The 60913-nt window shown below is 25.5% G+C and overlaps 7 protein-coding genes across 9 annotated transcripts; 4 read left to right on the top strand and 3 right to left on the bottom strand.

Annotated features, from left to right (window-relative positions):
* Positions 1 to 2050: 2050 nt before the first annotated feature.
* On the top strand, positions 2051 to 5479 carry LOC126549416 (uncharacterized). Of its 2 annotated transcripts, none has more exons than XM_050198541.1 (3): positions 2051 to 2259; positions 4106 to 4305; positions 4964 to 5479. In XM_050198541.1, the coding sequence occupies exons 2-3, from the start codon at positions 4138 to 4140 to the stop codon at positions 5333 to 5335; spliced, it is 540 nt and encodes a 179-aa protein (XP_050054498.1). In that variant the 5' UTR covers positions 2051 to 2259; positions 4106 to 4137; the 3' UTR covers positions 5336 to 5479. The 2 variants fall into 2 exon arrangements, with proteins under 2 accessions (XP_050054498.1, XP_050054497.1); XM_050198540.1 differs by lacking the exon at positions 2051 to 2259 and adding an exon at positions 3636 to 3964.
* A 6349-nt stretch (positions 5480 to 11828) lies between these two features.
* Positions 11829 to 14939, top strand: LOC126549418 (uncharacterized). The gene is made up of 3 exons (XM_050198545.1): positions 11829 to 11843; positions 13650 to 13849; positions 14508 to 14939. The coding sequence occupies exons 2-3, from the start codon at positions 13682 to 13684 to the stop codon at positions 14877 to 14879; spliced, it is 540 nt and encodes a 179-aa protein (XP_050054502.1). The 5' UTR covers positions 11829 to 11843; positions 13650 to 13681; the 3' UTR covers positions 14880 to 14939.
* Positions 14940 to 19215: 4276 nt separating this feature from the next.
* LOC114125663 (WD repeat and HMG-box DNA-binding protein 1) lies at positions 19216 to 31954 on the bottom strand. Of its 2 annotated transcripts, none has more exons than XM_050198534.1 (16): positions 31720 to 31954; positions 31198 to 31309; positions 30937 to 31088; positions 30771 to 30879; positions 30431 to 30676; positions 30065 to 30313; positions 29568 to 29831; positions 29293 to 29477; positions 28967 to 29214; positions 28683 to 28897; positions 28490 to 28624; positions 28286 to 28429; positions 27983 to 28203; positions 27514 to 27599; positions 26974 to 27125; positions 19216 to 19304 (listed from the first exon to the last, which is right to left on the bottom strand). In XM_050198534.1, the coding sequence occupies exons 1-16, from the start codon at positions 31800 to 31802 to the stop codon at positions 19251 to 19253; spliced, it is 2655 nt and encodes an 884-aa protein (XP_050054491.1). In that variant the 5' UTR covers positions 31803 to 31954; the 3' UTR covers positions 19216 to 19250. The 2 variants fall into 2 exon arrangements, with proteins under 2 accessions (XP_050054491.1, XP_050054490.1); XM_050198533.1 differs by lacking the exon at positions 19216 to 19304 and adding an exon at positions 26652 to 26891.
* On the top strand, positions 19932 to 24114 carry LOC114125647 (sorting nexin-29). Its single transcript, XM_050198535.1, is given in 15 exon segments — positions 19932 to 20155; positions 20238 to 20357; positions 20469 to 20675; positions 20741 to 21066; positions 21153 to 21248; positions 21629 to 21813; positions 21885 to 21946; positions 22205 to 22293; positions 22365 to 22509; positions 22603 to 22717; positions 22784 to 22996; positions 23077 to 23217; positions 23644 to 23746; positions 23749 to 23782; positions 23845 to 24114. Coding segments are annotated over 13 exon segments (1833 nt in total). The 5' UTR covers positions 19932 to 20155; positions 20238 to 20357; positions 20469 to 20475; the 3' UTR covers positions 23969 to 24114.
* Positions 24411 to 26583, bottom strand: LOC126549414 (uncharacterized). Its single transcript, XM_050198538.1, has 6 exons — positions 26298 to 26583; positions 26050 to 26212; positions 25799 to 25982; positions 25118 to 25274; positions 24755 to 24909; positions 24411 to 24558 (listed from the first exon to the last, which is right to left on the bottom strand). The coding sequence occupies exons 1-6, from the start codon at positions 26391 to 26393 to the stop codon at positions 24525 to 24527; spliced, it is 789 nt and encodes a 262-aa protein (XP_050054495.1). The 5' UTR covers positions 26394 to 26583; the 3' UTR covers positions 24411 to 24524.
* A 112-nt stretch (positions 31955 to 32066) lies between the features above and the next one.
* On the top strand, positions 32067 to 60537 carry LOC114125657 (probable ATP-dependent DNA helicase HFM1). Its single transcript, XM_050198547.1, is given in 29 exon segments — positions 32067 to 32514; positions 33756 to 33824; positions 34095 to 34178; positions 35744 to 35872; positions 36030 to 36265; positions 36331 to 36408; positions 36491 to 36606; positions 36771 to 36915; positions 36990 to 37125; positions 38169 to 38288; positions 38368 to 38543; positions 51895 to 52123; positions 52421 to 52566; positions 53041 to 53231; positions 53325 to 53422; positions 53483 to 53697; positions 54607 to 54827; positions 54934 to 55052; positions 55164 to 55291; positions 55408 to 55639; positions 55738 to 55801; positions 55895 to 55956; positions 55959 to 56000; positions 56103 to 56160; positions 56774 to 56937; positions 57140 to 57194; positions 57290 to 57439; positions 57765 to 58300; positions 59998 to 60537. Coding segments are annotated over 29 exon segments (4167 nt in total). The 5' UTR covers positions 32067 to 32435; the 3' UTR covers positions 60087 to 60537.
* LOC114125650 (pro-resilin-like) lies at positions 41615 to 44633 on the bottom strand. Its single transcript, XM_027989396.2, has 2 exons — positions 44365 to 44633; positions 41615 to 42424 (listed from the first exon to the last, which is right to left on the bottom strand). Exons 1-2 carry the CDS (start codon positions 44476 to 44478, stop codon positions 42188 to 42190), a joined length of 351 nt encoding a protein of 116 aa, XP_027845197.2. The 5' UTR covers positions 44479 to 44633; the 3' UTR covers positions 41615 to 42187.
* Positions 60538 to 60913: the final 376 nt, after the last annotated feature.

Below are 60913 nucleotides of genomic sequence, written 5' to 3'. Positions count from 1 at the left end.
ATACTTAACTAGAATTTGTTTGTTTTAAATATTTTATTTACCTAAGTATAATAGTTTTCAAAACAGTTTAAAATAATTTATCATTTATTATAAAATAAATTGATGTCATTTATTATATCGATTACACACATAAGTTTACAATAAATTAATTTTTATTATGATGAAAAAACTAGAATTTAATTTATTTATTAAACACTATTATTATTTAATTTTATACAGAAATAGCAATGTTTTGTACATTTTGGTTAATCTTAAAGGAATATTTTTGTCCTAGATTTGAACATAATGTTTGTGCTATATCATAGTATATTACAACAAAAGTATAACGGAATTATATAATGGCTGATACCTTTTATTAAATTATTAGTAATGAAAATTCAGCTGTGAATAATATATTTAATGCATATTGAATATAAAATTTAAAATATAAATCCAGTAATGGTTAAATATTAATATTAAATATTATGAAAATGTTGATGAAGCAATGTTATTTTAATAATTTCTGAATGTTAAAGATTATACAAGCAATATTCATTCAAGATTATTTTCAATATCCATTTCATACTGATACAAAATATCTATGTATGATTGTAAATTCAATATTAAATACATAATTTTAGGTGGCCAAATAAAATTTCGGATATACCTATTGCATGGATATTAAAAAAAAGTACATTCAACTCGCATATGATATCCACTCAATTTCATCATTTAAAATCAATTGTCCATAAAATATCGAAACAACATTTTTTTGCTATCCGTACCACTATTGTAGGTTTAGACCTAAACGTTCAGTGTTTTTCCCAAGATCAATTTTACCTCTGAACGATTGTACGTAGCTCTGTCACGTGTCAAAATGCAAACAAAATCTATTTGTGCTAGCCCCAGGAGACGCTTAAGGTGGCTTATCCAGAAATATTCCTATATCATTTAATGAACATATACGATACAACGAACCAATAATAATAAATTTAATATTGTCACCGTGTTTGATTTTAAATATTACCTGGACTGAGTGACTCCATGTTTCATGGGATGTTGAATGGGTTGAAATCAGATTGTTAGAAAATTAATTATTATATTTTAACCATGGTTCAGTTACAGTACCTATAATCATCGATAAAACCATTGATTAAACGCATAGTATAGATTTCCCGAGGTTTATAGATAATATAGATTATAATTTATAATATATATGTTACGGGCAAAGTACAAAATTTGGGCATTTTACACAATGCCCGGGCATTTTATACATTGTCCGGACATTTTATACAATGCCCTGCGTATATTGGGCAATATAGAAAACGGATGAAATGATTTAACGAATAATGATAAATCGTAAAACATGGCTAAAATAAAGTCAAATTATCATTTAAAAATTATTATCTGTCACTAAGTAGTTTGTTAGTAAGTTCTTATCGTATTTTTACAATGGGGATGTCTGCTTGTCCACATATTATACGTGTGTACTTGACATAATATATAACCTATAACTTATTTACTAATTTATAAGTTAAATTATATGTAGTTGTAGTGCTTATCATGGAGTGCCACAATCGGCCTTTTAACTATTCTCAAAAATCAACTATTTAGTAACCGCGAATCGTTTGTACGTTATAGTGCAGGTTAATTGATTCAGTGCGTAATAATGGTTTCGAATATGGAAAAGTTTAATGAAGATTTAAACAATTTGTTAAAAAAAAAAGGTTAGCCAGCTAGGTTACACGAATAAAAAAAAAGTCTTCTCGTGTTCACGAAATGAGCCGATTTATTTTGATTATTAACAATACTGATTAAATGTCTAATGCAAAAAAAAATAAATAAATAAATAGAATTGTTTGACATAATGCACGATTACAATATAGGAGTAATGCCATAGATATATTGTATTATAAAACCAATTTAACTATTTACATATAAATATATTCTGGCCACAAAAACAATAGAAATGTTGTCGTCAATGAAATGATTTTTCGGTGTTAAAATATATCTATTCATTCCTGTTAGACATAAAATTTCGTCAGTACTATTTTGAACGTTCAACCGTAGACATCTGCAGTATAAAATAAATTTAACTCGTCTATAATATAAAGAATTCATAATTTATATTTGCATTTCACATTTGACGTGTAACTCATAAAATATAATTTTGATTAGTAATATTTAATTCGAGTATCTACTTTTTATTGATTATTAAAAGTTTGTGGCATTTATCAATCCTATTCTTATAGTAAGCAATATTGGACAGTTGTTTAAATTGTAAGTACCTATATATGTATTTATTTCAAGAGTGTGTTTTTAAATTCGTTTAAACTTTACGTAATTTGACATTCCGTAAAAATACGGTTTATATAATATCTCCGTAATGTAACGCTCCGTTCTATTATTTTCCGTGACTTTACATGTGTCCTGGAAAATTGAAAACAAAAACAAAATTAAAATAAATTTATTTTACAAAAAAAAAACCACTCAAAGAAGTCTTCTTTTTTTAAATATTTATGTTATGCTTAGTTCAATTAATTCAATAACCTTAAGTTAAATACGTATAAAGCTTAACTTGTAACTAATTAATTATTATCGTGTATGTTTCAAATAAAATGTATATATTACTAGCTGACCCGATAGTGCTAATATTACGTCGAATTCACAATTTAATTTTGTGTGTGTGGGTATGTTAAAGATTCATTGAAAGCACATAAGCACAATTTTTTTTTATTAGTATTTGAAGTTCAAATTTTGACAAAAATTCGTCAAAATTATGAATATTTGCAAATTATTTTGTAGGTAAAATTCATAAAAAAGTTTGTATAGGTAGCTAAGAATTGAAAAATTAATACAATATTTTTCATAAGTTTAGCTTACAATAATTATAAAAGAACTTAAATTATGGTGTATTCAGGCCATTAAAACACAAACCACCTTTTTCACTAACCACTGGAAATTATATCCTATATAGGCTGAAAAATCATCTTCGTTCAGAATCGTTTTTCGTATACAATGATACCTATCATTGCATTCAAATTTAACTTACCCTAGTCCAAGGTCCACCCCACCCTCTATTGGACAGCTGAACGATACCCACTTGCCCGCTTTTTTTTTATTGATTATTAAAAGTTTGTGGTATTTATCAATTTTATTCTAATAGTAAGCAACATAGGACAATTGTTTAAATTTTAAGTAAATACATAATTATTTCAAAATGTATTTTTTAATTCGTTTAAACTTTACGTAATTTGACATTCCGTACAAATACGGTTTATATAAAATCTCCATAATGTAACGGCCCGTTCTATTATTTTCCGTGACTTTACATGTGTCTTGGAAAATTGAAAACAAAAACAAAATTAAAATAAATTTAGTTTACAAAAAAAAAAAAAAACCACTCAAAAAAGTATTCTTATTTTAATAAAAATATATGTTATGCTTAATTTAATTAATTCAATCGCCTAAAGTTAAATACGTATAAAGCTTAACTTGTAACTAATTATTTATCATCGTGTATCTATGTTTTAAATTAAATTTATATATTATAAACAATGCATAGATGCACACAATATGTTACTATGTTATTTTTTTGTTACGCTATATTTTAATATGCTGGCTTAAATGTAAGTTGTCGATTTCCACAAAATAAAACATTTTGTTTACTTGTAACTAAGAGACTAAATTATATAAAGATTTCACAATTTATATTTGCATTTATATCCTGTTAGACAAAAAATTTCGTCAGTACTATTTTGAACGTTCAACCGTAGACATCTGCAGTATAAAACAAATTTAACTCGTCTTTATATAAAAAATAAAGAATTCATAACTTATACTTGCATTTCACATTTGACGTGTTACTCATAATTAATTTTGATATTTAAATTTAAATCGAATATTTAATTCGAGTATCTACTCTTCTTTTGGCATTTATCACTTCTCATCTAACAGTAAGCGATATTAAACAATTGTTTAAATTGTAAGTATACGTTTAATTATTTCAAGAGTGTGTTTTTCAATAATCAAACTCGCCTACGTAACTTTACACAGAGATAATATTACTAAAATGTACTATTAACCTACTTTTATCAGTTAAATCAAAAATTGTATTTGTTTGAAGGTGCTATTTCAATTGTGATTAATCTATTCAAGATGCATTTTTTTCAAAAAGTTAAGACATGGTCTTCAGCTTTAAATTCGTTTATTCAACGATTACTAGGAATCCTGTGTTTATTCATTTTGGACAACAAACACATGACGATGATATATATCTCGACCAACGTCTGGCTGCTATACGTGGCACGTCTGATCGCTGGATCTGTGAGTATATCTAACGGGCAACTGTCCTTACCTTAAACGGCAGGAAGACGAAATTTACACTTATTGATTTTTTATTCCAACTGATATAACATATTATTCATAAATACGTCATTCAAAGACTTATCTTCGATATTTAATCGTAGAATAGTCTACAGTAGTGGAAAATGTATTTGTATTTTTGATAATAGTTCAATTAGTTCCATTACTATAAATTATAGAGTGTAATGTTGAATATAACTCATGACAATACTATAGATTTAAAATATATACTTGTACACACTCAATGGTAATTACTGTATTTTTTTCGCCATTTGATGCATTTTACTTGAATGCGCTATCTCACTATCTGTATAAAAATTAATAACTGTTTGTGTAGGTAATGTGATGTAATAATATGTAAAATAGTATTTTTATAATAAATACGCGCAAGCATCAATATTGTATACCCGAAGCGCCGTATTATATATTTTATTTTTTATTATGTATTTTCGTTTGTCATTTTATAATAAATATTATAATATGATCACAAATAACAGTAGCTATCAAATTACTATTTTATATTTTATAAAATCACATATATTGTTAAAGGCAAAATTAATAGTATAAATATAAAGTTTGGATATCTAACTTAAGGTATATTAACTAATTTACGTCACAGGTCATATATTTTTTCAAGTCGTCTTTACTGGCACTAAGGGCCGGTCGACGAGAACGTGAGCCTCGCGAAGTCGCGGTCGACGCCACGGCTAGGACAATTGAAGCTCGTCTCGACGCTCTCGAGGAAGCCATACGCCAACTGTCAAGTCAGTTAGCGTATTTCAAGCAAAAACAAGAGCCAAAAAACCCCACAGAAACAATTCAATCACAACAAACACCTAAAATCAACCCGTCCTCATCATCATATTGCTACTACCACCTTCAGTTCGGTAAAGAATCTAGAAAGTGTGGTAGTAACCTTTGTATGTTTACTCCTAAGCGGATAAGTCAAAATTATAGGCTTCAAAAGAAAATTCACCTACCCGTGCTCTGATTGGAGAGATTATTTGTATATTCAGACAATAGTTAAAAATTAAAATCAAAAATACTTTTCCATGCTTTCCTTCTTTAATATTAAATTGATATCTATATTGTAAATTGTTATATAAATAAAACAACATTTATCAAGAAAATATAATTTTTATTTTTGTTAACTGTGAAAGGTCAAATTTTAAGTTCAAAATTTAAAATAATACCTATACTGTTTCTAAGGTGAAGGAAAAAGAATTTAGCTTTCAATTGTGCTTGATTCATTCAAGATGAATTTTTTGAATTCCTTGCAAAAAGTAAAGACATGGTCGGTAGATTCATATTCGTTTGTTCAACGGTTATTAGGAATCGTGTCTTCATTCATTCTGGACTCACTCGTGCAACGCGAAGTCGATGTCGCCGATGCGCCTCGGACGATTGACGAGCGCCTAGGTGCACTGGAGGACGCCGTCCGGTCACTCTCGGCCGAGTTCGCGCAATTCAAGTTTAACCACGTGCTTACAAACCAGGCGCCAACAGTTCAAGGGTCAACAAATCGAGCGCCAACAGTTCAATCAGCAACAAATCGCGCGACGCCAATTCAAGCGCCAACCAATCGCGCGCCAACAAATTGCGCGCCAACAAATCGCGCTCCGCCAATTCAAACCTCTGGACAAACCCATACAGTCCCAAAGTCGTGGTGTTACTACCACGTCCGGTTCGGAAAAAAAGCGCAGAAGTGCTCTAGCGAGCTGTGCACGTTTACCCCAAAGATATCGACTAAACATAAAACATTTAAGAAGACGTTATATACGTCTAACAAACCAGAAAAGTGCACCTACCCGTGCTCTGATTGGAGAGATTTTTAGTATATTCAGACCTTAGTCTTAGTCTTAGTTTAAAATTGAAATTAAAAATATTTTTCCATGTTTTCTTTCTTTAAAAAATGTTTCTTTTTTTTTCTTATCTTTATTGTAAATTGTTATATAAATAAAACAAAACTTATCAAGAAAATATAATTTTTATTTTTGTTAACTGTGAAAGGTCAAATTTTAAGTTCAAAATTTAAAATAATATACTGTTTCTAAGGTGAAGGAAAATAATATTTATGGAAATGAAATGAATGAGTAAATATTAAACATTTCCAAAATATTAAAACAAAAGTTATGAGTTTATGACGCATCTTAACAATGTGAATTTTTTAAATTAAAAGGGAATTTTTAAAATTGTATTTGTACAAAAACATATTAGTTCTCCAGTTGGTTTAAACTATTCTACTTAGTTAGTTCAAAATTTACTAGAAATGTAGGAACTGTTATTGATTAAAATTCATCAAAATACAATATTCATTATAACAATACTTAAAAAAATATTACCAAAACAAATAGTTACATTAATTTGTAAATTATACTGAATTCAAGCTATATGGCATTACTATTTTCTATTACTTTTTCTCTTGTTATAATGTACCTAATACCTATTTATTGAATGTTTATTTTAAGTAATCATAAATTATTATTCTTAAATACATTTGTTATGATTGAAAAAAAATGAAGCTCTTAAATAATATTTTTTATAATTAAATTTATAATTGTTGATACTTTGTTAACATTATAATCATATAATCTATATACATATAGGAGACCGCCCCGATTCACTCATCAACGCCCAGTACAAACCGCTGGGAATAGGGACTTCAAATTTTGTACAGAGGTTCCTTAAGCAACGTATAGGCGCACTAAGAAAGGATTTTTCAAAATTCGCATTTTAATGGGTTGCTAAAACGGGGATTTTGAGATTTACGATGGAAATTTTGTTTTTAATTTTTGTTTATAAATGGTTGCTATAACAACTTGATTTATGTGTTAACACATTTATCACTTTATTATTACAGCTAATTGAAATTTTGTACAGAGGTTCCTTAAGCAATGTAAGGGCGCACTAAGAAAGGATTTTTCAAAATTCGCATTTTATAGGGTTGCTCAAACTGGGATTTTGAGATTTACGATGAAAATTTTGTTTTTAATTTTGGCTTATAAATGGTTACTTAACAACCTGATTTATGTGTTGATACCTTTACATTTAGTCATTTTTGCCACAAGTGGAAAAACAACCAATGTAGTATATAAGGAGGTGCTAATAATAATAATAAAAAAAATATAATAATATTCACGGCCTATAAATGTATGTTTTCAATGAATCTTTAACACACCCACACACACAAAATTAAATTGAGAATTTGACGTGATATTGGCACTATCAATACAATTAAATTAAAAACTAATACACGACATACGAAAATGCAAAAAAAGAAAGTAATACACTGGCAACGCCGTGTCGGGTCAGCTAGTTATATATAATATACACTTATGACTTATCTATCTTGAAAATTGTTAATTATACTTATACACTTGTTTGTAAATATAATATATATAATACTCTTAATTTTTTTAGAGCATAAATTAGAATCTATTGAAAAACAAGTTGCTGGATTACGTTATTATCACAGAATCTACTATTAATACAGAAGAGGAATTACAAACATTGGAAGCAAAATGAATTAACCGTGATCAAAACCATGAATTTAGGTCTCAATATAAGTACCTAAGTGATATTTTTTTATATGAACATTTTTATACATTGTGTTGAAACTTAATAACCTAAAGCATTTTTATAGTTTCATGTAACGGTTCAAAAATATTCATTTTATAATTTTATTTTAATTTTTTATTTTCAGATTGTTGAAATTACAATATAGTCAATGGGTAAAGATATAAAACATTCAATTAAACGTATTAACACATGGCATACCAAATTGGATATTCTGGCTAAATACTCTAGTTTAACTACTTTTTGGATATTACACATATTTATTTATCTACTACAATAAATTCAAATATAAAAAATATTATTTTGTCAGCCTCATAGGTTTTTTTTTAATTATTTTTTACCTAGTATATTGAGAATAAGAGAGTTAATATGGATTATTCTGAATATACAATTCATGCTATGTTATGCATTTGTAAGACATAACAAAGCATACAAGTATAGCATTTTTTATAATGTTAATAATATTATTATTATTATCAAACAATTTCAAAAAAGTAATTTTATTTTATTTTATTTTTTGATACTTAACTAGAATTTGTTTGTTTTAAATATTTTATTTACCTAAGTATAATACTTTTCAAAACAGTATAAAATAATTTATCATTGTTCTTTAATTGCTTTATATGTAGTATTAATTGATCATATTTCAATTTGGTAAAAAATAAAGTATTTGAACCTTTTTTTTTAACAAATTGTTTAAATCTTCATTAAACTTTTCCATATTCGAAACAATAGTTACGCACTGAATCAATTAACCTGCACTATAACGTACAAACGATTCGCGGTTACTAAATAGTTGATTTTTGAGAATAGTTAAAAGGCCGATTGTGGCACTCCATGATAAGCACTACAACTACATATAATTTAACTTATAAATTAGTAAATATAGTTATAGGTAATATATTATGTCAAGTACACACGTATAATATGTGGACAAGCAGACATCCCCATTGTAAAAATACGATAAGAACTTACTAACAAACTACTTAGTGACAGATAATAATTTTTAAATGATAATTTGACTTTATTTTAGCCATGTTTTACGATTTATCATTATTCGTTAAATCATTTCATCCGTTTTCTATATTGCCCAATATACGCAGGGCGTTGTATAAAATGTCCGGACAATGTATAAAATGCCCGGGCATTGTGTAAAATTCCCAAATTTTATACTTTGCCCGTAACATATACACCTTGTAAAACGTAGATTGCTCACTGATCGCGATTATGCATTGTGCTAAATTTAAATTCATTTATTGACAATAGAAAGCGTTTGTGGTTAAAATTAAAATAATAATTCGACCGGCGGTAGCGGTTTCGTTAGTGTATCGCACATTAACACATCCAAAGAGACTTTTTAATGTTATGAATGGTTCAGCCCAGTGGCGGTTCTAGCGTATGGGCAGGATTGACAGCTACCATTCCATTATTTCTGGTGTTCTTTATTTTAAAAATTACAATAATTATTTTGTCATATCATTAAAATATTTTAAATTTTGAATTTAAGCTTCACTATTGAATTGGAAAATAAATAAATCACCTAGTATTTTTTTCATCGCTCGAAAGTATTAGTATCAATATTCTATATTCCGTAATTTGACGGTCCGGGATTTAACGTTTGTTTTCTATTTATTTTTACGGTGGTGCGAAGTATGATGGTCCGTGCGTATAGACTTTACGTAATTCGACATTCCGTAAAAATACGGTTAATCTATCTCCGTAATCTGACGGTCCGTGATATTTCGTTCCGTATATTTACAGTTAATAATTTTCTTCGTTCCGTTCTATTATATTTTCCGTGATTTTACATGCGTCCCAGAAAAAACAAAAGAAAAACAAAATCAAAATAAATTTGTTTTACAAAAAACCTAACAACTCAAAGAATTTTTCCTTTAATAAAGATTTATGTTATGCTTAGTTCATTTATTTCAATCACACAAACTTAAAAACTTATAAAGCTTAACTTGTAACGAATTATTTAACATCGTGAATCTATGTTTTAAATAAAATTTATATATTATAAACTATTCATAGATGCACACAATATGTTACTATACTATTTTTTTGTTACGCAATATTTTAATATGCTGGCTTTAATGTAAGTTGTCGAATTTCCCAAAATAAAACATTTTGTTTGTTTATAACTAATACACTAAATAATATAAAGATTTCATAATTTATACTTGCATTTCACATTTGGCGTGTAACTCATAAAATATAATTTTGATTAATAATATTTAATTCGAGTATCTACTTTTTATTGATTATTAAAAGTTTGTGGCATTTATCAATCCTATTCTTATAGTAAGCAATATTGGACAGTTGTTTAAATTGTAAGTACCTATATATGTATTTATTTCAAGAGTGTGTTTTTAAATTCGTTTAAACTTTACGTAATTTGACATTCCGTAAAAATACGGTTTATATAATATCTCCGTAATGTAACGCTCCGTTCTATTATTTTCCGTGACTTTACATGTGTCCTGGAAAATTGAAAACAAAAACAAAATTAAAATAAATTTATTTTACAAAAAAAAAACCACTCAAAGAAGTCTTCTTTTTTTAAATATTTATGTTATGCTTAGTTCAATTAATTCAATAACCTTAAGTTAAATACGTATAAAGCTTAACTTGTAAGTTGTAACTAATTAATTATTATCGTGTATGTTTCAAATAAAATGTATATATTACTAGCTGACCCGATAGTGCTAATATTACGTCGAATTCACAATTTTATTTTGTGTGTGTGGGTATGTTAAAGATTCATTGAAAACACATAAGCACAATTTTTTTTATTAGTATTTGAAGTTCAAATTTTGACAAAAATTCGTCAAAATTATGAATATTTGCAAATTATTTTGTAGGTAAAATTCATAAAAATGTTTTTATAGGTAGCTAAGAATTGAAAAATTAATACAATATTTTTCATAAGTTTAGCTTACAATAATTATAAAAGAACTTAAATTATGGTGTATTCAGGCCATTAAAACACAAACTACCTTTTTCACTAACCAATGGAAATTATATCCTATATAGGCAGAAAAATCATCTTCGTTCAGAATCGTTTTTTGTATACAATGATACCTATCATTGCATTCAAATTTAACTTACCCTAGTCCACGGTCCACCCCACCCTCTATTGTACAGCAGAACGATACCCACTTGCCCGCTTTTTTTTTATTGATTATTAAAAGTTTGTGGTATTTATCAATTTTATTTTAATAGTAAGCAACATAGGACAATTGTTTAAATTTTAAGTAAATACATAATTATTTCAAAATGTATTTTTTAATTCGTTTAAACTTTACGTAATTTGACATTCCGTACAAATACGGTTTATATAATATCTCCGTAATGTAACGGCCCGTTCTATTATTTTCCGTGACTTTACATGTGTCTTGGAAAATTGAAAACAAAAACAAAATTAAAATAAATTTATTTTACAAAAAAAAAAAAAACAACTCAAAGAAGTCTTCTTTTAATAAAGATTTATGTTATGCTTAATTCAATTAATTCAATCGCCTAAAGTTAAATACGTATAAAGCTTAACTTGTAACTAATTATTTATTATCGTGTATCTATGTTTTAAATTAAATTTATACATTATAAACAATTCATAGATGCACACAATATGTTACTTTGTTATTTTTTTGTTACGCAATATTTTAATACGCTGGCTTAAATGTAAGTTGTCGATTTTCCCAAAATAAAACATTCTGTTTGTTTATAACTAATACACTAAATAATATAAAGATTTCATAATTTATATTTGCATTTCACATTTGACGTGTTACTCATAAAATATAATTTTGATTAATAATATTAAATTCGAGTTTCTACTTTACATTGATTACCTATTAAAAGTTTGTAGAATTTATCAATTCTGTTATAATAGTAAGCAATATTGGACAATTGTTCAAATTGTAAGTATACATTCCGTAAAAATACAATTTATCTATCTCTGCAAAATAACGGTCCGTGATGTTTCGTTCCGTTTATTTACAGTTATTAATTCTACGGTCCGTTCTATTATTTTCCGTAATTTTACATGCGTCCCGCGGAAAATAGAAAACAATAACAAAATCAAAATAAATTTGTTTTACAAAAAACACAACAACTTAAAGAAGTCTTCTTTTAATAAAGATTTATGTTATGCTTAATTCAATTAATTCAATCGCCTAAAGTTAAATACGTAAAAAGATTAACTTGTAATTAATTAATTATTATCGTGTATAATGTTTTAAATTAAATTTATATATTACTAGCTGACCCGACACGGTGTTGCCCGTGTATTAAGTTCTTTTTTTGCATTTTCGTATGTCGTGTATTAGTTTTTAATTTAATTGTATTGATAGTGCTAATATTACTTCAAATTCTCAATTTAATTGTGTGTGTGTGGGAGTGTTAAAGATTCATTGAAAACATACATTTATAGGCCGAGAATATTATTATATTTTTTTTATTATTATTAGCACTTTCTTATATACTACATTGGTTGTTTTTCCACTTGGGGCAAAAATGACTAAATGTAAATGTATCAACACATAAAACAGATTTTTAAGTAACAATTTTATAAACAAAAATTATAAACGTAAAATTCCATCGTAAATCATAAAATCCCCAATTGAGCAACCCTTTAAAATGCGAATTTTGAAAAATCCTTTCTTAGTGCGCCATTACATTGCTTAAGGAAACTCTGTACAAAATTTAAGGTCACTACACCCAGCGGTTTGGTCTTTACTGATTATTAAAAGTTTTTGGCATTTATTAATTCTATTCTAATAGTATGCAACATAGGAAAATTGTTTAAATTGTAAGTAAATATTTAATTATTTCAAGAGTGTATTTTTAAATTCGTTTAAACTTTACGTAATTTTACATTCCGTACAAATACGGTTTATATAAAATCTCCATAATGTAACGGCCCGTTCTATTATTTTCCGTGATTTTACATGCGTCCCAGAAAAAAAGAAAAGAAAAGAAAAATAAATTTATTTTACAAAAAACTTAACAACTCAAAGAAGTCTTCTTTTAATAAAGATTTATGTTATGCTTAATTCAATTAATTCAATCGCCTAAAGTTAAATACGTATAAAGCTTAACTTGTAACTAATTATTTATTATCGTGTATCTATGTTTTAAATTAAATTTATATATTATAAACAATGCATAGATGCACACAATATGTTACTATGTTATTTTTTTGTTACGCTATATTTTAATATGCTGGCTTAAATGTAAGTTGTCGATTTCCACAAAATAAAACATTTTGTTTACTTGTAACTAAGAGACTAAATTATATAAAGATTTCACAATTTATATTTGCATTTATATCCTGTTAGACAAAAAATTTCGTCAGTACTATTTTGAACGTTCAACCGTAGACATCTGCAGTATAAAACAAATTTAACTCGTCTTTATATAAAAAATAAAGAATTCATAATTTATATTTGCATTTCACATTTGACTGTCTTTTTATTCATAAAATATAATTTTGATTAATCATATTTAATTCGAGTCTCTACTTTTCTTTTGGCATTCTAGCATCCTATTCTAATAGTAAGCAATATTGAACAATTGTTTAAATTGTAAGTATACATTTAATTATTTCAAGAGTGTGTTTTTCAATAATCAAACTCGCCTACGTAACTTTACACAGAGATAATATTACTAAAATGTACTATTAACCTACTTTTATTAGTTAAATCAAAAATTGTATTTGTTTGAAGGTGCTATTTCAATTGTGATTAATCTATTCAAGATGCATTTATTTCAAAAAGTAAAGACATGGTCTTCATCTTTAAATTCGTTTATTCAACGGCTACTAGGAGTCCTGTGTTTATTCATTTTGGACAACAAACACATGACGATGATATATATCTCGACCAACGTCTGGCTGCTATACGTGGCACGTCTGATCGCTGGATCTGTGAGTATATCTAACGGGCAACTGTCCTTACCTTAAACGGCAGGAAGACGAAATTTACACTTATTGATTTTTATTCCAACTGATATAACATATTATTCATAAATACGTCATTCAAAGACTTATCTTCGATATTTAATCGTAGAATAGTCTACAGTAGTGGAAAATGTATTTGTATTTTTGATAATAGTTCAATTAGTTCCATTACAATAAATTATAGAGTGTAATGTTGAATATAACTCATGACAATACTATAGATTTAAAATATATACACTTGTACACACTCAATGGTAATTACTGTATTTTTTTCGCCATTTGATGCATTTTACTTGAATGCGCTATCTCACTATCTGTATAAAAATTAATAACTGTTTGTGTAGGTAATGTGATGTAATAATATGTAAAATAGTATTTTTATAATAAATACGCGCAAGCATCAATATTGTATACCCGAAGCGCCGTATTATATATTTTATTTTTTATTATGTATTTTCGTTTGTCATTTTATAATAAATATTATAATATGATCACAAATAACAGTAGCTATCAATTACTATTTTATATTTTATAAAATCACATATATTGTTAAAGGCAAAATTAATAGTATAAATATAAAGTTTGGATATCTAACTTAAGGTATATTAACTAATTTACGTCACAGGTCATATATTTTTTCAAGTCGTCTTTACTGGCACTAAGGGCCGGTCGACGAGAACGTGAGCCTCGCGAAGTCGCGGTCGACGCCACGGCTAGGACAATTGAAGCTCGTCTCGACGCTCTCGAGGAAGCCATACGCCAACTGTCAAGTCAGTTAGCGTATTTCAAGCAAAAACAAGAGCCAAAAAACCCCACAGAAACAATTCAATCACAACAAACACCTAAAATCAACCCGTCCTCATCATCATATTGCTACTACCACCTTCAGTTCGGTAAAGAATCTAGAAAGTGTGGTAGTAACCTTTGTATGTTTACTCCTAAGCGGATAAGTCAAAATTATAGGCTTCAAAAGAAAATTCACCTACCCGTGCTCTGATTGGAGAGATTATTTGTATATTCAGACAATAGTTAAAAATTAAAATCAAAAATACTTTTCCATGCTTTCCTTCTTTAATATTAAATTGATATCTATATTGTAAATTGTTATATAAATAAAACAACATTTATCAAGAAAATATAATTTTTATTTTTGTTAACTGTGAAAGGTCAAATTTTAAGTTCAAAATTTAAAATAATACCTATACTGTTTCTAAGGTGAAGGAAAAAGAATTTAGCTTTAAAAAAAATTGTTTTTTCAATATTCATCTATTCATGATTTTCAAGGAAAAACGGGAGCACATTGATACATATCGGTTCAAAATCAAACATTTAAGAAGTTAAATGTCTGATTTACTTCTATAAACACAAAGTTTTTCTTCTTGAAGGTTTTGATTGTCTATAAAAAAAAATAATAAAATAATATTTATGAAAATGAAATTAATGAGTAAATATTAAACATTAAGATTAAGAATATAACCTCCAAAAATTTAAAAATTTAAATTATTTTCGAGACATAATATTTTACCATTTTATTAAATCAACTATGGCTTATGTATTTTTTACGACGTATACATTACATTTGGTTAAAATAAATTGTTATGCTTAAGTAATATTAAGTCTTTTTACCCCATACTAAAAACTTAGTATGTCAAATTTTTTCACATTTTTTTATGTCAACGTATCATTCGGTTCATCGGTAGCTCACTGTTTTATACGTCTATTACGTCTTCTTACATAGACCGTCGAGACCATCGGTGACTGTATATCAATGTTTTATGATAATCCATGTGTTTATCGTTTGTCATGATCGTGTTTATTCATTTCGTTTTTTTTTTCGTTTACGTTTTCGTAGGCGTAACTACCAAAGAAAAGCCTGAAGCGAAATTATCTAAAAGGTATGTACTAATATAATATTAATTTAATGAAATATTTATCATTTATACTATTTACAATAATGTAATATTATAATAGTTTAATATGGTATATTCTTATAAGTTATACGTACTATTGACAATACCTAGCTACTATAGCTTAACTATTTTAGTATAACATTTTGTGGTAATACAATTGTTGTATAACCCATTGTATTTTTCAATTTCCTTCAACTGCATATATCTAACAGTACCTAATTATTCATTGATTTTTAATATTAATTAATAAATGTACCTACTAAAAATAATAATAATATCTAACTAAAATTAAGCTAATTATTGTAGCATTCGGGTGCGATATTCTAAAATGTTCCATTTCCAAAATATTAAAACAAAAGTTATGAGTTTATGACGCATCTTAACAATGTGTAGAAATTAAAAGGGAATTTTTAAAATTGTATTTGTACAAAAACATATTAGTTCTCCAGTTGGTTTAAACTATTCTACTTAGTTAGTTCAAAATTTACTAGAAATGCAGGAACTGTTATTGATTAAAATTCATCAAAATACAATATTCATTATAACAATACTTAAAAAAATATTACCAAAACAAATAGTTACATTAATTTGTAAATTATACTGAATTCAAGCTATATGGCATTACTATTTTCTATTACTTTTTCTCTTGTTATAATGTACCTAATAACTATTTACACAATGTTTATTTTAAGTAATCATAAATTATTATTCTAAAATACATTTGTTATGATTGAAAAAAAATGAAGCTCTTAAAAAATATTTTTTATAATTTATAATTGTTGATATTTTGTTAACATTATAATCATATAATTATATATCATATACACCTATCTATCTTGAGAATTTTTAATTATACTCAGTTCTTGTTCTGATTAAAAATTTCAATACCTTAATAATTTAGTTGGTCAATTTAGCAGGCATTTAATGTACAAATAAATATAATATTTTAATTAAAAAATATTAGAAATTTCATTTTATAATAAAATAAATTAAGTATTTTATGAGTTTCACAAAGTATTTTTATATTTTATTTCAATTACTTTTAATACATATTTAATTTTATTCCATTTACTGTTTATGTTCATTAATTTTATGCTGCACCTACCATAATATATGTATATATTTAATATAAATATTCTAATACCTATTGTTTAATATTATTATAATACTAAGTTTGCCTAATATATAATTGAATTGGACATATTGTGTGACAAGCAAAAATTATTATTTTAACTTACGGCCTAATTTAATATCGAAAACTGTTTTATCCTTTCCTGAAAACTATGATTTTTGGAGTAACTGCTAAGAGGCTTATGACGTCAGTACTGCAGACTATACTAAAATTAAATATCGATGGCGCCAACACCAATGCTACTTTAATAACATTAAGTCTTTGAATGAAGTATTTATGGAAAATAAGTTCGATCATTTGGAATATAAAATCAATAAGTGTAAATTTCGTCTTCCTACCGTTTAAGGTATGGACCACGATGTAGATAATTTATATAATATATATAATTTATAATTTTATCTACATCGTGGTATGGACAATTGGCCGTTAGATATACTCATAGATCCGGTGATCAGACGTGCCACGAAGAGCGTCCAGAAGGCAGAGGCGAAATATATTATCGTCCAGCTATTCATGAACGGAATAATGAGACAGATTATGACGTGTTTGTTGTCTTGAAAAAATATAGACACGATTTCTAAGACCCGTTGAACAATCATATTTGATGATGCCGAAAATGTCCCTACTTTTGGAAAAGATTTCTCAAAATCCATCTTGTATAAATTAAGCCCAATTGAAATAGCACCTTCAAACAAATACAATTTTCGATGATTTAATTAATAAAAGTTTAACATTAAATAATACATATAAGTAATTATCTCTGGATAAATGATTAACGTAATATACCATTCACCTAGGCGAGTTTAATTGTTGTAAAACACACTTTTGAAATAATTAAATATTTACTTACAATTTAAATAATTGTCCAATGTTGCTTACTATTAAAATAGAATTGATAAATGCCACAAACTTTTGAATACACCAGAACTTAAGTTCTTTTATAATTATTGAAAGCTAAACTTATGAAAAATCTTGTATTAAATTTTCAATTCTTAGCTACATATTTAAACATTTTTATAAATTATACCTACAAAATAATTTGCAAATATTTATAATTTTGACGAATTTTTGTCAAAATTTGAACTTTAAATACTAACAAAAAAAAAATTGTGCTTGTGTGTTTTCAATGAATCTTTAACAAACCCACAAACACGAAATTAAATTGTGAATTCGACGTAATATTAGCATTATCGGGTCAGCTATAGTAATGTATAAATTTTATTTGAAACATACACGATTATAAAATTAATTAGTTACAAGTTAAGCTTTACACGTATTTAACTTTAGGTTATTGAATTAATTGAATTAAGCATAACATAAATATTTATTAAAAGAAGACTTCTTTGAGTTTTTTTTTTTTTCTAAAATAAATTTATTTTAATTTTGTTTTTGTTTTCAATTTTCCAGGACACATGTAAAGTCATGGAAAATAATAGAACGGACCGTTACATTACGGAGATATTATATAAACCGTATTTTTACGGAATGTCAAATTACGTAAAGTTTAAACGAATTTAAAAACACACTCTTGAAATAAATAAATATATACTTACAATTTAAACAACTGTCCAATATTGCTATAAAACATATATACACGATAATAAACAATTTGCTTCAAGGTAACTTTATACATATTTAACTTTATATGATTGAAATAATTAAAAAAAGCATAACATAAATCTTTATTAAAAGAAGACTTCTTTGAGTTGTCGTTGTGTGTTTTGTAACATAAATTTCTTTTGATTTTTTTTTTTAAATTGTTTTTCTAATGTCAATAAATGAACTACATATTCGGGACCAGTAAGCAATTTACGTTTTCAAGGTTTATAGATTATTATCTATATTATCTATAAGCCTTGAGCAATCTATATTATGGGTATAATCAACGGTATTATCGATAATTATAGTACTGTAACTGGACTATGGCTTAAATAAAATAATTAATTTTCCAACAATCTAATTTCAACCTCTACAAATTCTCAAGAAATATTGAGTCACTCAGTCCAAGTAATATTTAAAATCAAACACGGTGGCAATATTAAATTTAATATTATTGGATCCTGGAATCGTCTATGTTTAAAAAATACATATATTATGCAAATTGTATGCATGTATATTATAATATGATTATAGTTAGTGATTTACTCATTAGTATTATGTTACACTGTATATGTTTTTAAATAAACACATTTTACTTTTATAATTTTAGTTATGAAATTGTGCTGTTTTATAACGAAATAGATATATAAAATTATTAGGATTACTATCAAGTTATTTCTTTTTATTTAGGCGGTATTATAATTGAAAAATTTAGCAACAACAACCCTCAACCCAACAGGCCTAAATATGCAGTAATAGCAACTTGTAACGCCTCAATTGTCTTAAGTCTCCCGATACATGGAAACCTATGTAACATGGATTTCCTAAAGAGGTAAGTTTACAGAAGAAGTGTGTTAAATTGTGTGAACGACTTGACAGAGTAAATGTATACACAGATAAGTAGATAATATTTTAAATGTAACGCATATGGGTAGAAATATTTTGCGCCCCTCGTAATTAAAGATACAACAAATTTAAAAACTTTTTTTTAAAACTTAATATATTTTTAGACCAAAATCCCCTCCCAAAATTTTTCCTACCTACGCCAATGCCATATACACTTCGAACTTGGCGTATTATTGAAAGTTGTACTGTATCATTTGTATTTTGTATCAATACATACATGGCGTTGACGTGTTTCCGAAGCCATGTTATTTTATTGTTCATGTAGTAATATTACTGAGTCATTGTCATTTGTCACTATTTTTATGATATAATGTATTAATGTTATAAATTTAAAATTATAATATAATATTAAAATATTATTCTTTTTGATCGTGGTTATTGTCTTGTAATCGTAGCTCGTAATGTGATAGCTTATCAAGACAACCTGTATTGCTTTTATCTATCGACGTCAAACCAAAAAATAACATTGTATGGTTAAACCTTGACTTCAGTCTTCAAAACAGTAGACGAACAAAACTAGTAGGACATTATTTAGAATTTTTTGTACACGTCTAATTTTATAGGAATAAGTATCAAATTGAAATACACAACGTTCAATCTGTACAATCATGTTGGTTGGTAGGTCCGTTGATATAAAAAACACCTACCTATTTAAATTTTAATTTTTTTATCAGTTGTTAATATAGATAGTGTAGTTAGTAATTGAGTTATCTTCAGGAAAAGAACGTAATAAAATATATTAAATAACAATAAATCTAGATACTGTGCATATTTGTATTTTAAATTTTAATATTTTATCGTATTATAGTATTTGGTTCAGTATTTCGCGAGTAGGTGAAAGTATCTTAATGAGACGGATCACTTAACACCAGATAAACTCTTCAAACAACCAGTTTTTGAATGCTCAACTATAATTTGTTATTTTAAAGTAAGACTTTTGCGTTCCCAGTTTACCTGTTTATCGCTATTAGGTTTTAGTTGTTTTTTTACTAATTCTGTATAATTAGCAAGTACTAAATGATATTTTATTTGATTACAGTGTCTTAATGGCTCATGTGAATACAAGTGTGGCTGGCAAGTGTGAAAGATTACAAAAAGATCTTCTGAACTCTGTGAAACAATGTCAAAAACGGTTTGGCAGTTCTTCCGAAATAGCGACGGAATCTGATCAGGAAGTCTCTAACTTGTGTCATTGCTTTGAAGCCATATTGAGTCATGGATTGAAATCAATTAATACAGCGGACAGGTAAGAATTATGAAAATATTCTTTTCATTAAGGTTGTATACACCTTTATTGTATCATGGTTTTAGAAGTTCATTATTGAAACGGCAAGTGACAAAAATCGTTACTGGTCTTTCAGATGGAGACAAAAGTTTAAATCGCCTTATTCCATTTTGGTGCTTTGTTAAAGAAATATTAAACGAGCCAGAAATACAACGATTTGAATTGTTAACAAACATCAAAAATGATTACGGTCGAGGTAAAGCTTGGTTAAGAGCATCCATTAATGAAAGATGCTTGGAAAAATACATGCAATTATGTATTAATAATGAAAATCTAATCAATCGATTTTATGAAAAATGGGCTTTTATGTGTAACACAGAAAAAAATTCAATATTGCCCATTACTGCTGCTGGTTGGTATCATACCATGTATATTTTATATCAAATTATATTGTAATACATTTTACAGTTTAAAACATATCTCTCTTTTTTTCTTCAGGTTTATCATCAATAGTATTTGCCTTGACAATAGATAAAGTTGAATTCAATAAAGATGCCTTAGATTTCACATTTAATGAACCAATAATTTATGGAGGTAATTATTTTAATTGTGATGTTTAATTTTTACTCATTTATTTTATTTCTATAAATATTATTTTTCTTCTATCTTGATAATATAATCAAAGACAGTCAAGATTTTCAAAAAGAAAAATTTTGTGTTTACTGACGTATATCAGACGTATAACTTCTTAAATGTTTAATTTTGAACCGATTTGTATCAATATGCTCTCATTTTTTCTTGAAAATATTGAAAAAAAAATTTTTAAGGCTAAATTCTTTTTCCTTCACCTTAGAAACAGTATATTATTTTGAATTTTGAACTTAAAATTTGACCTTTCACAGTTAACAGAATAAGTTATAAATTATATTTTATTGATTAGTTTTGTTTTATTTATATTAAATTTTACACAACAGATACAAATTTAATATTAAAAAAGGAAAATAGTGGAAAAGTAAAAAAAATAAAAGCAAATGTAATAAATTTTGATCAAAGTGAAGATGATATTCAAACAGCCGAAGAAGTAAAATCAGACAATGATGTTCTATTAGCTGCTGGTGATGAAGCTGCAGCTATGTCAATAACTTCGTATGATTCGATTGTAAGATTTATAATACTAATATTATTAATATTAAAAATTGTGTTGATGTATTTTGTGGCTTTACTTTTTAGACTGGTTATTTTATTGGAGAGTTTGAAGATTTGCCATCAACTGAAAAAGAGCTGGAAAATAGGTAATATTATAGTAAGAATAATTTATTTTTATTAGTATTTACTTTTTAGCAGGGTTCAAAGTTATGTTGTCTGTTATCGTATTTGAATTGGTTGATGTAATAATGATATTCACTAACCAAAATCTACTGGAATTGGATTGAGCTTAATTTTATAACATTTCAAGACAGACGACATAGCTATGTACTTTATTAGCTTTACTGTTATAAGATGTGTGTTGAATAGATTTGTATTAATTTGTAATATTTATCACTTTGAAGGTTAAAAAAATTAAGTACAATCAATGAAAATCCTGATTCTTATGAAGTTTTTGTGCCTGTATCTTCATTAAGTCCTCCTTGTGACACAGGTACTTGATTAATTATATTTTTAATAATTGTCCATTATTGAGTACAAAGTACAAACTGATAATATATTTAGATGATGAAAGTAAATCAATTTGTTCCAATGAAGATAGTAACAGTTTACATAGATTTGACGAATCAAGAGATCAATTGTTAATTTTGGAAAAACAATATCAGGGAAACATAAATGAACTTACAGCTAAAATCACTGATTTAACTCGGTAAGTAAAAAATATAAATTTATGTAATTTTGTGATATAATATTATAAATTTTCCTTTAATACTTATATTCATTTTGTTTTTGTTTTTTACAGTGAAAACGATTTATTAAAACATCAATTGAGAAAATATGTTAGTGCTGTTCAGTTAATGAAACAAGATGAAAATGAAAGCGAGGAAGCTAAATTATATCAACAAAAACTGATTCAAGTTTGTAATTATTATTATCCTATCAATAAAATGTTATTTAAACTTTGGTATTTATTAAATAATTAGGTTGCTGAAATGCACAGTGAATTGATTGAATTAAATGGCCGTTTAAACAATCAAATTATAGCAAAAGATCAGTGCATTACTAAACTAAGAACTGAATTGGTATCGTTGAGAGGACCATTGCCTTCAGACGAAATACCGCACACAAATATACACTTATGGGTTCCATCTGCATTTTTAGTTGGACGAATTAATGACCCACATCATGTATACCAGGTGTGTGAACGCATATTACGTTTTTTAATTAAATTGAAATTTGTTTAAAATGTTAGTACTAATAAGTTTATATTAATTAGATCCATGTACGCATTCTAAATGAAGAATGGAATGTTTACCGGAGATATTCACAGTTTACAGAATTTCACAAACAACTAAAAAGACAATACAATGTAGTGTCAACAATTTCATTGCCACCTAAAAAAACTATTGGAAATAAGGTATAATAATTCATTACTTGAAGTTGAATTCTTTTCATATAAATATATAATAAAATATATCAAACTTATAATGACAGGCAGTATATACCCTCAACTCCCAAGTTTTGGGAAACAACCATTAAACCCAAAATATTTTAAAATTATTATTTTTTCAACATAATCACGTAAGATTAATTTAAAATTTTGTTAATTCATGACTCCTCCTTGCATTACAACAAATTTTTTTTCTATGCGTGCCTGGATAATCATATTTTTAGTGACATACATATGGTTAAATTGTCTATGTATGTATTTAATATCTTATAAAGACCTAATATAGTGTGTTTGGTATTTCACTTATATTGTAAATAATTTTTTATTTATATTAAAAATTTAAAATATTCAATTAACTCTAAATAATCAAGTAATATGTTTTATATTTTGAAGGGTGCCAATTTTGTCGAAGAACGGCGTAAAAAACTACAAGTTTATCTAAGACAGATAATGAATTTTTTGATCACAATAAACCGAATATTGGCCAATTCCCCTAACAATATAATTTGGTTAATCTTGTACCATTTTTCAGGTATTTTTGTCTTTTACTTATATAAATTACACTCATATTAATATAAATACATTTTTTTTTAGTGAACAATATAACCAAAGTTATAGTGGAAAACTGTCATGGTTAAATTTAAGTTGTCTAATGGCTCAAAATTCTGTAGTAGATTTAAATAGTTCTAGTTCTCATCATCAGTATACTGGCTTATGACATAAATTTTTTAAATTATTTATTTTTATATAATATTATCTATTATAGCAATAATTTTATAATATATTTATTAAAATGTTAAACGTCTGTGATTTATAACAAAATATTTTATCTAATAAATCTTATATATTATATAACCAATAAAATGTAAGTTTTATTTTTTTGGCTGTTTACTTTTATCTATAAATCAGATTTTAGTAACGCTGTTTTTCACAGGATTATAGCTAAATATAAATATTTTATATTAGATTAATAATAATTAATATAAAAAGTATTTATATAACTATAATTCACTACTATAGCACATTATTTTGTGATAATACTTATAGATAGACATCATCATAGTTAATAATGAAAAAAAGTATTTGGTTAGGTAACGTATTATAATTATGATTTAATATTATTCTAAAAGTATAATCAACAAAAATGTTTTTTTTTTAAATCTAATTTTATGATTTCCAACAGCCATGTTAATGTATACAGATATTAAATAGATAACTTGTACACGGTAAATATTACATGTATCTAAGAAAACAATGCATTATTGATATGCAAATTATTCATTTCTAGACACTGACTGTAAATTTTTCCTAAAAATTAACAAAACAAGATATTATAATTTAAAATGTATAGTTAAATTTACTATTTTGAAAAAAAAAATAAGCTAGGAACATTTAAAAAGTCCATATTATATAATAATTTACACTCAAACAAAAATAATGATACCTTTTATCAAATCCGTTAGTAACATTATTGAAATTAACAATTTATATTAATTATATTTACTCTGAACTGATAATATCCATGTAAGAAATTGCAGGATGAGACAATGTAGATAAAAATCTTTTGTTAGAATTCAAGTTTGTTCTGATCAAGCCATTATCCAATCCAACCCCAGAAATGTTCAATCTTTTATTTAATAATGAATTTAATGAATTCAGCTATTAAAAAAAAAAGAATTACGTTTTGTAACATTGTAACTCAACATATTATCATATTGATGTTAACATATATGAAACATTTTAGTTCATATAGATATATTTTTGATAAGTAGTTATTATGGATAGAATTCTTTAATAATTCAGTTAATATATTTAGCCAATTATATATTACTACATAATATAATAATTTTACATTTATAATAATTACCTCTGCCTTTTGATGAATATTTTCTTGCCGAAGTGTATTAATCAGTTTATTGCTTTTATTTAATTGATCTTGCAAAAGTAAATTTGATTTATTCTCAATGTCTTTACTTATGAACTTATTCCCTACAGCTATTAATTCAGGCAGCTTTTTTTTATTGCTACAAAAATTATTTATCATTAATTTAAATTACTTATTATTAATTAAATTTACAGTAAAAATCAAAAATTCAATTAGTTAATTTATCACATAATTTTATATTCAAAATAAATTTTAATTTTGAAATAGTAAACTAATTATATATGCATGTATTAGTGAGTATATGAATATCTTAAATTGTTTTTTATTTTTAATTAAAGAGCATAAATTGATAAAAATCAAGTGCTAATTAGGTTATCTACTATGATTACATAGTACATATGAACCATTTAAAGATGCCAATAGGTATTGGGTAAGTGACAGTTTGATCAATAAGTAAATGTTGAATAGAGTCACTTTATATACTATATTAAAATTAAGATAGTAATTTTAGATTTTTATTAGCAGTAAAATTCTAAAAACACTAAATAAAATAGCATGTTATTTATTCTGTATTATAACTTCCCATTTTAAATTTATAAATTTATAAATTAGCTTAGCATTACTGATAAAAATAAATACATAACATAAAGTATGATATTTTACTTGTAATTATTATCATTTTTACTGTCTTCAATAGATATCTGGTGAATTTTAGCACTGTTAAGTATATCACTCAGTTGTTTTTGATTATCGTTTGAATTAGAATTTAAAATTTCAATACTCATATTTTCTAAATGCTTGCAACAATAGTTTCCACCATTCATTATAATCAATTCATCTAAAAGATCTAAACAATAATTAATTTAAAATAAACTCAAATCAAAACTATTTACTGTGAGTAATCATCTGAGTACCTCGATTCTTAGACCTTAATATTTCTAATTCTGTATAAAGTTCTTCTAACATTTGCTTGTGATTCATTTTTAATCGATCGATATCTCTTTCATATTGAGCAACCAATATTAATGGATCAATTTTATTAAATAGTTCTGTTTGTTCAATTGAAGTTGTAATGTTCTAAAATAAATATATATGTATTCGTATAAATACTATTAGAAATGATTATTTTGTTTTTTACAAAATATATCTATAAACGTGTTACCTTAATTATTTTACTACTAGTTGGACGAGTTGGCCTATTGATCGGTGGTAATTCTTCTTTAAATCTTGATAAGCATTTAGTTATTTTAAATTCCATACTGTTTTAATAGTTGTACACATTGTCAAGTTTACCAGTTTGGAGTGTAATAGATATAATTTATAGTATATTTAAAAACTAAAGAAGGGTTGATATGAATTATTGATTATTTTCTACCACCACTAAAGTTTATTCCTAAGGTAACAAAATAACACGTGCAAGGGGTCAAGGTACCATAAAATAGTGATTTAAAGATTTATTATTCACATTCATTTCTATTTTTTATACTTGTGATTTGTGAATGACAAACAAAATTAATATAACACAATTTGACTTAAATTTATTTAGGACATAATATATACATCAATCACATATTTAAAAGTAAAATAATGAAAACAAAAAAATATGAAGTTATAAAAGCATAAATTATTTTTTAAAAACAAAGGATGATAGCTTTGAAACTCCTTTGGGTTTTTTTGATTTGTTTGTTAAATCAATATCTTCTGAACTGTTGTTTAAATCAGATTTTCTTTTATTGTCACTTGAAGGCTCAATTGTCTAAAACCATTTAAAATTAAATAAATACAAAATAAGTTCAGACTATATTAAAATAAATTCTATAAAATAAAAAATAATTTACTTGATCTAATGGTGAAAGAGTGCTAAATGAAATATTAGCTTGTCCACCATTTTTCTTTTTAAATGGATTAAAAGCTCGATCTATATCGTTGGATTCATTCATCAGTTCAGATTCTTGTTTCTTTTTTAAAACAGACAAAATACTTGATGATTCTAAAAATTCCAACCAACATTTTTTTTTAATAACATACAAAATAATAAATATATTTACATATTATATTATATAAATAAGTTTTATTTAATTTTCTTACATTTATATTTAACTAAATTAGGCTAAATTGTGATCCTAAGAGGAAATAAAAACTTCTATCAAATATTTTTACAAAGCTTTGTTTAGAATTAACTTAAAGAATAAAACAATTCATCAGTTTCAAAATTTGATATTTGAATACTACTATAGCTTAAACAATGAATAGAAGGAAGTGAAGAAAGACTAGTATTATTTATACACTAATCATTGAATCATAATTTTTTAAAAAATGTATACAATTATTAGTAACTCATTAGTAAATAGTAATAACTAATAAAATTTAAATCTTACCTTTATTATTGTCTTCACTATCATTTGAACCATATTTTTCAGAAAATAAATCTTGTGATTGTTGTGAAATATAATTTGTGTTCTTACTATAAAATTTAAAAGCATTGGTAATTATTTTATAATATGTTAAATAAGTAATAAAACTATATATAATATATCATGTGTATATACACATTTTAAAGATTGTATCAATAGCATTTTTTTTTTTATATTGGTTTTTATAACAAACAATATATAATTTAAATAATTCATAAAAACAGTTATCGAAATTTACTTTTACTATAATAATAATAGTAATTTATTTATTTAAAATTTGGTGTAGAATCTTTATTATATAACCAAACCTATGAAATTAAACATTCATTTAAATCAATAGATTTATTTGTTTTATATATTCAATACTCAACTTAGTCACACAAATTATAAAACATTAATAAATATTTAAAAAATAAAATAATGATAAACTTACTTATATGAAGTAGATGGACCATCAAATAATTCTGAATACGTTACTGGTTTTGGTTCATCTTCTACATTTATTTCATTTTCTATGATTGCTGTAATTTTAGTTGCTAAACTACTGTTCCCAACCCGCATAGCATACTTCAGGGCTAAATTTAAATACTGCTCAGATTTTATAAGTTTACAAAGCTCTAATGCTCTCATATCATGACCACTTTTACATGCCATCTAAATAAATTGACAAGAGTTGAATTAATTAATTTTATTAATATGGATGATTCGATAAAGAGTAAATTGATTTAATACATACGGCAAACAGTTTTAAAAATGTTGTTTTTAATTCTTTATCATACTGTAGTCCATCTTCTTCGGGCAAAATTGATAAAGCAATATTGGACCTCCAAAATTTTTCCTCTAATTCACCTTTTTCTTGATTAAGATCACACAATGGTATCTAAAACAATAATAAAATATTTAATATTTGCATTAAATATTCAAATAATAAAATAATAACCTGCCACGGTATTTCGTTCAAAAATGGATGAGGTGTTGTTGAAGGATAATAAGAACCTTTACAAAGAATACATCGTATATCTTGACGTGCCTCATTGACTCCAATAACAAAATAATGGTTTGTAGTATCATTCCACTAAAAGGTTTTTTTGGTTAATAAAAAATATCACTATTATTGGTTAATTATATATTACCGTATTATCTACACAACATAAAGGACTCCAATAGGATTTAATTAATATTCGTAAATTTGCAGCAGAATCTAGAATACATAAAGATCCATAATCTGAAAAACCAACCCATCTAAGAGTTGATTTTGGAAACAATGGAACAAATCCAGAACAAATAGCTTCAACACGGCTATCAATTTTGTACACACAGTATCGTAAATTTTGTTCACCAGGTATAGCTAATTAATAATAAAAAAAAAAACAATTTAATACTAATTTTATTGTACTAAAAAGTAGTTACTACATACGGGCACCACAATGATGTACAACAACTAAACGGTCTCTGGATCCATTTATAGCTACTATAGGTCCAGGTATAGATATGATCTCTCTTTGAGCACCACCTAGAGTGAATAATCTTAATAGACGAGATATTGAAGCTACTGCAATCCAATCAGCAGTAACTGCTAAACCACATATATCATCTTCATCAGGTAAATCAACAGTCCATTCACGTTTACCATCCCATGAATTCAGTAGTACACAAACTAATTTGCTATTTGAATTGTAATAGATTTAATATTTATGGCTTATACAAAGTTAATATATATTATATGATATGTTTTTTAAATACCTAGGTGTAGTATCTTGAGATTCACAACCTAATACTAATGCTTCTTGACACATAGCAGCAATACTATGCCCTAAAACATTTTTGATACGAAAAGCATGGTGTATAGTGTTATCATGAAAATCTACATCAATTACATTTTCATCAACAGTATTAGTTTGTCGTGCATATCCAACATCATTAAAAACCTTAAACATTTATTAGTTATTAACAAGCAAATAAATAAAATTAAATCATAACTTTAAATTTATAATAAATTAGATACTATTAATGTTTACCATAAAGCGTCTTTGTAGATGAGCAGGCGTTGAACAAGGTTGAAATGGACTCTGTAGATCCACAGTAAAACCAACAGTAGGAGGAATACATTTAGAAGACAAATTGCTATTGTCATCATCAATTTCTAAGCCATCAACATTATTAAAGGATGAACCTCTTTGCTTACTAAGTTCAAGTTCAGCTTCATGTTTGATTTGCTCTAATGAAATAACATTATCACCGGAATCTTCATCTGTCATTAATATGTTTTGCTCGTCATTAGCCTAAAATAAGAATTAAGTCGTAATTAATAATAATTTTAAATTGGGTTCACCACTCACAGTATTATAAGTTATAACATAAAAATACATTTTATAATAACTGTACTGATATTTGTGTGAATCATAAAATGCAAAAGCTCTATTGATCAATTATAATTGTACCATTAAATATTAATAGTAATTGAATAAAATTAATATTTTGCAAGGAAATTAAATTAATTATTACTTAAACTTACTGAATCTATTGTAAAATCATCTAAACTAGCATTTTCAACTAAACCTAATTGGCCATGTTCATCACAATAGGCTAATGTGTATACACCATTTTTAGGGCACCAGACTAAACTTCTTATAGAATACCGTTCCTTACACTTAGCATGTAATACAATTACTTGAGATGATACATTCCATATCAAAATATATCCAATACTTGTTCCAGCAGCTATATATCTACCACATTTAGACCAACTCATAACAGTGATATCCTAAAATAACATAATAACATTAAATTATAGCAAATAATTATCAGGCTATAGTGGTTAATTTTTTATTGAAGCTCATTCAAAGACATTGCTATAAAATAAAAAGTTAATAGTCATTACTTGTTCAGATAATCTATAGTCATGTACTGTGTAAAGTTCTCTCCACACACCTCTCTGGAAAAATTTTATTTCTTTGCCAAAAGGTATAGCTAATAAAGTTCCATCAATAGGGTCCCATGCAGGTGTACATTTAATCTTAGAATGCTGAAAAGCATTGCTAACTGGAACCACATTAGTCCATTCTTTTACAACAGATTTTTTTTCCACACTCCATATTTTTACAGTTCCATCACAGCTTGATGATACCTATATAGTATACAAATTTAAGTCATTGTTATTAAAATATTAATTATACTTAAAGTTTAATATAAATAGCTGGAAATTATTCTATTTTTTTTACCAAAAACTCAGATAATGGATCAAATTTAATAGATAAAATTGGACTTTTATGACCATCAAAATTCATTACACTTTTAGTATCTTTATTCACAACTTGAATAGATGAATCACTGAAATAAAAATTAAATTATTATTATCTTTAATTTATATAATTTATAATATATTACCATCCACCAGCAGCAATTAGTTTGCCATCTTTAGATGAATCTAAACAACAGACTGAAGCAGTAAATCGAGTTAATGTATCTATTAACTCTGCTTTTGGAAATGTGTATACTTGAAGGGTATGATGGTCATCACCAACGTATAATCTATCTCCCTAAAAATAATTTGAATTTAATATAATAATATAAAAAATGGTATGTAAAAATAAACAGAAGATTTTAACTATCATGTTTTATGTTTTTGATTTAATTAATTTATATTACTGATTGGTGAACTGCAAATGCTTCACTGCCAACACATTTTTCAGTAGGATCACCATCATCAATACCATCCCATATTCGTATATCTCCATCTTGACCACACGTAATTAAATATCTGTTTAAGTAACGTAAATTAAACGTACAAATTAGTTATAATTATTAGTGTTAGTTGTTTTAATATCATTTAAGACAGCAGTAAATTTATTCTCTATCTATCAAACACTAGTTATAACAAAAATTAATATTTAATACTTTCATTAATACTAATTGTATCCTTAGTAATTTAATTACTTTACAACCCCTATGAGGGGCTCATTTAATATTGTTAAAACTTAAGTAAATTTTGTTATAACTAATAAGTTAAGCTGGACCAATTTGAATAGTTTGACTAAGACTAACAGCCTCTTAATGTATAGTATACTTTAGTGATTACATTTATTTAATTAGGCAAATACCTACTGTATTAAAATTGAAATATACTAAAGTAGTATAAAATTATTAATTTATTAAATGTATGAATCTTACTTTCCATCTTCTGAGTAACATACATCTGTGTGTCCCTCTACATGGGCATATCGTGGAAAATCCAATTCTTTAGTTTCCGACATGGCTTTGAGTTTTATTGCACTATCAAGTATCAGTTAAAAGAAAACTTTAAATGTAATACCTAAAGCAAAATACTTGTTACTACCTAATCCTCCTAATCCAATAATTGTTTATTGCTTATGTTTTTTTGAGTTAAAAATTAAAGATAAAAATATAAAATAACAACGGTTAATAAATTGATAAAAACAAATTGGCGGCAAACTAAAAAAAAGTTTTTAAAACATAACCAATAATTCAAGTAATTCAAGTGCAATAATAAATTTTACATGTTTAAATTTTTAACTATTTACATTATTATAAAGTATTATTTATAGTTTAAATAAATATTTTAATCATAGTCTAATCCTAATTCAAATTTTCTAATTCTTAATTGTTTTTAATACTTGGGTACTTACCATGAAACTAACCTCACTTTTATATTTACCGCCAATAGATAGAGTTCATCAATATATTTATGAATTATGGCATTTGTTCTTAGTTCTCCTGATCTGAATAATCTGAATCCGACTCTGAATTTCTGATATATTATTCATTACAATATTGGGCATATTAAATACTATTTTATTTTAATATATAAAAATTAAGAAACTATTTATTACATTAAATATCTAAGTTTTGTATAACTTTATTCAAACATGAACTCTAATAATATGAACAACGATGGAATTAATTTTTCAACATTTGATACAAGCACATATCATTCAAAATTTTATGGTAAACATTAAAATATATAAAACAATTATTATAACCTTTTTGGGTTTAGGTTATTTTTATAACCTGAAAGTAGTAATACATAATATTACATTTTATATAGGTAGGTAACCTGTGCCCTGTGGTAATATAAGATGTTAGCTTGTTTAAGTCGTTTAACTATATAATAAATTGTTAGTTAAGAATATTTTATTAGGTATACATTTATGTTATACACATTACACAGCCTGTTACTACAAGCAACTAGCTTACTAAACCTACTCTGGTATCGCTAAAAAAAACCCCATATGCACTAGTTATATCAGGCGCATTTGCCCCCCCCCCTCATAAGTATACCTAGATTCAACACTAACTGATATTATTAATTTATTGTAAGTATATATACGTATATGTTTAAAAATATTGATTTATTATTATGTGTTTTTCCCTGTGTCTGTCATCACATTTTGAAACAGTAATCCTTCAATTTTCAACTTAAGGGACGTTTTCTGGTAGAAAATCGCACCTAATATTCTAGTTGGTACTTTTGGGGGTCAAAAGCACCAAATATATGTAATATATGTATAACTATTAACTCTGTCATCACGAGATCCACTCGACAGTAGAGCTAATTCCCTTTTTGTTTTTGTTAATTGTCTGGGGTTATTTATTAGGGGAATTGCTCACACAACCTAACTGATTTGATTCTTTAATTTTGGTCACTGTTCTTCTTGGAAACAAGAAACTCGAAAAAATGAAAATTAATTTAATTTAATTTCTGGTTTAAAGTATATTCATTCACTCCGATAAAAAATAATACAATTTTTCAAAAATAAGTGCACTGCTATTAAGCTTCTTATTAAGTTAAAAGATCTGAATGAAATCCAGTCATGCTATTGAAATATTTCGGGCTACTTTTGTTGTTTAACATACTAGATTACTAGGTACATGTATATAATCATGAATTAAATGTTATTTTATTATTTTACAAATATTTGAGTGAACCTGTCAGTTTTAACTTGTTAAGATATTTATTAGGTACTTAAGAATTAGGATTTAATCCAATAGTTACAGCAGTACACCACACAATATTATGCCTAATGAGTAATGACTAATGAGTACCTACCTAATTTATAATGCGAAGATCACATATTTGTATTGTATAACTTAAAGTTGTACAATATATTTATATTATAATAATAATATAATATTAAATTAATAAATGCGATTACGATATTTAAATTTAAATATTTTAAATTTTAAAGGTAATGTAAATGAAGATATGAACTCATCAACTTCCAGTAATAACCAGTTATATTCAGTAAATAAATTGCGTGAGTTACCAACAATATTAATTTAGAAATGTATCTATACTTAGCTCAAACAATAATTTATAATAAATTTGAGGGATGACAATCGGATATTAAGTTGATTTCATCATAAATGATAAATATTTAAAAAAGTTACTTAATAGCGTGAGGAAATATGTTTGTTAAAACATTTTTTTTTTTTATGAAGAAGAATTCAATAATGTAAATTTAATAATCATTTAAATTGTATTATAAATACAACTATAAACTATTATTTTTGATTTAATATTTCAGCAGAAAAATATAGACATATATTTTCAAATTATACATATTTCAATAAAATACAGACAAAAGCAATCAACGCTATTTTCAATACTGGTAGGTACCTACCATACGTGTACTATTATATAATAGGGGGGATATATTATTGTATCCGAAAATATTTTATCCAAAAATATAGTATAAAATAGTATTTTAAAAACTGATTATTATAACACGTATATAGATTGAATTATGATTAGGAGTGTATTCAGAAATATATTTTGGATGGGAGGGCACAGACAAAGAGTTCAAATAAGTGTACATGGGACGTACGGAGAGCCTAAAGAGGCTAATACCTTCGATAATAAAAAAAGCATAAAACACAGTGAATGGAGGGGCAACCTCTCCTTAAATACGTCCCTGATTATAATATTTTTTAAGAATTTGAACTGAACATTTTTAATTACAAGTGAAAAAATAATTTTAACGTTTCAATATAAAATTATGCTATCAACATGTTCACTACTATTTTAAACTAATTATTTGTAAATATTTTATGTATTAAAAATATATATTTTTACCCTATACAATTTTTACCTTAATACATTTTATTATGTAATTGTATTCTTAATATTTATCATACATTCATCTTACATATATAGACTAAAAATAGTGATTGTTCCTTCGTTGTACCCTCGCAATTTTAGGTACCACGATTGCTTGTCAGTGCAGAATCAGTATAATATTATAGCCAGTATGTTTTAGCTACGTACAATCGACATTGTCGACCTAACGATAATATATTAGTATATTACACAAGTCGTAAATAATTGATTTACTTATGAGAAATGTTTACAATTACTTTGTAATCTTAAAGGAAATACTCTGTGTACATCAAAAATACACTTAACCCGAGTCTCAATGTGTCAAATTGTTAAAATTGTTTAATATTTGAGAAAAATGGAATAATTTTGAAATGTATAAAAACATTTATTTATAAAAAAAAATATAGCTCAATTTTTCAAAAATCGTGTGAAACTAATTAATCACTTTCTGAAATTAATTTTATCATGACAGAGAAAATATTTATTTTCATATAAATCCGAGTCCTAGTAATACTTAAATAATATAATATAAATATAAAATCCAATGAAAAGTCTTCAAAACTGTTTTCAATCCGTAATCATAGATATATTATTATTTAAAATAACTGTATTTACATTCCCATAAATATGTCACAAGTACCAATTATACGTTTACTTTTGATGTAGTCAGGTAGTTTGATATAGAAGCCAAATATTATTATATTATATATTATTAGTGTATATCTTTAATTTTTGTAAACAAAAACTGTTATTAATTTTATTAACGTTAACTAAAATTTGTTAAAATATGAAATATACTTTTATGATAGATTAAAATCTTTAAGTACCTACCTAATTGATAAATACGTACCTAGTACCTATGTTAGTTTGTTTATTATGTTTGGTGTGTAAAGAAATGTAGTTTGAGAAATTTGGTTGAAAACTTTAAAATACTTACTTAAAATTACATACTATTAAGTATTAATTATATACTTATGTATATAAAAGTATATCGTGTTTAATAATTAATACAAAATTGAAAATAATATATGATACATAATATTAATAATATTAATTTTATTTTTATTTATATTTAAGATAAATCAGTCGTTGTGTCTTCGCCTACTGGATCCGGAAAAACAGTTATTTTTGAATTAGCTATAATACATTTTTTAGAGACAATTGGGAAGTTATCTAATAATTTACAAAATTTCAAAATAATTTACGGTAAATTGGTAAATTATATGTTTTTCATTTTATCATAAAATTTAAAATCAATACATATTTTATATATTTATGTGGTTATGTGATAAAAATATAACTAGCTAGGAAGGTATTCAAATATAAAATACCTGTAAATGATGAGTTGTTTATTTTTTGTCAGTGGCTCCAATAAAAGCATTGTGTTCCGAACGCTATGAAGATTGGAAAAATAAATTTACAATTCATGGACTTAAATGTATTGAAATAACTGGTGATAATGAAGTTACCGATTATGTATCATTAATTTCTAGTTATCAATTAATAATAACTACTCCGGAAAAATGGGATTCGTTGACTAAAAAATATAAAGAATTTAAATATCAAATATACACGGTCAAACTTTTTTTGATCGACGAAGTAGGTTATTATTGAACTATAATAATACATTTTAAATTAGTTATTAGACTTCATATATTTTAAAGGTCCATTTAATAAATGATGGAATTCGTGGCGCTATATTAGAAACTGTTGTCAGTCGGATGAAAATTATTCCAAAAATTGTAAATAAATTGAAACAATATATATTATAAGATACATGTATAAAAGTTATCAAAATTGTGTTTTTTATTTTGTTTTTTATAGTCAAAAGTAAATGATTTTACATTACGTTTTGTTGCTGTATCTGCTACAATAACAAATATTGAAGATATTGCAAAATGGTTAACTAACGATCAAAATTGTCCTGCCCATTACTTACAGTATATACTTTAAAATTTAAAGTTTAAGTGACACAATTACATTTTATAAAAATGATTTTACAAGCGAATTATTTTTAATATAATTTTTGCTGTTCTGTATAATATTAAATATTGTATATTTTTAATATTATTGTATTGATTATTTAATATACAATATTTTACAGAAGTACTGAAGACGAAAGACCCGTGAAATTACAAAAAATTGTGTTAGGTTATAACTGCAAGACGAATAATTTCAAATTTGACTTTGGCCTTACTTATAAACTTAAACCTTTAATAAGACAGTATTCAAATGGGCGACCAACCTTAGTAAGGAAAACTTTATAAATCTAACAAAAACTTGATTTTATTATGTTCATTCTAACTTTATAAACAAATTATAGATATTTTGTTCTACAAGGAAAAGTGTAGAATTTACTTGTAGTATATTAGTGAAAGAAGTTACAATTTCATTATCTGTTGACAAACAAAGTTATATCAATGAATTGTCAAAAGAAATTAATAACAACAAAATTAAAGGTATTAAAAATTTACTTTATAAAATAGGCATTTGCATTATTTCTTAAACATCTGTTTTAGAATAAAAAAATAACTTAAATTCATAAAATGTATCCTCTTTTTTATCCTTATTTAATGTTTATTTTAACATTTTAGTATTTTATGTATTGGGCAATTGGATTATATCTAATGTTTTTACATTCTACAAAAAAATAATAAACTATACAAATATGTATTTTAAATAATGATTATTATTATTATTAGGGCTAGGATTTTAATGCCCTAAAAAGCTCAAAAAATGCAATATAAAAATGTATTTATATTAATTATAGCTTAATAAAAATTTTTAAAAAAATTGTATAATTAACTTTTTGTTATTGTACATTATTGTTACTTGTTTTGTTTTTTTGTATTTCTGTTTTCTTAATCATTCATTATAAAATAATAATTGAAAAAAAAAATTTTAATATTTTAACTTATTTTTGCTAATATTAGCCAATAGGTATATAACCGTGATAATTTAAGCGGAAAGTCCTAGCTATGATAAAATGTATATTGATTATTAACGATAATCGATTTTCGTGTTGTATAATTTATAAATCGTACCGTCGCGCAGTCGCGCGTTGGGAGTTAGTCGAAAATATCTTGTTATTCGCAACAATTTTCGTTCATTTTATGAAAAAATTGTGAAAAATGCTCTAAAACCTAAGAAAATGCCTTAAAATCTTCAAAAATGCTCTTAAAATGCATTTAAGGTTAAGTTTGACAAAAAAATGCAAAATAAAAATTATTTTAAATTAATAAGCATCACTCAAAACACATTTTATACTTACGGAGCAACGTTTTGAAACACTAGAAAAAAGATGTATTTGCAATTTTGCAAAATCCCAGCCCTAATTATTATAATTATGATTAATATCACTTAATGTTTATTAAAATTTCAACCCTTAGAATAGATCAAAACAGTTTAAGTAAAATTGTTTACACTACTAAATAATAATGAACATTAAAAAGTACCTATTTACAAAACATTGTTTATTTTGATTATAATATATATTTTATAGAAATGTTCAAATTTGGCATTGGTTGTCACCACTCTGGCATGTCTATTCAAGAAAGAAGTGTCGTTGAAAGATTGTTTCGTATTGGATGCCTAAACATACTTATTGCTACTAGTACTTTAGGTATTGATTTCATAAGCTTACTAAAGAATAATATTAGAAAAACTATCAATTAATATATTTTTATGATTCTTTACCTTAGCAATGGCAGTTAATTTACCAGCTTATTTAGTTATAATTAAATCTACTGAATATTATTCATTTAATTGCTATAAAGAATACAACGAATGTCAGGTATTACAAATGGTTGGGAGAGCTGGAAGACCTCAATTAGATAGTTCTGCTACTGCTATCATTATGACGAAAATATCAATGAAGGTATGATACAATAATTTATAAATTATAAGTACCTAATCAATTTTTAATACTGCACTGTATAGATTGATATTATTGAAAAAACTTAACATTTAACATAATTAGATTTATAACTTACAGATTTTAATTTAATTGATGAATGTAGGTTTAAAAGCGTATAATTTAAGAATAAAAATCGGTGAAGTCACTTTACTTATAATATGTTTGAATGCACCTCGAACTTTGAATTCAATGATAAATCATTATTTTGCAAAATAATTTATTTTCTTTTTTTCTTTTTTAATACCTATTTAACATTTTCAGTTATTATTATTTATCAGTTAGTGAGTTAGTTAGGTTATATTATAGCCATTCCGCTTGGCGTTGCCTGTGAGAAGCTTATGATTATGCGAGCAGTATATTATCCCCTTGAGATATGTACGTAAGCTTATAATTTCTAACCCCTAAGTTTCAAAGTTATATTAATTTTTTTTTTTTTTACTACGATGGATTAAATACAATAATGTGCCATTTCGTGGTTTTATATAGTTGGTATAACAACTTGACTTATGTGTTAACATATTCATCACTTTATTATTACAACTAGCTATTATTAAAAACCAATAGCAACTATTTATAAACGACAATTTCCATCGTAAATCTCAAAATCCCTGTTGTAGCACCTACAAAATTTGGAGTTTTTCAAAATTTTCTTTCGTAAAAAGTAAAAACCTTTTCTCGGTAATAATGAACAACTGAAAAAAATTGAGCTAAATCGGCCCAACCGTTCTCAATTTATGAATTACTATACATTTTTCACACCGTTATTTATATACATATATACTAGCTGACCTCGTTCACTTAAAAATACCAATTATATAATATGATTAGAATTTTTATTAATTTGTTATTTAATACACGGTTAAACAGTGTTCAAAACTTAGACATTGTCATTGATCATTTTGATTCTCAAAAAACCTGTGCAAGCACCACTTTAAAATGCCAATTTTGTAAAACGCTTTTTTATTGCACACTAAATTTGTGGTACGAATGTGCCGTGTAAATTGCAAGCCTCGATCTATCATTATTCAGGCTCTACGTTTATAAGTCAGTGAGTTAGTCAGGTTGTATTATAGTCATTCCGCTTGGCGTTGCCCATGAGACTATTATGATTATGTGATCAGTATATTATCAGGTAGACAATCCACCTGTGGTGGATCCCGCTAGATGTATACGTAAATTTATAATTTCTAACCTTCAAGTTTCAAAGTTTTATCAATTAATTTTTTACTAGGGTGGATAAGATACAATAATGTACCATCTCGTGGTTTTTATATAGTTGGTAAAACAATATAACTTGGTATAACTTAGTTAATCTATTGCTGTGATTTTGAGATTTACAGTGAACATTTTTGTTTAGGACCGATTTCGCTAATTCTTATTTTTGTTGTTATGGTTTTCGACAAAATATAACAACAAGCCTACAACTATTATATTTAATCATAACCTTACAATAAACAAAAATATAGTTTATTTTCCTGCTAGATAGTGTTGTCATTATTGTTTTCTTACATCCAGATTCAGTACTTTTTCGGCGGATTTTCTAAAATTGTATTACACAAGAACCTTCTCCTGGCAATTACGAACACAACAAAAAATAATTAGCGAAATCGGTCCACCCGTCACACGTGATGCGATGACAGGGATCAATTTTTATGTATAGAATAACCTAACCTTTTAGTATACCCGAATTTTATTTGAATTTGTTTTTTACGTCGATTCTCATAATTTTACTGCGTGCGTCCCATATGGGTTTCAGAAGAGATTTGTATATTAGTAATTTAATTTTTAAACTTGAGAATTTATTTTTTGAAAGTAATATAAGGATAATAATGATTGGGAATGGGCATTGAAAACATTTAATTTAACTAATTGATCTAACAAATATATCACCGTCTAACTACATAAAAATATTTAAAGCTATACGAGATTTTATTTGATTCATATAGCTAGTATAGGCACTGTTCACTTTCAATGTGGTCCATATTTTGCGTTTATATCTTCATTATATCAAAAAAACTTGTTTTTAAATATTTTTAAACCTAATTTGATATAATTACACAAAGTATTTAAAATTGTACAACTAATATTTTACTTGTCCATTTTTATGTATTGATAACCAAAATACTCAGAAAAATATTCTGTTTTTAAGTATGAAATCAAACATCTTTACCTAATATTATTCAGAAAAGTACACAAACTTTAAAAAATATTACGATCAAAAAATGTAATTTTTCCTAATAATCTGTGTAGTTGTGTTGATACAAAATAATTACCTTTTACACAATATATTACACACATGTATATAATTACTATAAATTTATAATTATTTTATTTTTTAAAACTTTTATCTCTGCTACAGCTGTTTTTGCACCTTTTATTTTATCTTAGTTCTATTCATTTTAGAGTAATATGTATGGATATAGCTTGGTAAATGATAATCATACCTCATAAAACATTAGTTAAGATAAGAGTGTGTCCAAAACAAAGCTTGGTTGTCCTACGCTTCCTTCATTCTTAGAATAGACCGCACTCCTCACAACTATTCCTTTAACCGTAATGTCTTTAAAATTCTCACTTTTTCTTCCTGGCACCTTAACACCGATCTCAACTACATTTTTCCTTTCTTAGTTTTTATTGATTCCATAGGTGCACCTGATCCCCTTTTCTTAATCTCCTATTGTATTTTTTACTTACGACGCTATACAAACCATCAGATATTATTCGTATCTAACCATACAACCCTCATAAAAACAATAAATCAATTCAAACAATTTTCTAAATCTAGTAAACCATATAGAAGTACACAATATAAAATGCATTAAACTCTAATTTAGTTCTGAGATTCTCTTTTCTTTTTTCTATTTGTACTTTTATTAAATTTACATTTTTAAACTTATTGTTTACACTTTGATATTACTTCTAAATTTAATTTGTAACTTTTATGCATCTTTTCAAGAGAGTCTGACATTAAAATATATTTAATAACATTTTAAAGATATAAAATGGATTTAAGGAGTAGTCGTATACATAAATATGATTATTTGCAATTTTGGTCGTACGTATAAAAATAATAAAATAACCAAACATAATTATATTACGTATTACAGTTATAATAAGCATTTATTAATTTTATTTTATACAGTTTAAAAAAATGATATGCTTTACAATTAGGTAATAATAAAAATAAAAATTATAAATTTTAAACAGCAAAGTATACCTATACTTATATTAATTAAAAAATATTCAACAGCGCATATATCGGCCTATATAAACGTACATCCATATGTAAATACACAATACATATTTTTATACAAGTAAAATTATGTGTATATACTATGTATTGTATATAACAATTAACAATATAATGGATTCAATTTTTATCGTGTACAATAATGAGGTGTCAGTAATCATTTTAAGATAAATTTTGTAGTTTGTTAAATACAAACAAATAACAATACTATATATTTTTTTAATAACGTTATAAATATTTACGTATAATAGAATAAAATGTATAGTATTGTGTCTAGGTTTTTGCATTAATTTTTAAATTTGTTTGTTATGGAAAATATTTAAACATGAAAATACAAATTACTTATTAAATTGTTCTATCTTCTCTGAATAGAATTTGATTCACTATTACCAAATGGGCTAGCATTATCTTGGAAGGTGATTTTTGGTACAAAACCACTTTCTCCATCAACATAGTATGTGACTGTCATGAGTCTACCATCCGGAAGATATACAAAGTACGATCCTTCTATGCGACCTGTATCTTTGCCAACTTCGTTTTGACCATAGTAATTTCCACTTGGCTTATCTTCCACTTTGTATTCGTATTCGTACTTAAAATAATTAATTCAATTAAATATTTGTAAATATAAAAAAAATGGGACTTTAAAATATTAGGTCACTATAAAAGGTTATTATTGTAATATTGTAAAATTCTCTTTTATATTTTATACATCAAAGTAATAAATACGTTTTTGTGATTCCGATATCCGATACTTAAAATAATATTAAGTAAACCTTTTTACTGTCTTATCTTTTTAAGTTTGTCGCCAACGCGATTCTTATCATGATGAAATTGAAGAGCGTTAGAATTTTTCCCCCTTTTCAAAGTACCTAAATCAAAACCATGTAGACTATTTTATTTATAATACAATTTATCTATAACAAATTCTATTATCTCCAAATTTTTGTGTTAGATAAATTTGGGTTGTATTTATCAATCCAACAGTATATGAAAACTTAAGTTAGATATTTTATATAGTAATACTAATTAATAATTATGTTTAATAAGTAATTTCGATCGATCAATTGCACAATAAACAATAAAAAATATTTAATTTATTATGGAACAGAAACGAGCATTTAGATTTATATATAAATAAAATAAGGATTAGAGATACGTGTAAATCGTAAGATAAACTAACGTGCATTATAATATATAATATACAACTAGTACCTATGTATAATTAGGATTCCGAGTATTAACGTGTTATGAGTGTAGGTAACGATATTTATTTTATATTCATCAAAATAAAAATAATAACATTTAAATATAAATATTTTTCTTTTTTATGAAGTATATTATAGGTATAAAGTCTTAGCTCTTTATTAAAATATTAACAATTCAGCTAGTACAAATAATATGTTGCGGGGCATTTTAATTTACTCATCAAAACATTTTTAAACTCATCAACGACAGACAACGAATATATACTATTTTATTTATAGGTCCTCATATAATAATGATTAATTAGAAACTACAATTTCCCAATTTGAACTTTTATACATAATACATAATTATAAATATTATTATTAAAAATAAACGCCTTGCCTATTATAAAATATAACTAAATCTACAATTTATAAATAATGTTTTCCACATCTAAAACAAAACATAAGTGTATTAGTAAGAGATTAGGAGACATAAACAAATATCATATGATAAAAAATAAATAATACATCGGTTATTATATTATTATACTATTTTATTTAATGTATTCAAGTTTGAGTAAAATACAATAAACTAATCATTAAAAATATAATAGTAAACAAATCCGCAGTTTAAGATTTAAATTATACTATAAAATTTAAATTTTATTATTTAATATTTTTTGAGAATTAATTTATTTACATTTAAGCTCCTGAGAATTTAAACAAAGCTATTAATAATAAAAATAGATAAAACAAATAGTGTTTTTTTTTAACACTTTTGGTAGTAGAATAATTTAAGCATTTATAAACAGTACTTCAGATATTTTTAGTTTTTTTTGTCCTTTGATAGACAGATTCTCTGGTCATTTTAGAAATTACATTAATATAACGAAAATTACATACAATCAGTCTCATTCAAAAAAATATTTATTTATTTTAGTGGTTAATCATAGATCCATTTGAACTTTTTTTTCAATCTAAGAAATTATTATTGTTTTTAAAATTAAACAACCTTCCATAGGGGTTTAACGAAATTCTATATCATATATAGTATTTATATTTTTAAATAGCAATTTGTGTATTTTGGTATTTTTCTAAAAATCATACAAAATTATCTCATTATAAGTATAAGTCTTACGACTGTTAAATTCGATGTTGAAATTAAAAACATTTGAATATATAACTTAATATTTCTTTAATTTCTATGAATATTTTTAACCTACGTTTCATATGAATTATAAAATTTATTTATGTTTACTTTATTATTTGTTAATATAATTTTAAACATGAAATATTGATTGATTGAATTAAAATTTAAAAAACTAATGGATTTGGTACTTACTGGTTCTGGTTTTTCTGAAACTTTAACCATAGACTCCCCTTGTGGGCGACCTTGGATTTGAATTATCCATGTGAGTAGAATTACACAAAATAACCCTTCTTTTACAAACATCATTATAGTTATATATTTTCTTTGAAAATTATTCAAAACTTTGGAATCTTTAAAAAAAGAACGTACTAATAATTTAATACACTATAATAAAAATTTATCTTATACAGCACACCTTATATGTTTACAGCGAAAACAAATCTTTGTAATTGATTTCATATAGACTTGGGTCTCCTTTAAATATAAACCTCTCCCTTTTTATCCCCCCGTAGTGTTTATAGTAAAATGTTGCTCCGCCTTGAAAGGAAAGTATGAGTTATAAATAAAAAAACATTTAAAAACATTTACTCCAACACATAAATACATTTATATAGTTGGAAATGAAACATAATTTAAAAACGGTGGTGCATTTTAACTTCTTATAAAAAGTACTGTTTTATCAATTGATAATGAATATCGATAAAAAATAATTTAATAGTAAAAGAATTGATACAATGCTTCTGATTTTATAAATATTTTTTAAAGATGTAAGTTTGTAATTTAAGATTTTTTCGAATTTTAAAATAAACTAAAAGTTTCACATAACACATTTTTAGATGTTTTTAGACCGATAAAATCCATTTTATATAATACTTTAAATTGGTAATTTTTAATTTTCCTAATATATTTTTCACCTATGTAAATATAAAAAGTTTAGAGTCGAGAAAATATTTTAGGGAATATCAGTGCCTAAACCACACTCAAAATTAATTTGAAAATGAAGATTAACCTACTAATAAAAGCTAATATATGTTTCATTTTAAAATTGTATAGGTATATTTATCATCTTTTTTAGAGTTTTTTTAATAGTAATTTTGTAAATTACTAAGATATTTATGATATATAATTACGATGTGTCAATATACGTCAATATTTAATATAAACTAGGTAGGGTTTATTTTAATCTAATACAATATAACAGTTATCGACATTAGCTGATACTTTGTTCGTGTCCCTGTTAATCCCTATATGATGAATTTTTAATTTATATTGTCATACATTTTATACTATATTTAATAAACAAGCTATTTCCAAGTATTGTATTTTAATATTTTTTATAAACCGTTGTATGTACGAATCTAATATGAATTTATTTTTTTACGCTTTAATTCGATAACAACAACTTTTTTAATTCTTCCTTAATTTTTTTTTTTTTTTTGGAAACGATTTTCATGTTGAAGTTAAAATATTTTATTAGGTAACATTTTATATTATTTATAATATGAACCCATATAACTATATAATACTATTTAAACTTTTCTTTGATAACCGTGTATTCAAAATAAAGCTTGATTATAAAGGGTCAAATTCATTATTATAATCTGTGTTTACTATTTATTTTATTCATTCCGAATCGTATTTAATGTGCAATTAATGTTAATCCATTATCTATGTCCATACGCTAGGAATAAATGAGTGATTGCTCCTTAGCGGTTAGATACCTATTACGTTATGTTTTCTTCGCATTGTCGAATTCACACGCAATGTTAACCTTTGAACTTAACTCGCAACCGACATTGCAAACAAGCTTCTTAGTAATAATTACATATAGGCTCACCATTCTTTAAATACACTAACAAAATAGGTAGCCTTCTTGACAAATACAGCCTGTCTATAAAAAAAATAACATATATTTAAGTAAAAATCATTTTTAAATTCCATCACAAGCTTATAATTTTGAGTATCTTAAGATAATATTTTTTAACAGGAATTTATTACTCTGAAGTTATACGTATTTAATACTTAAGTATTACACTTTAAATAAACATATAGTAAGATTTTGTTTAAATGAAAATAATATTTGACTCTGAATTGAATTTTTTGTCATTTATAATAATTTATTTAGTTACATTAAAAAAAGTTTTAGTTACCTACTAAATAATAATGGATTAGTTTATTAATAGGTACATCGATATAATATTTATAATTGATACATTATTTATTGAATATTTATTTAATTGAATATGATAATAATTTAAGTTCAAGATATGTTTTGGCGTATTTTGAACACCTAACGTTTATACAATATATGATATTTAGTATGTATACTTATTGTACAATATACCTATGTAAATTAATAAAATATTTCATACGTAATAGATTCCCTTATAAAAATCTGTTTATAATACTAAGTAAAAAATATAATCAAGTTAAATATAGATAAATTATAGTTTAATAACATATTTTTAGTGTTGTATACATCAAATTTACAATAACTTACATTATTAGTTTTTAATATTAATATATTTTGTCAACAAAAATAAGTAATTACTGTAAAAGAAATCATAATGATTTATATAATACAAATAACATGCAGTGTCCTAGGGCTATAATTTTGAATTATCATGCATTATAAAATTAAAGTTCAACTTATTATTCCTTATAGTTTGATCTTTTAAAATTTCATAACTCATAGTAAAATAACAAATAATACACACTCGTCCATAAACACGTAACACTCTCTTAAATAGTATTACGCCATGACACTAACTTGATGAATTTGAAGTGATGGGATATTGTAACAAATTATAATTATATTGAAGTGTGTACATTCAGTTTATGGAGTGTGTCCCTTATAAAGCTTTAGATTTTAGCGTTAATGTTTAGTCCAACTAATCTCTTATTATATATGTTTTTGTACACTGAACTAAAGACGGTATAATAAATGGTATGTAATTGAATAGTTTCAAGTTAGTTTGTTTGGTACTTTGGTAGTTACTAGTTATTTATTATAAACACTTCGCGGGGTAAAAGTACAATTAATAGTTAACAGTTTCAAATTATAGAAACTAACTAAATTACATCATTTGAATAAACGTTGATTTTACAACTAAGATATAATTATTAATTATTTAATTATAAAAGTAAATTAAGTGCAAAATTTAAGATAGTGAATATTAAAGTATATGAAATAAATGAAATAGTATAATATTCTATAGAATGTTTTATATTTATCTTTTATCTATTTAAAACCTAGGTATATGAATCGCCCTGTGCATAATCTACTTCATTCTATCATAGATTAAATATTTAATATATTTTATCTATGATTCTATGTAGATTCTGGACTAAGCTGTAGAGATCTTTAAAATATTGTGTGACAAAAATGAAGGAGGATTACGTATAAAGTTCTTATATAATCCTCGCACCAATTTTATTTTATATTATATTTAAAATACCTCGTATAGTACTATAGTAGTAATAGTAGTATTATAGTATTATACCAAATTCAATTTATTTTGTATTTAATATAAATTACAAGTATTTACTATTTCTATCCTAGTTATATTATTGGAAAGTTCTCAACAGTGCATTATAAACTTATGTAGGTACTGGTATTAACTATAATAACTATCATAATTCATTGCTTATTATGGTTTACAATATTTTCTTTAATGACAAAACATTGTTGTATATTAATATTTAATGTATTTAAATACATTACACGTATTCATAGGTGTATGTAATTATTTTAAATTACACTTTATTGTGTAAATATTGTAGCAATTTATACATGCAATAAGAGACGGGATCACGTACATTCAACAATTTAAACATACCTACATAGAACGTTTGCTGATTCATTCATTATTTTCTACTCTTTTGTGATCGGTAACTTGTATCTAGTAATAGGATAAAAAGGACGAAAAACGTTCCATTGTCTACTCTATAATATACTGTGCAAACAATATGTAATCATGGGCTATATTACATATTACGTTTGTAAGGTATTAGTCTCATATTATGTTGTATAGATTCCGCCATATTAGGAAATGGCCGAAGAAAATAAGTCTGAACTCCGCCGTTGGTATTGCGATAAAGCCGAAAGATAAAAAAAAATAAACCGTAAATCCTTTATATTTGATGTACTCGAGATGTATCAATTATTATATGATTATAAGGAGGCAATTATACAAAGCTAGATCACTATTGTTTTCTAGTAAAATATTCATTTTGAAGGTTTCAATTAAATCCAAACACGATCTTGGTTTATGTAATGGACAGTTATGTATAGTATGACAATAGAGAAAAACTACTCGCTCTTTTAAAGTTACGAGACTTTTCTGATTTGTCTGGTTAATCTACCTGTTCTGTTTTATAGATATACTTACATAGAAAATACAAAGTTATAATTTTTTAACATAATGGTATTATATAATTTGCTATTATTTAAACATAAATTCTTGTAATTTTACGAAGAAAGCCGGGTTCACAGCTACGACATCGCCTATCGCTTATTGCGTCGTGTTCAAAATTTGAGTTCCGCCTAATTCCCGGTAGATCATGATTATTTAAATACAATGATTACAACGGACCAATAAAATCGATAAAAAGTACACGATACAGTTAACGGCTGCCTAGATATGAACTAGACTTGAGCATGATTATGCAAGCCTGGGCATAAACGAATTAAAAAGTTAAAGTTAAGTTAAAAGTTTTTTGAATTTAATTTTCATTAACTTAATTTTTAACTTAATTGATGTTTATTGATATTAACTTAATAAATAACGAGTTATTTTTAATAAAATCTAAGTTACGTTATTTTATAAATAATTAAATTATAAATAAACCTAACCTAACGCTAACATATAAAAAAATAACTTGTTTTTAACTTTTAACTTATTAAAAAGTTAAAAAAAATATATGTATAAACTTTTAACTTAACTGAGTTAACCAAAAATTTTATTAACTTTTAACTTTTAACTTTTTCTTATTGATGCATATTAACGTAACTTAACTAAGTTAAAAAAAAATCATTAACTTGCCCAGCCTTGGTAATAATATGTTTATAGATCAATCCTATTATAATATATAGGTACATTGTACAGTATACAATAATAGTTTTATGATGAACTTAAGATACATTTTTATCAAAGCAAAAAAAATTACATTATAAATTTGAATTTTATTACTTTTCCATGGGTATTCTATAAAAATGTAACACTTTAAATGTGTTCGTTTTATATACACACAGGTAGAATGCATTTACCACATAGTACCTATTCATTATACCAGTTAGAACTAGGTATTCCAAGTAGGTATATGTACATAATATTCCACAGAGGTTATTTTGTGACCTTTGTGAATGGCAAAACCTTTCTTAGAATTAGTGTGAAAGTAGATTGATCATACACACCTTTCTGTCAACAATGCGCTTTATAAAAAATAATAATACAAAAATAAAAACCCGACTTTAATCCGTACTTATGTCATGTAATCGAGTATTACGATTGTCTCATTGTAATATTTCCTAGAGTGTAATCCTATTCTACACATTATACGTTCTTCACATACACGCGTTTTGATATGATAAACGTAATCGTCGTTTTTTAAAAAAAAATTCAATTCTAAATGTTGTAATTATACGTTTTACAAAACATTTGTGCCATATCGTTCTAGATATTTTCGAATTTCAATTAGTTTATTTATGTATCATTTTTTTGACGATGATATTTTTATATTAAAGATAGATGTCTAAGTTATATTTTTAGGTAAAAAAATAAATATACTTAATCTTTATAATTCATATATATCTGTTTATAAGAGGCAATTGAATACATTTATAATATTAATCGATAATAAAACAACAAATTTAATTTAAAATAACACATTTATTTAAAATGCATGGTTTTATTATACTGAAATCTATGGGTAGAGGTCGTCCATATTTATTGAGGTTCAGTCGTTAAAAATAAAGAAAAGTAGTAGGTACCTACATATTATTCAAAATAGTTGCGTAAATATAAAGAATAAGAAAAAATAAATACATAAAAATCATGTCTCCTTCATCTAAGATTATATTGCATAATTATCGTATAAATTTATTTATTTATTCAAATAGACAAACACGACTTTACGAAAATAAATAAATAATAAATGAAACATAGAAAAAATATAAGTGTACATTATATACGGTTAAGAAGTGAAGTAAAAATTTAGTGAAAAATTTTACGATAAGTATCTAGTGAGTCATTACATAAGTTAAGAATTGAATCTATATGTAAAATTTAAAGTACCCAAAAATCGAAACATTCAATATTATATTATTAATTGCTAATAGTTATTAATTTAGCCACTTAATCATTGTATAAGCATTGACCATCAGCAGTTATAATAATATATAGGTAATAGGTATATAGTATTAGTAGTATTACTTGAATGTCATTAAATCAGAAATTAAGAATAATTTATTTTATTGAACGTTAAGTGCTTTTTGAATGAAAACTGATAGGGGTCAAAAATGATTAATCAATTTACATTATGTATATACTTACGATTACCTACATATAATAACTTATTTCAAAACGAATCAGGGATAACGCAATATGAATAAAACGTGCCAATATAATATTGCTGTAGTACAAGAATAACATATTATAATATATTTTATGTTTTGCTATCTATGTATTCTATATAATTTAACATGTGTCAATTATTTTAATATTATAGATAAAATATTATTTTTTATATAAGTGTATAATGTTATATACTACACATATAATTTTAAAATAAAATTAATTAAGTAATTACTACTGTTAGTATATGATAATATGGTATATATATATAATATATGATTTATTACAGGTATAGAAAAGATTAGTTAATTTATGTAGGTAATCTCTATTAATAATTTTTTTAGAAAAACATGAACTTTATAATACTTACAATCTATATAAAATGTGCAAAATATAAATTTAAAAATTTTAATTTTGTAGCTGTAGAATTAAGGTTTAAAATAAAACATTCTAAGCGAACCATTGTAAAGCTACTTAGAAATTATTTGATTAAAATCTTACGCTCACTAAGAAGAATGAAGATAGTCAGTAGTTTTGGTTGAGTTACCTTGTTAAATGTCTGAAAGTGATTTATTAAACACGAGTTTAGGTGAGGGGATCACTTGTTTGATACTGTGCTAATATAATGTAGTTAATCGTGAAATCTTGTGTAGTAATAGAATAAGTTATTCGTTTTTCTAATTGTTTTAAATTACAAATCGATGTTAATTATTAAGTAATTTATTAGTTACAGTCCGGGAAACTTTAGAAAAATAGTTAGATAAATAAACCCAAAAAACATAAATCGTATGATGGATGATGTTTGTTTGGTTAGGTCACATAATTTTATATAGTATAGGTTCAAAACTATTTGACAAAGAAAACGCTTGTATACAAAAGTTACAGACAGTTTGAATATTGATAATTAATATTCTATACATACTGTAGTAATAGTATAAATATAATATGAAGTCTACAGTATGAATATTTTTATTTAATAACGCAAAAAATAATATGTATGTTAAACATGATTCTATACAAATTAATAAATAAATGAGTATAAAAAATTTTTTTATACGTTGTATGTATATTGTGTATAGTATTATTATTTAGCTATTTTTACTGAAATATTTAATGTGATTAAATTTACTAATTACTTATTACATAGAGTCGGTACGAAGAAATATTGATGGGCAATCAATTTATGGAGAGTCATCTCCATAAATACTTGATTGAACACATGAATGCAGAGATATTTTTGGGTACGATCTACAATGTTAAGGATGCAATGGATTGGATAAGATCAACGTTTTTGTATGTCCGAGCATGTAAATCACCTCAAAATTACGGAATGATCAAGACTCTTAATGTCCAAGAAGTAGAAAATAGACTACAAAGTTAGTGTATCATATTATAGTGTATTCACTTTAGTGGTTTTTACATCGGTTACAAGCTATTTTTAAATATTTATATTTTAACACACTTGCTTACCTTTATATTTTTTATCATAATATCTTATGTTTTATAGAACATGATATATGTTTATTGTGAAATTTTTATTAAAATCTGCATTAGACTAATGAATAATTCCTAATCTAATCTTATCTAAATATACCTATGCCATTGATAATATTGTATTAAATACTGACTAGGTATATAGTTTATAATCTGATAGTCAATACTAAAAATTTTAGATTTGTGTATAGCGGAAATCAAAGAATTAGCACGTACTGGATTAATTAATTTTATCGATGGAAATAATGAAATAATTTCAAAACCAGAATGTGAAATAATGGCTAAGTATTCAATAAGCTATGCAACAATGAACAACTTTATGCAAGTAAGTTTAATGTATTCCCAATATTAAATATAATATTATATTATATTATATAGTATTAATCAAGACATTGCCTATAATATAATAATATAATATTTGTTATCGTCTATATTACAGAAAATATCTTTTTTTTATAGTTTATGAAATAAAATCGAGTCTTCCAAAATTATTTTAAGTCTAATAACTATACTCTTGAATGACTTATTAATTTATTCATGCCCTAATAGTTTTAAAATGTAGCTCAATGATACAATTCATATGACTGCTAATACTTAAATTTATAAGTATGTACACGTGTTAACGCGTATAAAATATGTTCGTTACAGTTGTTTATGAGATTTATTATCCTAGATTTAGAGTTTATAAAAATAAAATAAGACGTCAATCTATACGGGGACCAAAAATAATAATTTTAATTACTATGCCATATTATTCTTGTTAATATACGTATGACAGATATTGTTGACATTAATTTAGTTAAAAGGAACTGAGAACTTAAATGATATGATACAATTATTGTCTCATTCTAAAGAATTCGAGTACATCAAACTGAGAAGAACCGAAAAGGGAATTTTAAATATTTTAAATAAAAATAAATTACCAGGCGCAGATGTTTTACGATTTCCCATCGAAGAAGGAATAAATACTCGAGAAACTAAAATTAATTGGTAACATTTTATTTTAATTTAAAATAGTTAGTTTTATATATTGTACTATGTGATTTTTTATTATATGATTTCAAACCTATATGTCCTTAATAGTCTTTTACAAGCGACTTTGGGGACGTTAAAAATTACGGACAGTTCACTAGCACAAGACGCGAATAAAATAATTTTAATTTCTACGCGATTGACTAAAGGTATAGGCTGCAGTGTATGGTGTTTAAATTAAATGTAACTGAGATATTTATATGTTTTAGCCTTAAGAGAAATTATGTTTCAAGGTAGAAAATTCGAGATTGCTCGAGTCGCGTGCATTTTGGCAAAATGCGTGACAACAAAATTATGGGAGCAATCAAAGTTTGTTTCAAAACTTATACCAAGAGTAGGACAAGTATTATCACAAGATTTTGTCTTAAATGGAAAAACAACATTGAAATCAATTAGGGATACAGATCCTAGAGATTTAGAACGGGTAAGATAAAATTTTTTAATTTCAAATAAATAAATGAATACAGTTTTGATAAAATTAATATTATTAATATTTTGTTAATACCTTTTATATTTCATAATGAATTTTTATGTACATAAATAACTTATCAGAAAATATGACTAATCGTGTATTTTTAAACTATTTATTAACATCCTTCAGCTAGTTTATTAATGAATATGATGTTTATACTATAGGTACTTATAAACTATATAGTAACTTTTCCGTTTATCTTATATAGACCCATAAATGGGCATAGAAGTTGTGATGATGACACTACACAAATAGGACGCTTCTTTTTTATTTTATTATCCTTGACCTAAGAGTCAAACCACTTGTACATAGTATAGGTTAAATAAAAAATGACAAAATTAATTTTAAAACTTAAAAGAATAATGAACAATAATTAATTATTTAATTACCATACGGTGTGTGTTGATTTTCATCATAACACTAATCAATATCCACAAACCGAAATGTAGTAAATATTTTTTATGATCATTTTAAGAATTAAAATATTTAAAACTACTTAAAAGTAATGTAATAAACTAATAACAGAGGAAAAATAAATGTATATACATTTCAAAAATAAATCAATATTACAAAATAAATAATAAATAATCCTCATAAACCGATTAAAAATTATTTGTATTTTATAATTGTACCTTCCAAGTTCGTTTATAACCAACTAACTTTATTATTTATAGATGACATTGTAAGTCTATAACTAAAATACTAAATGCGTAAAAAAATGGCTAATGGCTTTTTCTATTGTATCAGTGTAAATATTTTTTAATTAAAATATACAAAATAAAAAACAAAAATTTACACCTAACAAGTATTTGACATTTATATAATATAATGAGTAACGATTAAATTTTACTATTTTCCCAGTTCCTTAAGCGACAGCCACCATTTGGAAACCATATACACAACTTTATTCGACAAATTCCAATGTATAAAGTGCGTACAACTTTTGATGAATTTTCAGAATTAGTTACCGTAACACTCATTTTAATTGACCACGATAATATTTCGTCAAACGCACTATTTCAAACTGTATCGGTTTTAGTGGGTGATTCTGAAAATCGTCTGCTAAAAGTTCAACAAATACGGTAGTATAATATTATTAATATAATAAATAAATACTAATGCCTAATGGTATTACAATTTCATAAATCATAATTATAAGATATCATCGTAAATTATCATATTTTCTAGTAATGAACAATTTTTGGAACAAAGGGGAGTCATAAATATGACTACACCTTTACAAAATAATTTTTTTTCGGATAAACTCAACTATGAAATTACTATTTGTGTAATAAGTGACTATTGGGGTGAGTTTAAAAAATTGAATATACATATTATATATATTTAATAATGCTCTGTCTCTCTATATATATACCTATATAATATTATTTATAAGAATTCTATTTTTATTTTTATAGTAGGAATTGATATTGAGATTAAGTTTAAACCAAGCAATCACGAAGAACATGTCAAAGAATCAATGAGTAAAGATAATTGTAATGACGAATCACCATTGAAAAATGTCCTCTCTCCTCCACCAAAAAAAGTATTATACTAATTCAGTAACATATTTTTTTGTGTGAATAAGTATTGAAGTATCTATATAATATCATATAGGTATTGCTTTTTAACTTATTGAATTATCGTTGTATACTTTTTAAGAAGCGAACTTCGAAAGTAGTGAAACAAGGCAATAAAAACAAAACACAGTTAAATATTAAAAAATATTTACATAATATTACCTCGAAAGATCAAGACCCTAAAGTCATGAATAAACCGCGTGTGGAAGAGGATATAAATACTGATGTAAAGCGTTGGGCCAATGAAAGTAGTGTTGCAACACGGAGAATTACAGGCGAAATGTTCAAAACAAAAACTTATTTCCAAAACAGTGGTAAGATGCTTAAATTATTATCGGTTAATATTTTAAAATCTTTAAATCCAATAATAAGACTGTTGCTCTACGCTGTTATTAATTTATTATTGCAATAGGTCAGTCAAATGAATATTTTAAATTCGACAAAGACGATTCAAATAATTATTTTTGTTACGATGAGTAAGTTTTAAGTATTCAAATATTGTGTTATACACCTACTTACTATTATATAATTAAACACTGTTGCATAAAGCGTATTATTGTATATCAAAGGTTAAAAAATGACGACGTATTCGGTGATTTATTCGTACCTGAAGATAATAATCATGTCATCTCTAAGCATTTGATTCGGCGATAGAGAAGTGTTGTTTCAGAGAAAGTGAGTTGTTTTTAATTAATGATATCTAACTGTTGGAATTGTTTACTAAAAACTGTGCGTATAAATTAATTTAAATAAGCTAAACAATATTCTTATGTTTAGGTATAATTCAAAAAAATAATAATTTAAAAAATAAAATTATGACTGAAGTTATTGAACCGTATGTATTATTATTATTATTATAATTTTTCGGTTATTTATGTTGGTATAACGTTAGTATTTTATCGAATTTTGATATTTGCCATTGCTATAGAATATTAGATAAATTGATGCACACCTATATTTAGTAGATATATAATATAATATATTAATATAGGTTTTGTTTACAGTTTGTATAAAACAAAGTCAATGTATTTTATGTAATGCTATTATAAACATATTATATTATAGTGCATAGCGGTTATAATTATAATTATTTTAAACACTTTTCTTGTAACATAGAGTCATAGAAGAAAATACCAAAACAGTTTATTCGTTTCATTACGGAACAGTAATATAAATATATAATAATATATACTAAGTATAATAGGTACCTGGTACATGTATTTAATAGGTTTCGGAATTAATTATACAACAATAACAGTTTAGTCTTTATAGTATAGTAGTATACCATTTAAAGACATCGTTAATAATTCTTGATTTATGATATTTTATGAAGTTGTGTGCCTAATGCCCTAATAATATCATGGAATTTTAACGTTTATAAAATGTTGAAAAAATTGTATTATAATATATAAGGCACAGTGCATTTTTAGTTATATATATATTTTTAGCACGCAAACGAGATACCCAATAAAAGACAGTTATTTAAATGAGAAATTGAAATATAAAAACTTGACAATAGTAGAAAAAGTGGACGACGTTAAATCGATGGTAGGTGTGTGTCTTCCAGAATTTAATCAAATCACATGTGAAAATATAAATCGATACAAAGGAGGTAATTACACAGTTTTTTTCTATAATCTACAATATATCAAATATATGAGATTAAAAAATACGGTTTAAATAGAAAAATGTGTACATTTTTCAAATGCCCGTGGATAACGTTATAATAAACGCCTATACAGCTGTATTGTTACTATTAATTTTTTAAGTTTAAAAGTTAAGTTTCATAAATAAGTTTAAATGTTATTATCTAGAAGATCAATTATTGGCAAACAAAGAAAATGTCAATCCTTATAAATTGAAGAAATAGTAAGAATATTATTATTAATTTTGAACTCATAAAAATAATATATAAATATGATTCTTGTTTAAAATAACATATATTTTATTTAATCCTTGCTCAGTTGTACAAAAAAACGCCTTTCGTTCGATGTTATACAAAAATATCACGTCGAGAGTAAACATGAAATCTCATCCTCAGGATTTGATGCAAAACAGAGACATTTTGCGGATTTACATAGTACAAATAAAAATCGTTGCTTGTTCTCTTCAAGGTATAATATTTCAATAGTGTTTCGAAAATATATTAAACATATAAAAAAATTTAAAAAATACAAAATAATGGTGTTTAAATTCAGAGCATGATTTAAGGAGTGAGTTAATCTGAATTCATTGTGTATTTTAAAGCACTCAAAGAGCATTTCCTAATTAATTTTTGCATAGAAATAATGAATAAGAACAATGTCACCAAAGATTATTTTTGTTGGAAAATTTAAATATTCTAAATTATGTAATACCTAATGAAATATATAATAGATATTATTAGATGCTATAGGTCTAACCAACGAAATTGTTGCATTAAATTTATATTGGTTTTAGGATATCGAGGACGACGACGACGACGAGAAGTCAGTTGGATGTTGCATTTGAACGGATATCCGAACAGAATTTCTCGACAGTAAATATTGAACCCGTAATTCCGGATGCGGTCATAGGTCGATTGTCTCGCCTAATAAAAAACAACTTGAAGGCTCCGTCTGATTTTCGGGTTCACCGGGACACGGAAAATCTGCCCGAAGTAGCTGAATTTCGTTGCAGGAAATACTCAGCAAATACCTCTATTCCGGTCGATAGTAGTAGCGCACAGCAAACGAAGTCGGTATTTGGAGTTATCAAATCACCAACGGCCAGGACGTCCAGATGCAATCTTGGCGGTAAAACGACCCTAGACAAGTATTTTCGAGCAGTAAAAACTTCGCTTCGGTTACGGGATCTAAATCCCGGAAAGCTTTCCGTAGCAGTATCAGACGTTTCGGTGAAAATTACTGATAAAAGACTGTTTTACAGCCCAGCAGTGCAGCAAAGGACAGACATTAAAGACGATAAACTGTTGTTCACTAAGCATTTAGTCGACCGTGAGTATTGTGTCTTATATCTTATACACCTGTCCATTTCAAAAAACTATACGTTTCCATCATTTTGCATGGTGCACCACCATATAACATAATAATAATTAATGCAAATATTCATATTGAGTGTCGACAACTCGTTGCCGGTATTAAGACAGTATATTGTGTAGAAATGTAGAATTGTATACGTATATTTTTTGAGCTTGGTACGAAGCCATATTCAATATAAAAAATTATTTCATCTACGTGCTAAAATTAAAATTAGAACGTATAAATAAATAACCTCCCAATATAATGTATTGAGTAGTAGGTATTTTAAACCGTAATACTTTTTGTCAATTTCTTTTCTTTTTTATTGGCTCTAAACAATGTGTTTTGCGAGGAATAATTTAGTTCCACGTGCATTGTTTCAACGTACAAACACTATAAATTGATAAGTGTTGAGAAATCATATATATATTATACTATTATATCACCTACTATAACACCATAGTCCATGACGCTACCAGACGTGTTTCTATCATTAGTGGTTTATTTCTCCTCACAAACTATTGTAGTATAGTATTATATTATAATAACATTAATAACGGTTAAATGGTGTAAGATAATGATAATAAATAATAATGATAAGTCAAATACATTTGTTCGTATGTATATACTCAGCTAGATGACTGTAAAATAATATACTATTTACAGTTTTATCGATTATGCAATTCATATAGTACTCTTCACCGCTATAAGTCACGTTATTTCCGCCGGTTTACAAATATCAAAGGAATGTTTATATTACTACAACGTTTCGCGATACCATCGCCCCAGTGAATATTGTTTTCGTCATTTCTCTGACTGCCGCATCTCCGATATTGTTTTTAACCGTTCTCTCGCGACGGACGCGTATTGATCGTTTTCACAAGTTTCGCGGGTCGCATTCACGTGGGTATAAGGAGAAGGAGGTGATGCACAAGCTGACGATTATGATATGAGATGTGCGGTAGGTAGTATGCAGTATGCGGCAATATGTATGTTACGTCAGGAGCTTATCTTCGGGTGGTTATAGGTTAGGTCTGATTTCGCGGGGTAGGGGGATGGATCACTTATAGTTTGAAATAAAGAACATTGTATGTATTTTGTGAAATCATTTCATTTAAATTGTGTATAATAATGATAATAGGTCGCTCGAATAAATAATTAAGTCCCGTATTGTCTTCTATGATATTTATATAAATTCATAAATTGTACTATTATATGGTTTCATTTTAATGTTAAAACTTACCGGATAGTTAAACAACTCGACCACATTGCCCTCACTCCGCGTTTAGACGTAGACAAAATTTTATGTTTAAATGCTGCAGCTGCAGGGAAATCTAACCTTTAATCAACCTATAAAAGTATACGTAATCAGACAATAGAGAGTATAAATTTATTAGATTCACTTACAAGTATTAGAGACTAAAGTAGCGAGTTTTGTTAATTCTTATTAAGAATAAAAATAATAAAATGAGCACCATATAATATTATTTAAAATAATAATGTTATGAATAATCAATGTTCAATAAGTGTTCTAATCTAACCCCTTGGGTTTCACCCTTAAATTAACTCTTCGACTAATAAAGAAATACGTATTAACTCGCAATATTCTGTGATATAGTAACATAGTATTATAGTAATTAATTAAATATTATCTTTTTTATTATGCGTTTTAGACAATAATTCAGAAGAGTTGTGTGAGACCGGTACCAGACAGTGTTTACGTTACTATTCCCCGACGACTTCTAAGGACTTGGGAAAATAACACCCTACTCGCAATAGGATTCATATAGTAATATAATATTCAATGTATTTTAATAATACAATATAGTAATTATATAAGTATCGTGTAATGTACCTGAAACTCGTGCACGAAGCTTTACCAACAGGTCATTTGTTTTATTGTTTATTAACATAATAACTTTTAAAATTAACTCATTCTTATTCTTTTTTAAATTGCAAGCCTTTTTTTCAAGTTTTAAAATTTCCATATTCTTTTAAAATTACCAGAAATAATTATGTTATAAAATCAATATAAAAATGGTTTTTAATTTATTGTGTACAAAGGGTATACTACGTAAACCTTGGCGTTAGTGTATAAATAAATTTACTGTATTTATCTTATAATATTTTAATTAGTGCATAAATACTAGATAAGCATACAAAAAGTGTGTTATAAATGAACAACTAAATATATTATATAATATATGTTTTTAAAGAGCAAAATATGATTTTTATTTATTTAAAAAACGCGACGAAAATACTGGTTAAAATGTATTCTAATAGTTACATAGTATGTAATAGTAATGCCAATAATGGTGCGTATAAACAACATAATTTTAAAATATTTAGACTACATTTATTACATACAATATACATATATATTGAATACTTTAAACTATATATAATTTATATGCATTTTTTAATAAAATATTTTCAACCAAAATGTTTGAAAACATCATAATAGAAGGTTTATCATAAGTTATTCAAATAGTTATTTAAAAATATGAATAATACATGGTCATAATTTTTTCTCAGATACGTTAAACGTTTGATGTACAAATAATGACAAATTTCGATAAAATCATAAAA

This window comes from Aphis gossypii, chromosome 1 (genome assembly GCF_020184175.1).
Source record: "Aphis gossypii isolate Hap1 chromosome 1, ASM2018417v2, whole genome shotgun sequence".
Classification (NCBI taxonomy): Eukaryota; Metazoa; Arthropoda; class Insecta; order Hemiptera; family Aphididae; genus Aphis; species Aphis gossypii.
The sequence above is the reverse complement of the archived record's forward strand: the minus strand, read 5'-3'. Positions and strand labels throughout refer to the sequence as shown.

What these genes read in the sequence shown, in the direction of transcription:
- LOC126549418 (XM_050198545.1), top strand. Translation starts at nt 13,682, where the DNA reads ATGCATTTATTTCAAAAAGTAAAGACATGGTCTTCATCTTTAAATTCG. An exon ending in CACGTCTGATCGCTGGATCT is followed by an intron (nt 13,850 to 14,507) that starts GTGAGTATATCT and finishes TTTACGTCACAG; the next exon opens with GTCATATATTTTTTCAAGTC.
- LOC126549414 (XM_050198538.1), bottom strand. Translation starts at nt 26,393, where the DNA reads ATGGAATTTAAAATAACTAAATGCTTATCAAGATTTAAAGAAGAATTA. An exon ending in ATTAAGGTCTAAGAATCGAG is followed by an intron (nt 25,983 to 26,049) that starts GTACTCAGATGA and finishes ATTATTGTTTAG; the next exon opens with ATCTTTTAGATGAATTGATT. An exon ending in ATATTCATCAAAAGGCAGAG is followed by an intron (nt 24,910 to 25,117) that starts GTAATTATTATA and finishes TTTTTTTAATAG; the next exon opens with CTGAATTCATTAAATTCATT.
- LOC114125663 (XM_050198533.1), bottom strand. Translation starts at nt 31,802, where the DNA reads ATGTCGGAAACTAAAGAATTGGATTTTCCACGATATGCCCATGTAGAG. An exon ending in ATGATTTTACAATAGATTCA is followed by an intron (nt 29,832 to 30,064) that starts GTAAGTTTAAGT and finishes TTCTTATTTTAG; the next exon opens with GCTAATGACGAGCAAAACAT. An exon ending in ATCTACAAAGACGCTTTATG is followed by an intron (nt 29,478 to 29,567) that starts GTAAACATTAAT and finishes TAAATGTTTAAG; the next exon opens with GTTTTTAATGATGTTGGATA.
- LOC114125650 (XM_027989396.2), bottom strand. Translation starts at nt 44,478, where the DNA reads ATGATGTTTGTAAAAGAAGGGTTATTTTGTGTAATTCTACTCACATGG. An exon ending in TTTCAGAAAAACCAGAACCA is followed by an intron (nt 42,425 to 44,364) that starts GTAAGTACCAAA and finishes AATTATTTTAAG; the next exon opens with TACGAATACGAATACAAAGT.
- LOC126549416 (XM_050198541.1), top strand. Translation starts at nt 4,138, where the DNA reads ATGCATTTTTTTCAAAAAGTTAAGACATGGTCTTCAGCTTTAAATTCG. An exon ending in CACGTCTGATCGCTGGATCT is followed by an intron (nt 4,306 to 4,963) that starts GTGAGTATATCT and finishes TTTACGTCACAG; the next exon opens with GTCATATATTTTTTCAAGTC.